The 72,089-nt window shown below is 43.5% G+C and overlaps 5 protein-coding genes across 5 annotated transcripts; 3 read left to right on the top strand and 2 right to left on the bottom strand.

Annotated features, from left to right (window-relative positions):
* The first annotated feature begins 28,334 nt into the window (after positions 1-28,334).
* LOC126176406 (uncharacterized PE-PGRS family protein PE_PGRS54-like) lies at positions 28,335-46,440 on the top strand. Its single transcript, XM_049923564.1, has 3 exons — positions 28,335-28,383; positions 41,733-46,324; positions 46,417-46,440. The coding sequence occupies exons 1-3, from the start codon at positions 28,335-28,337 to the stop codon at positions 46,438-46,440; spliced, it is 4,665 nt and encodes a 1,554-aa protein (XP_049779521.1).
* Positions 46,439-49,714, bottom strand: LOC126176407 (platelet binding protein GspB-like; the record flags this gene model as incomplete). The annotated part of the gene is made up of 3 exons (XM_049923565.1): positions 46,439-48,503; positions 48,593-48,746; positions 48,859-49,714. Coding segments are annotated over 3 exons (3,075 nt in total), but the record flags the coding sequence as incomplete, so codon positions are not given.
* LOC126176408 (uncharacterized PE-PGRS family protein PE_PGRS54-like) lies at positions 49,713-52,311 on the top strand. Its single transcript, XM_049923566.1, has 3 exons — positions 49,713-49,945; positions 49,999-52,228; positions 52,306-52,311. The coding sequence occupies exons 1-3, from the start codon at positions 49,713-49,715 to the stop codon at positions 52,309-52,311; spliced, it is 2,469 nt and encodes an 822-aa protein (XP_049779523.1).
* On the bottom strand, positions 52,310-53,050 carry LOC126176409 (serine-rich adhesin for platelets-like; the record flags this gene model as incomplete). The annotated part of the gene is made up of 1 exon (XM_049923567.1): positions 52,310-53,050. A coding segment is annotated over one exon (741 nt), but the record flags the coding sequence as incomplete, so codon positions are not given.
* Positions 53,051-53,066: 16 nt separating this feature from the next.
* LOC126176411 (uncharacterized PE-PGRS family protein PE_PGRS54-like) lies at positions 53,067-58,002 on the top strand. The gene is made up of 3 exons (XM_049923568.1): positions 53,067-53,266; positions 53,308-56,681; positions 56,735-58,002. Exons 1-3 carry the CDS (start codon positions 53,067-53,069, stop codon positions 58,000-58,002), a joined length of 4,842 nt encoding a protein of 1,613 aa, XP_049779525.1.
* Positions 58,003-72,089: the final 14,087 nt, after the last annotated feature.

Here is a 72,089-nt window from a genome sequence, read left to right on the forward strand (position 1 = left end):
AAGGTAGCGGTCGCGCAGTTCCACACTGAAGCTCGTAGAACCGCTCGGTCACAGCGGCCGGCAGTGTGCAATCGATATTTTTATAGGCCGGTACGTTGATGTTTCTTACCGCCGATGTATCGATATATTTATATTCTCTTTCATAACAACGAGGGCCGATAATGAAGATCTTTCAAATAACGATGTATCGTGATCTCTATATTTTTAAAAATATCAACAGTCCTTGAGTTAACTCTTACCACAGAGAAACTTACTACAGATTAACACTGTGTGTTGTACAGAGACTCGAACCTGGGACCTCTGCCTTTCGGGTGCAAGTGCCTTATCGCTGCTCTACTGGTCCGGTACACAATTTTAATTTATCAGGAAGTTTCAAATTAGCACATACTCCGCTGCAGAGTAAAAATTGTTTCTGGAAACAATCTCCTGGGCTGAGGCTAGGCCATGACTCCACAGTATCCTTTCTTCCACAAGTACTGGCCCCGCAAGTTATGCAGGAGAACTGTAATGAAGTTTAGGTAGTAGGACATGAGGTAGGCCATCTGACGAAAATAAAGCTGTGAAGGCTGGCCGTGAGTCGTGCATGGACAGTTCAGTCTTTAGAGCACTTGGCCGCTAAAGGCGAAAGTCCCCGTTCCGTGTCCCGGCCCGGCACGCGGTCTGAACCTTCCAGGCAGTTTCAAATCAGCACACATTCCGCTCCAGATTCAAAATTCGTTCTGGAAACCTTCCACACTACATGCGCATTCGACTCCAACACCTCTACCGTGCTTATACCGTCACACCCCACTAACTTTACAGTTACATACCATCCTATCCCCGTCTCATCGCACTATTCAATTGACTCCTCCACCCATAGAATGGGGGGGGGGGGGATTAGTGTTTAACGTCCCGTCGACAACGAGGTCATTAGAGACGGAGCACAAGCTCGGGTGAGGGAAGGATGGGGAAGGAAATCGGCCGTGCCCTTTCAGAGGAACCATCCCGGCATTTGCCTGAAGCGATTTAGGGAAATCACGGAAAACCTAAATCAGGATGGCCGGAGACGGGATTGAACCGTCGTCCTCCCGAATGCGAGTCCAGTGTGCTAACCACTGCGCCACCTCGCTCGGTGCCACCCATAGAATGATATCTGCTCCAACATTTACTCAACTTGTCAACTCTGACTCTTTCCTCTTTATCGCACTGCGTGTCGAGACTCCCCACTTCTCTCTCCATTATCATCTGCTACTTTCTGCTTCATTCCATAGCCTGACTCTCACCTAAATCCCTCATTACATTTTTGTACTTAGTACCAATACGTATAAGAATGAGATGGTTGCATCTGTTTAATGTTTCCGATACTATAAACAGCATTTCTTCGTTGAAAAATAGTTGCAGTTCAAAGGTCACCATATACGGGACTTTATCTTCACAAAGACGAAATTAAGTATGGTATCTGCTCAGTCTGTTCTACATCCGCCAATCACAGCACAATTAAACAGCGGCTGTTGATAAATGCATAAGTAACCGATAATGAAGACTTATTTTAATTATGTTTGTCACACAGGTAAGAATAAAGATTATCTTATGAAAGGCAAGTCACGTCGTAGCTGTCTAAATGTTCTTTATTATCACTATCGGTTTGGGAAATTAAGCATCACCACAATATCAGTGTAAGAAAGACATAGTGTACATTTCTGTTTAATGTGCCAGTAGCTAGAAATAGTCCGCAGCTCGTGGTCGTGCGGTAGCGTTCTCGCTTCCCACGCCCGGGTTCCCCGGTTCGATTCCCGGCGGGGTCAGGGATTTTCACTGCCTCGTGATGACTGGGTGTTGTGTGATGCCCTTAGGTTAGTTAGGTTTAAGTAGTTCTAAGTTCTAGGAGACTGATGACCATAGATGTTAAGTCACATAGTGCTTAGAGCCATTTTGAGCTAGAAATACATCGAATATCAATAGAGTGACCATTTCTATGCAGGTTAGACAGAGAGAAAACTGAAAACCAGGTTCAAGAAGTACTCTTACTAAAGTGATATATCAGCTTTAGGTACCATCTAAAAATTCACAAGCACACAGTAAAACGAATGAACGAATTGTGATGCTACGTAAAGCTAATAAGGGAGTAAGCACGTATTTTCTTAAAGAAACAGAAGTTTTATTCAATATGCGAAAACACCCAGAAGAAAAATCTTGAATGAACAAACAGATTTAAAACACAAGACCTACCTAAACAACTTTATAGAAGTATTCAAGGATGGACCTCGCTAAGGACGTCGAGAGTGAAGCTGCGCATCATGCAGCCTATTGCGCACAGTTTGAGTCGTAACACTACGTCCTGTGGTTGCACAGAGAGCATTATTAAACATTGTGGCGTTGCTGTCAGGGTTCCTCCGAGCCATAATCCGTAGGTAGCGGTCATCCACTGCAGTAGTAGCCCTTGGGTGGCCTGAGCGAGGCATGCCATCGACAATTCCTGTCTGTCTGTATCTCCTCCATGTCCGAACAACATCGCTTTGGTTCACTCCGAGACGCGTGGACATTTCCCTTGTTGAGAGCCCTTCCTGGCACAAAGTAACGATTCGGACGCGATCGAACAGCGGTATTGTCTAGGTATGATTTAACTACAGACAACACGAGCCGTGTACCTCCTTCCTGTTGGAATGACTGGAAGTGATCGGCTGTCCGGCTGTCGGACAGGCTCCGTCTAATAGGCGCTGCTCATGCGTGGTTGTTTACATGGTTGGGTGGGTTTAGTGACATCTCTGAACAGTCAAAGGGACTGTGTCTGTGATGTGGGCAGTCAGCGTCTATCTTCAAGAGTTCTGGGAACAGAGGTGATATAAAACTTTTTTTGATGTGAGTAATACGTGACCGTGTTTCACGAAACGAAAAAAGAAAAATGCTTTGTGCTTCCTCCTGCAACGACGTCACTGTGACAACAGCACTCCTAAATTACATTCGCTAACTGTAACAGGAGAGAGAAAATAAATCAGATACTTTCGGAACACACGTATAAGCGCACTCGTAAAAGCTTCATCTGTTAAGCCAGAATTTGCAAAAACCTTCCATAAAATATCTAGAAGTATGCGTAGGGAGCGATTTAAATTGGTACGACCACATAAAACTAATCGCAGGAACCGCTCATCCAGTCTGTGATTCATTTGAAGTCTCCTCAGGAAATGTTGTCCTTCAACAAAGGAGGTATCTTACAAAAACCCCGTTCGACCAGTACTTGAATATTGTTCTTCGGTGGAATTCGTAGCATATAGGCTTGATAGATGAAAGAGAAGACCCAAAGAGAAACTGCATGATTCTTTACATGTTCGGTTGGTGAGCACAACAGCATGACGGAGATGATCGAACACCTCCAGTGGTAGACGCTGCAAGAGAGGCGTTCTGCATCAGGGAGTGTTTTACTGTGAAAGTTCTGAGAGCGATCGTTCATAGAAGAGTCAACAAGTATATTGCTTCCCCCTTAATATATCTCGCCAAAAGACCACGAAGATAACATTGGAGACATCCGAGCCCAGGTGGCGGCTTACCGACAGTTGTTCTTCCCATGAACCATTGGGAAGTGGAAAAGAAAGAGGTTGAAGTGACAGTGGCGTACACAGTACCCTCCGCCACACATCTCAAGGTGGCTTTCGGACTATAAGTGTAGATATAAACACTGCATAGACTTGTGAAAGTGTATCAGTGAAATACTGTATAAGTTAAGCTACCATTTGCAACAACCCACATAGTTCCATAGAAATAAATTTTTCTTAATTAGTGATGGACTTTATACTTACCACGTATATTCTTGAGAGAAACCTGAGATAAAATAGATAAATAGATAAAACTCCTAAATTAAATCGTTAATAAGTGCGTCTCAAAGTATATAAGCACTGTCGGGCGAGGAGTTGATACATAGTGTCGTCACACGATCAACAAATCGGACCGGTGTTGCGGCAGGACCACAGCACACTTGTGCAATGAGAGGTAGGTGTCCACGTCTCTTAGAGTTGGTTAACTCGGAAGTGAGGTTACTGTGGATCCATTCAGGTGCCCCATGTGAATGACAGACACAGTACGATTCAGTGTCAGAAAAAAACTGTTACCTATAGGGAAAGTATTGGTACTCGAATAGTATGCAAGGCTAAAGAATATTTCCAATAAAATTTAACGATATGCTGAAATAATTCTGAACATTTTGACATAAAGCCGACGACTTTTAATTTGATCCTTATGTGTTAAATGTGAAGGAAAGATTCTAACAGATCACGAAGAAGAGTTGACTGACCTATTTTCTCCTGACATACACACTACTATTACGGAACGTATCCCTAGAAATTACTCGAATACTATAATAATTGAAAAATTAAGTAAGTACTGGTGTGCACCCTCACTTTCTTGAAGTAGAAGTTGAAACTTCAAACTGTCAGCCGTTATGCATGCGACAGACCGAACAGTACCGCGAAGTGGAATGTTCAACATACACAGTCACCAGAAGAGCAGCGACTGCACTAGCGATTACGTCAAAGACAATGGCGACATGATTCTCCTGAACTAAAGTCTGCACATCAGACCAGAAGAAAAATAGCTAGGCGTCTTCCGGGTGTTTGAGTTTGCAATTAAAGATACCCTCAGCAGTCAGCTTACATAATACCTGTAAAATCCCCCTAATATAATTATTTTAATTGTTCCTGTTTTTATCACTTGTCTATTTAATATGGTTTTTTTTAACAATTGTAACAGCTTTCATTAGGCGTTCCCAAGGAGACAATAACGCCCCAGGGATAAGAAAGTTACTGGAGGGCTGTGTGCACAACGCTCCCCTTCTGGTCCGCGTTGTTTCTCGGTGTGTTCTTATAACACTTACTGATACCTTCTTTTATACTGCGCGGTCAAAAAAACATCAATATGGCGAGATTTCTGGAATAATGGCCACGCCGATAGAAAATTCGTGTTGTCATGGAAGATTGCAAACAAAATTATCGTGCACCAACACATTTCCTATATGAGCCGCGGGAAATAGTTTGCTGTATCGCATATTTCCTTTTTTAACGGTACGTTAAAAAGTATGTCGTGATATTCATGACCTGAATGAGCTGCCACGAAGCCTGATGGGGTGGTGCTCTGTAGTGTCCCTTTTGCAATATTCACCCTTATCGAGGTGAAACATAAAAATGACTGTATGTGACTCAAAATGAATTGCAAACATTGATTTATCATTGATTTAACTGTTAAAATATAGAATATATATCAATAAATGCAGAAAAGACATTATTTTTAGTGTATGAGATTATAATGTGTAAGTAATTAAAAGAAGTATTATCATCTCTGTAAGAGTATAAAACACAATGCAATGTTCATTCTTCTGTCTAGTCTGTTTTGTTCTGTTCGTTCTGGTGTTAGCTGGAATAAGGTACGCAAGCTATTGTGCGGCGCTAGCATTTGTTTCTGTCGTAACGTAATTGCAAATATTTAATGGTGTAAACTGTGTCCTAGTAAGAATATATTAGTATAAAGTGATCTCCGTGTGTTATTTCAAGAACCTACGCCACATTTATCTTATGAAAAGAATATTTTATGAAAATTATTTAGCATGTTTCCAGCTGCTGCGGAGCGAATAACAGTGATCTCTGGTTGTTAACCATCAGCCAACATTACGCGGTACATTTAAAAATATTTTTTCACAGCACAATGTCTGATAGCCGGAGCGGAAGAAATTATGTAAAAATATTCAGTGAGATTAATTGAAGTAATCCAGTGAAATAATTTTATCAAAACTTGTCTATTTTCTGTGATAGTAATAATTTCAGAGCTGAGTAATACTACGCTATTGCATTTACAGTAATTTGTACGGAGCCTGGCGCTCGGTAAAACCAGATACAATTCGTAATTGGCAACGTACGACATTCATTATTTCGCTTATTATATCTCTTTTGTATTATTTTGAAAGCTAAACGTAAAAACTAACTTCACTAAAAATCAGTAACAGATCACGATAAATCAAAGGACAAACAAATTTACTAGGAAAGTGTTTCCTCAAAATAAAATAGTTACATTATATTTTTTTTAAGAGATATAATAAACAGCGCCCTGTTACGTGGGGCCCGAAGAGATGAAAAAAATTTTAGGGTTTGTATGTATGTAATTTTTAACATGTATTGTATGTATTCTAATGTCTATCAAATTCCATTTCATGCATAAACTTGAACGAGGAAAGCGGAGAAGAACTGTATAAGCCCTGAGAGGACGAGATAGAAAAAAGAAATCAAGGTAAGGACCACTACGCATAAAAGCTTGCTACATAGGCCCGTATCATCAAAGTATAGTATCATAGATGGTACATGGTGTACAGTGGTGTAGATATTAATATTTTGCGATTTTGGAAACAATAAGCAGTTTGACTTGTGAACTTAGTCCGCATTTGTAGTTTGAAACAATTTTTGTAGTTAGCCCAGTGAAAGTTATCGTAATTATGGGAAAAGTTGGACGTGTGTTAGATTTGCAACCAGATAATGTGTCCAATGTTACAAATAATGTGCAAGTATTGAGCGATATGGATAGTGACACTGACTTACTAAACATTAATACCGATGGGGAGGGGGGGGGGAGAAAATATAAACAATGTAGTTTCCGGTGATATGCCAGGAAGTAGCCAGCAAACGAAAACAGTAAAACCGGCAGGTGCTACTAGCAGGGCTTGTGATAGTTTTCCAATGATTAGAACAACTACCACACCGGTATGCTCACCAATACCGGATCCATTTGCTGAATTTTTACGGAAATTAGAGAAAAAGAACGAACAGCTGGTCAATCAGATAAGGGAACAAAATGAAGAAAGAGAAAAGGTCTTAATAGAAAGTGTAGGTGTAATGTTCGAAAAGATACATTCAGAAATGACAGAAATAAAGAAAGCCCAAGCCGAACTGCCGAACATTGTAAACAACATAGCACAAGATGTGCAAACGCTTCAGACGGCACACACAGTCATCCGGGACGAAGTAGAACAGCTTGCGAACCGAATGGACAATTTAGAAATGACACAAAAGGAAACCATAGAAACGCATTTAAATGATCAAGCCCAGAAAGTAGAAAAAGAGTTCCATGACTGGCTCACTGAAAAAGAAAGCCAGATCACAGAACGTGTAGAAAGCAAAATACAGTCTGCTCTGCAAAAAGTAACTAACGGAGCAGCAGTATGTAAACAACCCACAGTAGACACGCTACCACTCGCAGGTGGAAAAAGCGAAGCGAGATACAAATTGCCAGTACCGCTGTGGCAGCAGAAAATGATACGTAGAATAGCGGAATTCGAGCGTGCACATTTGCAAATGCTTAACAACAACTGTGGTACACTTGTTAGGAACGTGTACGGTAATGAGAACATTACGTACAGTTCATACCAATAAAAAACCGATTCGGAAAGAGAAAACACACAATTTACAGGAAGCATTCCTATTCAAAACCCTGTGGGGGCAGCTTCTACTTCCACAAGCAATAACATTGATGAAAGCTTAATAAAACACAGACAATTCCAAGTATTTAACGCGGAAAAGAAGACAGTGCATCCGGTAATCTTCATAAAAGGATTCCGAAATGTATTACCGAGTGCCTGGAATGAACGCCAAAAAATTCAGTTCATAATCGCACATATACAAGGCGACGCTGCCTTATGGGCAAATGAAGTCATAGAAAATTGCCATAGCCTGGCACAATTTGAAAAATCTTTCCTAGACAGAAACTGGTCTAAGGCTATTCAAGAACGCCTGAGGACTGAAGTATACAGCCCACAAATGTACAATCACAAACAGGGTACACTCCGTAAATATTTTAAAAAATATATCAACAAAACTAGATATTGGGATGACCCCATATCAGCCCGTGATGTGATCAGAATCTTAAAATTACGATTGCCCGGTTATATACGAGACAAATTAATAAATGTACCCGAAAATGACCTAGAACGGTACTTATCTGTGCTGGACGAAATCGATCTCTCCCAGGAAGAAAATAGGATAAATAAGGACCGGGAGAACAGTAATGGTTCACCACGCAAGTTTAAAAATGGCAACAACAATTCCAATTTTGGAAGCCACGGAAATGGAAAGGAAGATCAATCCGCAGAACAAAACAGGAAGAACGGAAACGGTCAACCATCTTACAATCAAAAACGTAGGTGGGAAGATAGAGGACATCCCGGCTACAGTAACAGTAATAATAGTTACAATAACAAATGTCGAAATGAAGGTCAATGGCCACAACAAAGCAGTAGGGCCAACAACCGCACTTACCCGGTGCAGTGGATGCAAACTTCTGTGCCACCACCATCGCCTCCTAACGGTAACCAGTACCAGTGTGACAATAGGAATTCTATGCAGAATACAAATGCAATACCACAAACATGGACAGACTCGAATAGCAGCGTAAGGATAGTAGAAATGCCCACTGACGGAAACCACCATAGTTCAAGGCCGTCAAACGAACAACGGCCACAATAAGCTCCCAGTTGATGGTCGGCGAAAAAACAGGGGGCACACCTATAAACAATACGCAAGATAATGTATTATTACTGAGGTACCAAGATGGAAACAATACACAACATGATTTACTTATGGAATCAAACCAATGTAACAAAAAAGAAATAACTGAAGTACAAACCATCATAAAAGCTAGAATTAATGAATTGCCAGTAGAAATATATATAGATACAGGTGCCACTACTAATGTTATGAGCTATGATCTATTCAAAACCTTGAGCCAAAACCGCAACTTACCGACATTTCCTGTACAAAACTGCTGTGGTGTCATTGGAGCCATGAGAGCACAAGCACAAAACGTTCAGTATCAGTTGCTGGTACATTTATGCCTAGGGGAAAATAACGTAAAATGTATCTTTCTCGTAGTCAAAGGATTGAGAGTAACCTGCATCCTGGGGGGAGGTTTCCTGAGCGAGAAGAAAGCAAAAATTGATTTCTCCAGCGGGAAGATCTCCCTACTGAATGAAAATAAGCAGATTGTACTGGATTTAACACGAACAGTAAGTACACCCGGTAAAGATTACCCGAGCGTACGAGTAAAAAGCGAAGAGATGCCCATATTTCATTTAAGTAGCAATTTAAGGGGCCAGGGAGAATATTATTCGGACGTAGCTCACAACGAAACGCTTCAATGGACCGAAACCCTTAACGACAAAGCACAAGAATCATGTTATCTAACTGAATCCCAACGAAAAAGTCGATATGACAAGTCAATAAAACGGACCGTCCCATATCAGATAAACGACTTAGTTTTGATAAGAAACCATCCTAAGTCGTCACTCATAACAAAGAAGAACAAGAAATGGCAAATGCTGTATAATGGACCTTTTAAAATTATACAAATACCGCACGGTTGTAGCTACCTTATAGCTGATGTAATGAGCGGTAAGATCAAAGGATTGTATCGCTATAAGGACTTAAAGAAATTTGTGGTACCTGACAATAGGACATGAATGGTTTACTGTATTTTTGTGTAATATGTAGGTTTTGCACAGACTTCAATATATATTTTTGTGTAGTTGTAAGAATTTGATGTTTTGTTTACGCTTAGTATGTAAGATGTTTTGTCTTTATTTCAAGGAATGATTTACACATCAGCCTTCAAAAATGAGTAAAAAGAAGTTAAAGGGCCATCAGTCCAATGATAGTATTTGTTTAGAATCATAATCAGTAAGTGTAAGATGTTTTTCAGTGGTTATTAGAGTTAGTAACTATAAATTTTATTATGTTGTGTGATAAATGTTTATTTAAAGAATGCACCAAATATTCTAATCTGTCACATGAAAAATGAATAGAAATGGTGTATGCAAAAGACTGTGCACATACCATGTGCCGCCGTTGGATAAGCAGCTGCAGCAGCAAGTCGTATACTCCTAGCTCACTCATTTGTTACATAGTTAATTCTTAATTTCTTTGCGTGTTTTTGGTACTTGCATTGTTTAATTCATAAATTTCGGGCGTATTATAGTATTTGAGAGTTGTAGCATCGCGTTTTAGTACCTAAATAGTGTAAATTCGCGTAGTCGTCTGTCATCTGTTTTTGTTTTGAACGGCCAGTGTCGGTTGGTCAGTCAGTGTGCTCCCTGCCGCCGTTGGATAAGCAGCTGCAGCAGCAAGTCGTATACTCCTAGCTCACTCATTTGTTACATAGTTTAATTCTTAATTTCTTTGCGTGTTTTTGGTACTTGCATTGTTTAATTCATAAATTTCAGGCGTATTATAGTATTTGAGAGTTGCAGCATCGCGTTTTAGTACTCGAATAGTGTTAAATCGCGTAGTCTCCTTCCGCCGCCGAGCAGTGTGTCAGCAGTGCACAAGTGGCAGCATTACTGCATTTACTAGGCAATCTCGTATTTTAATAACCGTTTCAATTTTGTGTCGTTTTGTTTGCGCTCTCTGTAGATTAGTTCAGACGTTCTTTGCACAACAGTTTTTAGCATGGATAGGGACTGCAACTGCTGTGTTCGGATGCAGGCTGAGTTGGCATCCCTTCGCTTCAGGCAGTGTTGGCTTCGGTCACACAGCTTGAGGCTGTTGCCAATGGGCATCACTGTGGGGGTCCGGATGGGGGTTTGTCGGGGACGGCCAGCTCGTACCACGCATCCCCCGATCGGACTACGACTGTGGTTTCCCGGGATACTGCCCGCATTGAGGCTGATCCCTCACCTGTGGTAGAGTGGGAGGTCGTCTCAAGGTGTGGCAGGGGGCGAAAGACATTCCGGAGGGCTGAACGGAAGGCCTCTCCAGTTTGTCTGACGAACCGGTTTCAGGCTCTGTCTCAGGCCGATACTGATCTTCGGCCTGACATGGCTGCTTGTCCTGTTCCAGAGGTTGCCCCTCAGTCTGCAAGATCCGGGCAGTCGCAGAGGGTGGGCTTACTGGTAGTTGGGAGCTCCAACGTCAGGCGCGTAATGGGGCCCCTTAGGGATATGGCAGCAAGGGAGGGGAAGAAAACCAAAGTGCACTCCGTGTGCATACCGGGGGGAGTCATTCCAGATGTGGAAAGGGTCCTTCCGGATGCCATGAAGGGTACAGGGTGCACCCATCTGCAGGTGGTCGCTCATGTCGGCACCAATGATGTGTGTCGCTATGGATCGGAGGAAATCCTCTCTGGCTTCCGGCGGCTATCTGATTTGGTGAAGACTGCCAGTCTCGCTAGCGGGATGAAAGCAGAGCTCACCATCTGCAGCATCGTCGACAGGACTGACTGCGGACCTTTGGTACAGAGCCGAGTGGAGGGTCTGAATCAGAGGCTGAGACGGTTCTGCGACCGTGTGGGCTGCAGATTCCTCGACTTGCGCCATAGGGTGGTGGGGTTTCGGGTTCCGCTGGATAGGTCAGGAGTCCACTACACGCAACAAGCGGCTACACGGGTAGCAGGGGTTGTGTGGCGTGGGCTGGGCGGTTTTTTAGGTTAGATGGCCTCGGGCAAGTGCAGAAAGGGCAACAGCCTCAACAGGTGCGGGGCAAAGTCAAGACATGCGGGGACCAAGCAGCAATCGGTATTGTAATTGTTAACTGTCGAAGCTGCGTTGGTAAAGTACCGGAACTTCAAGCGCTGATAGAAAGCACCGAAGCTGAAATCGTTATAGGTACAGAAAGCTGGCTGAAGCCAGAGATAAATTCTGCCGAAATTTTTACAAAGGCACAGACGGTATTTAGAAAGGATAGATTGCATGCAACCGGTGGTGGAGTGTTCGTCGCTGTTAGTAGTAGTTTATCCTGTAGTGAAGTAGAAGTGGATAGTTCCTGTGAATTATTATGGGTGGAGGTTACACTCAACAACCGAGCTAGGTTAATAATTGACTCCTTTTACCGACCCTCCGACTCAGCAGCATTAGTGGCAGAACAACTGAGAGAAAATTTGGAATACATTTCACATAAATTTTCTCAGCATGTTATGGTCTTAGGTGGAGATTTCAATTTACCAGATATAGACTGGGACACTCAGATGTTTAGGACGGGTGGTAGGGACAGAGCATCGAGTGACATTATACTGAGTGCACTATCCGAAAATTACCTCGAGCAATTAAACAGAGAACCGACTCGTGGAGATAACATCTTAGACCTACTGATAACAAACAGACCCGAACTTTTCGACTCTGTAAGTGCAGAACAGGGAATCAGTGATCATAAGGCCGTTGCAGCAACCCTGAATATGGAAGTTAATAGAAATATAAAAAAAGGGAGGAAGGTTTATCTGTTTAGCAAGAGTAATAGAAGGCAGATTTCAGACTACCTAACAGATCAAAACGAAAATTTCTGTTCCGACACTGACAATGTTGAGTGTTTATGGAAAAAGTTCAAGGCAATCGTAAAATGCGTTTTAGACAGGTACGTGCCGAGTAAAACTGTGAGGGACGGGAAAAACCCACCGTGGTACAACAACAAAGTTAGGAAACTACTGCGAAAGCAAAGAGAGCTTCACTCCAAGTTTAAACGCAACCAAAACCTCTCAGACAAACAGAAGCTAAACGATGTCAAAGTTAGCGTAAGGAGGGCTATGCGTGAAGCGTTCAGTGAATTCGAAAGTAAAATACTAGGTACCGACTTGACAGAAAATCCTAGGAAGTTCTGGTCTTACGTTAAATCAGTAAGTGGGTCGAAACATCATGTCCAGACACTCCGGGATGATGATGGCATTGAAACAGAGGATGACAAGCGTAAAGCTGAAATACTAAACACCTTTTTCCAAAGCTGTTTCACAGAGGAAGACCGCACTGCAGTTCCTTCTCTAAATCCTCGCACCAACGAAAAAATGGCTGACATCGAAATAAGTGTCCAAGGAATAGAAAAGCAACTGGAATCACTCAACAGAGGAAAGTCCACTGGACCTGACGGGATACCAATTCGATTCTACACAGAGTACGCGAAAGAACTTGCCCCCCTTCTAACAGCCGTGTACCGCAAGTCTCTAGAGGAACGGATGGTTCCAAATGATTGAAAAGAGCACAGGTAGTCCCAGTCTTCAAGAAGGGTCGTCGAGCAGATGCGCAAAACTATAGACCTATATCTCTGACGTCGATCTGTTGTAGAATTTTAGAACATGTGTTTTGCTCGAGTATCATGTCGTTTTTGGAAACTCAGAATCTACTATGTAGGAATCAACATGGATTCCGGAAACAGCGATCGTGTGAAACCCAACTCGCTTTATTTGTTCATGAGACCCAGAAAATATTAGATACAGGCTCCCAGGAAGATGCTATTTTTCTTGACTTCCGGAAGGCGTTCGATACAGTTCCGCACTGTCGCCTGATAAACAAAGTAAGAGCCTACGGAATATCAGACCAGCTGTGTGGCTGGATTGAAGAGTTTTTAGCAAACAGAACACAGCATGTTGTTATCAACGGAGAGACGTGTACAGACATTAAAGTAACCTCTGGCGTGCCACAGGGGAGTGTTATGGGACCATTGCTTTTCACAATATATATAAATGACCTAGTAGATAGTGTCGGAAGTTCCATGCGGCTTTTCGCGGATGATGCTGTAGTATACAGAGAAGTTGCAGCATTAGAAAATTGTAGCGAAATGCAGGAAGATCTGCAGCGGATAGGCACTTGGTGCAGGGAGTGGCAACTGACCCTTAACATAGACAAATGTAATGTATTGCGAATACATAGAAAGAAGGATCCTTTATTGTATGATTATATGATAGCGGAACAAACACTGGTAGCAGTTACTTCTGTAAAATATCTGGGAGTATGCGTGCGGAACGATTTGAAGTGGAATGATCATATAAAATTAATTGTTGGTAAGGCGGGTACCAGGTTGAGATTCATTGGGAGAGTCCTTAGAAAATGTAGTCCATCAACAAAGGAGGTGGCTTACAAAACACTCGTTCGACCTATACTTGAGTATTGCTCATCAGTGTGGGATCCGTACCAGATCGGGTTGACGGAGGAGATAGAGAAGATCCAAAGGAGAGCGGCGCGTTTCGTCACAGGGTTATTTGGTAACCGTGATAGCGTTACGGAGATGTTTAACAAACTCAAGTGGCAGACTCTGCAAGAGAGGCGCTCTGCATCGCGGTGTAGCTTGCTCGCCAGGTTTCGAGAGGGTGCGTTTCTGGATGAGGTATCGAATATATTGCTTCCCCCTACTTATACCTCCCGAGGAGATCACGAATGTAAAATTAGAGAGATTAGAGCGCGCACAGAGGCTTTCAGACAGTCGTTCTTCCCGCGAACCATACGCGACTGGAACAGGAAAGGGAGATAATGACAGTGACACGTAAAGTGCCCTCCGCCACACACCGTTGGGTGGCTTGCGGAGTATAAATGTAGATGTAGATGTAGACATCTGTGATGCTGTGCTTTGACCTTAAAAGAGAAGGTATAAGCATCTAGCCACAATATTTGAGATTAAATGAGAGCTCCACTTAGAGCATGTTTTTGACAGTTGCAAACCTTTTATAGGATACGCGATTACGCTAACAGCTTATGGAGCAAGCACATGCGCAGCGGTCCAATTCCCCAAATGAATATATCCTATGACATATTTATTAATGCTCAAATATAAAAGTATTGCAAGTCAGGCCAGAATCCGTTGCATGTATGATGTAACACTTAATTGTGTGCAATAACAGAACAAAAGTACTTTTGATCTGTGAAATTTCATTGTAACATATTGTGTAAACGAACAGACATCTGTGTCACTATGTGATATAAAAAAAAACAGTAATCATGTAATACAATTGTATCAAAGTCATGCTGTAAGCAATACTAACAGGAATTATAATAGTGTGTTGATATTCGCGGAGGAAGTGTGAACTTTGAGAACTGTATTAGTGATCAACTTGGACAGTGAACACTTATGTGCTGTACAACTGAAAAAACGCGAGGTACAAACATTAACTAAACATATCTGTGTGCAGTGACCGAAAACACAAAACTGTGATCAGTGTGTGTTCGAAACTGCACACACAACATTTTTAGCTTGGACGCTACCTCCTGTACGCCAACAATTAATATGACGTCACGGACCACGTAGTAGGACGTTACTGCAATGGCAACTACGGTGGAACGCCGTCAAACAAAAATTGTGAAACATAAATATTCCATACGAAGTGATAACAACAGGGATGTGCAGTGCTTACTTCAGCATCATATCTCCTGCATCATTCAGCACCAGTACGTGCAAACGCACACGAAAATACCAAGTAACTGAGCCTGTGCCTCGATGATGCAATAATGTGGACTCATCAGTTCTTACCCACAGCCATAACATCTTACAAAATCCGTTCGATAATATATGTGCATTTGTTTCATGATTTGCACGAGTCAACATCCACTCCCGTGCTGAAAACTTTAACGAGCGGTGCGCAACAATGCAGACGCACCACGCAGACAAAATAACGTCGTTCCGTACTCCACATCCTGACCGCCGCCTACGGACAAGAAAGAAGACAACAGTTTCTAGCAGACGCTCCATGGCAACGGACACGAGGCATCGCGGTAGCGACATACAACGTCATCCACACCACACGATGAGAAATTCGCCGACAAAAATAAAAAAAACTCAAAATATTACCAACACAATATAAAAAATTTGCACTTTCATACAAAACTATATGTTTGTTTCTTTTTCAGAAAATTTTATATTTGATATAAATACTTGTAATACCAAAACATGTAGAACCAACTTATGTAAGTAACACAAAGGGTTAAATCTATCAGCTCTGCCGAGGTTTTTCTGGGGTTTCCCTGCGGCCCTCGTCCAAATGGAAGAGCTTCTTATATTGCAACTGTCCCCAGCCATGTTATGTAAAAAGACTCACACTGAATGTGTACCCATGAACTAATACACGGTAAAGTGAACTGAAAGTGACCAACGAACGAAAGAAAAGTGACACTCGTGGTCTAAAGGACCAAACATTAAGTAGCGTGTTCCTTGTAGCCCGGGGGACCGTGCAGTGTCCCTTTTGCAATACTCACATTTATCGAGGTGAAACATAAATAAAAATGACTGTATGTGACTCAAAATGAATTGCAAACATTGATTTATCATTGATTTAACTGTTAAAATATAGAATATATATCGATAAATGCAGAAAAGACATTATTTTTAGTGTATGAGATTATAATGTGTAAGTAATTAAAAGAAGTATTATCATCTCTGTAAGAGTATAAAACGCAATACAATGTTCATTCTTCTGTCTAGTCTGTTTTGTTCTGTTCGTTCTGGTGTTACTTGGAATAAGGTACGCAAGCTATTGTGCGGCGCTAGCATTTGTTTCTGTCGTAACGTAATTGCAAATATTTAATGGTGTAAACTGTGTCCTAGTAAGAATATATTAGTATAAAGTGATCTCCGTGTGTTATTTCAAGAACCTACGCCACATTTATCTTATGAAAAGAATATTTTATGAAAATTATTTAGCATGTTTCCAGCTGCTGCGGAGCGAGTAAACAGTGATCTCTGGTTGTTAACCATCAGCCGCCATTACGCGGTACATTTAAAAATATTTTTTCACAGCACAATGTCTGATAGCCGGAGCGGAAGAAATTATGTAAAAATATTCAGTGAGATTAATTGAAGTAATCCAGTGAAATAATTTTATCAAAACTTGTCTATTTTCTGTGATAGTAATAATTTCAGAGCTGAGTAATACTACGCTATTGCATTTACAGTAATTTGTACGGAGCCTGGCGCTCGGTAAGACCAGATACAATACGTAATTGGCAACCTACGAAATTCATTATTTCGCTTATTATATCTCTTTTGTATTATTTTGAAAGCTAAACGTAAAAACTAACTTCACTAAAAATCAGTAACAGATCCCGATAAATCAAAGGACAAACAAATTTACTAGGAGAGTGTTTCCTCAAAATAAAATAGTTACATTATTTTTTTAAAGAGATATAATAGCTCCAGTACGTGGAAGATTCTTTTAGTGCCATTCTGCGGCTGCTGGACAGTTTATCTTCCACATAGAGCTTTGCTTTGTTATACAAGTTCGTTTGTGGTGAGCACCCTAGGTCTGTATCTTTGTAGTCTTGAAGCATTTAATCCAGCAGTGTGATACACTGTCCAACATGTGTTCCAGAAGGAATACAAAAATGTTTGCAGGCACCCTAAAAGTCTCCATTACTCTCCTCGGAAAATGTGTAGATTTTGAGATCTAGCTATTTTGTAAAATAAGAGAATAAGCTATCAGTAACGCACATTTTCCTATACTTTCACGGATGTGATACGTAATGTTTCTCTTACTACAAATACCAAGAAACTATCAGATGGTGTGCATTTAGAGTAAACATTACATTACTCAGAATATTTTGAGGTTCAAGCGAAATTCCCGATCGCAGTTCTTCGCCCTCGATAACATGTAATCAATTTTCGCATCTTTTTTTAAATAAATTTGCATTATACTTGTCGAGTAATTAAATTAAAAATAATTCTGATTCTTAGGCTCTGACCAGTGTTCTCGGGACGTTCCCCTTGGTTGCAAGCAAATGCAGAAACTGGAAGCCATATTGTCTCTTGAACAGTCCGCTCTATAGATATTGATGGAGAATCATTAGTTGGCCGTGCAAACTTTGCAACGAAATTCCGCGATATGAAATATTATTGAACCACCGCTGTATTATTCGCTTACTCTGTTCAGTTTTTGTTGACGTGCAGGTCTGTAAAGTGTTGCACAAAATAAAAGAAAACCTTTGCTATTAATGCATCTTTTGCTGAGCCGATTTTGCTCAGTATCTGCAACACTCTGTTGCCTTTATTTGCTCCTTGTATTTTCAAGTGGCATAAGCAGTTAATCTATAATCATGTCGGACGTTGCAATGAGGAGAAGTGGCTGCTGCTTGCTTAATTGATGCATTTGTAGCAACAGCTGCTAATCAACTACCATATGAAGAGGTCCGGTATCTAGTGAGAGGAGAGTGAACTTATTTCAAGTGGAGTGACGCTAAGATTACTGACAGAGGCGTAAGAGCATTAAAGAGGATTGTTATTTGCAATAAGAAGACAACTGCCATGAAAGTGACAGTGTCAGTTACGACATTACGACTGGACCAGCATGAACCAAACATCAGGTGCAGGGATGCTTATGCCACACAACTGACGTCAAAGTTAATCAAGACATTTCAGTGGAGTATTTAGCGCAAAACTAGGACTACAGTCTGCTGTTATTATGAAAGGCATTCTAACATGTCTACTTCTACGCAGTACCTCATGGCAGGACGTGTTTGCGAATAGAGCATACCCGTGGAAATGTCACGTCTTTCCTTTCAACTATAATTGATAGTGGTGCTTCAATTAGGGTTTGCGCGGCCAATTTCATGGTTTTCGAAGGGCTCAGTAGAAACAGTGAAAGCAAATGTAAATGATGAGGCATACTTTTTAGTAGTCATGTATCCTTTACAGAGCATCGTTGTTCCTGGCACGCGAAAACAGCTTCCAAGAAGATAATGTTCCAATTCGCACGTATAGATATGTGAAACACGCTGATAGGAATCTTAGCGAAATAACTCCCCTTTTGTTTTTCTATCGCAAGAATTTGGGCGCTGGATCTGGACCTCATCGAGTCACATCTCTAAGGAATAAAAATGGCACTGGCCTCTCCGTGATTCCTAAAGGAACTGTAAGAGTTTATATGCGAGGCATAAAATCACATTATCACTCAGGATTAGCTGTCATAAATTTAGACTGTTTTAGACGTAAAATCCAGTCATACAATACTTTAAACGAATGTTCACATACTTTGTTAGACCCGTACGCTTACGCCTCACTGAACAATCCCAACGACGGTTATTAGTGTTTCTAAATATCTGGTTTATATCATCTGGAGACATAAATACCACTTGGTAAACTTTACTTCTGTACTCAAACCTGTAACAGTTAAGTAACTCGTAATAATAAGGGAACGGTAGTTTGTGGAGCACTTCTACTAAGAGGCACATAAACCCTTTCTATCAATGATGAACGTGCCTGTTGACACTCTTTCTCGCGCACGTCAAAACATTTGACAGGCGATGCGGTGCACGCATTAACCGTAAGTTTACAGTGCACGCAGTCTTTTTCCGCCGCTGACGTCTACTGGCACGGTGGCAGGAGCGACGCCGAGCAAGGCGCCGCCTCGCCACACCCACCACAGCCTTGTCTTGTTCTGCGTACCTCACTGTGGACGTTCCGACAAGGAAAGCGCAACCACTGCTTGTTTTACCACGAAGAACCAGAACGCAGCGCAGCGAAAAGAAATATAGTATTCAACAGTGCATACTGAGCACACGTTATTTTATGAATGATTAAGTTAACGACGAATCAAATAAACATTAGTGACCCAAATTCTTGCAATTTTTACCTGATCAGAAATTTATTTATTACTAATTTATTTTAAAAACATTTATTTCAACAAACTTTCTCTAATTGCCACAATAACTACTAAGTTTCGATCAATTACTGATCATTTTATGATCTATAAATGAAAATTAAACACTAATGAGTATTTAACTGAGATGACTAAAAATATTTCATTTTTTAAAGAGTCACTGATTAGTAACGAATTGTAAAAAGGGAACAAAAATGTGAAAGAACTGAGTTCTTTTACAAAAAAAACCTTTATTTGTAACATTGTGTACCTAAGGCGGTTAAAGTAAATATTTTCAAAATATATACAGCTGCAGCACCTCATGTTAATCCATCTGTTACATTAATTTATTTATTTACCCAGATTGCAGTAGGGACTGGAGATAATCTTTGCATTGGATCAGGTTTCACAAATAAAAAAGCATTTTTTTATCATGGTTTACGTAAACGTAAATACGATAATGCTTGTAATATTATAAATAGTAATGATAATCGTAATAACAGAAGTGACCTTGGATCAATTGAAACAGGATTTGCATTTATGTAAGGCTATTCAGAATGACAGTCCTACCTAGAAAGAATCATACCAGTACTACTATTATCCAGCAATAATAATAATAATAATAATAAACCCTGTGGAGGCCCGGGAAAAGAATAGGCCTCCGGTATGTTCTGCCAGTCGTAAAAGGAGACGAAAAGAACAAACCACTAATAGGGCTAACCCCCCTATTAGTGTGATTACTTGGCTCAGGACAGAACTAAAGAAGCCTCGGACAAGTGCCGTCATGGTCGGGGACGACGCTTGAACCCTATGCCCGCCCACAATGGTAACGACACTGCTAGCCAACTGGAAAATGATTTAAATCCAAATAGAGGTGTTTTGCAGGATATGCTTCCTGCAACCACCCTAGAAGGAAAACAAAGACAGAGGATGAGATGGTCAGATGAAGTTAATCGACACCTCATGTTCTGTTATTACCAAGCAACAAACCTAGGAACCAACACAACTGGATACAGATCACAAGTATACACAACATTTATTACCAGATACCCGGAAGTAAAATTTTTAACAGAACAACGACTAGCTGATCAGATCCGTGTAATAATAAAAAACAACAGGATACCCCAGTCAGAATTGGAAAACATCAAACAACAAATACAACAAATACTGGAACAAAATAATGTTAGATATAGAAGAGAAATTTCAGCTGACATATATAGAATACAAAGACACACATACAGACATTATACCATTCTTGCATAGACCGCCAAATAACCCGCAAGTCGAAACAACAATAAAAACTATCAACACAATTATACACAACAAAATAAATGAAAACACAACTATGGAAGAGTTACAACTACTGGTTTATATAGGAGCACTCACTACACTAAATATACACACTAGGCAGAGATCAGAACCAACCAACACACAGAAGAAACCCACAAAACCAGCATGGCTACACAGGCTACAGATCAGAATAGAAAAACGGAGAAAAGACATCGGACAGCTAACACAATTTATAAGAAATGAAATATCAGACAAAAAACGAAAAAGGTTAGGTAAAATCTCACAACAAGAAGCAATAGAGCAATTAGATGAAAAGAAGCAGAAATTACAAGCATTGGCCAAACGACTTAGAAGATACAAAAAAAGTGAAAATAGAAGGAAACAAAACCAAACATTCAACACAAACCAAAAGAGATTTTACCAAACAATAAATAACAAACACATTAAAATAGACAATCCACCAAACATAACAGACATGGAACACTTCTGGAGGAATATATGGTCAAACCCAGTACAGCATAGCAGGCATGCACGGTGGATACAAGCAGAAACAGACTCATACAAGATGATACCACAAATGCCTGAAGAGATAATTTTGCAACATGAAGTCACCCGAGCAATTAATTCTACGCACAATTGGAAAGCCCCTGGAAATGATAAAATAGCAAATTTCTGGCTAAAGAAGTTCACCTCAACACATTCACATCTAACTAAATTATTTAACAGTTACATTGCAGACCCATACACATTCCCTGATACACTTACACATGGAATAACTTATCTGAAACTAAAGATCAAGCAGACACAGCAAACCCAGCTAAATATCGCCCCATAACATGCCTACCAATTATCTACAAAATATTAACTTCAGTCATTACACAGACATTAATGACACATACAACACAGAACACAATTATAAATGAAGAACAAAAAGGCTGCTGCAAAGGAGCACGAGAATGTAAAGAGCAACTGATAATAGATACAGAGGTGACATATCAAACTAAAACTAAACAAAGGTCGCTACAGTACGCATACATTGATTACCAAAAAGCTTTTGATAGTGTACCCCACTCATGGTTACTACAGATATTGGAAATATACAAAGTAGATCCTAAATTGATACAGTTCCTAAACATATTAATGAAAAACTGGAAAACCACACTTAATATCCAAACAAATTCAGATAATATCACATCACAGCCAATACAGATTAAGTGTGGAATATACCAAGGATACTCATTAAGTCCTTTCTGGTTCTGTCTTGCTCTGAACCCACTATCCAACATGCTAAATAATACAAATTATGGATACAATATTACTGGAACATACCCACACAAAATCACACATTTGCTATACATGGATGATCTAAAACTACTGGTAGCAACCAATCAACAACTCAACCAATTACTAAAGATAACAGAAGTATTCAGCAATGACATAAATATGGCTTTTGGAACAGACAAATGTAAGAAAAATAGCATAGTCAAGGGAAAACACACTAAACAAGAAGATTACATATTGAATAACCATAGTGACTCCATAGAAGCGATGGAAAAAACAGATGCCTATAAATATCTAGGATACAGACAAAAGTAGGAATAGATAATACAAATATTAAAGAAGAACTAAAACAAAATATAGACAAAGACTAACAAAAATACTGAAAACAGAATTGACAGCAAGAAACAAGACAAAAGCTATAAATACTTATGCTATACCAATATTGACCTACTGATTTGGAGTTGTGAAATGGAGTAACACAGACCTAGAAGCACTCAATACACTTACACGATCACAATGCCACAAATATAGAATACATCACATACATTCAGCAACAGAAAGATTCACATTAAGCAGAAAGGAAGGAGGAAGGGGATTCATCGACATAAAAAACCTACATTATGGACAGGTAGGCAATTTAAGAAAATTCTTTATAAAACGAGCAGAAACTAGCAAATTACACAAAGCAATCACTCATATAAATACATCGGCTACACCACTACAATTTCATAACCACTTCTACAACCCTTTAGATCATATAACATCAACAGATACGAAGAAAGTAAATTGGAAAAAGAAAACACTACATGGCAAGCACCTGTATCATCTAACACAGCCACACATCGATCAAGACGCATCCAACACATGGCTAAGAAAAGGCAATATATACAGTGAGACGGAAGGATTCATGATTGCAATACAGGATCAAACAATGAACACCAGATATTACAGCAAGCATAATATTAAAGATCCCAATGCCACAACAGATAAATGCAGACTTTGTAAACAACAAATAGAAACAGTAGATAACATCACAAGTGGATGTACAATACTAGCAAATACAGAATACCCCAGAAGACATGACAATGTAGCAAAAATAATACATCAACAACTTGCCATAAAACATAAACTAATAAAACAACACGTTCCCACATACAAGTATGCACCACAAAATGTACTGGAGAATGATGAATACAAATTATATTGGAACAGAACCATTATAACAGATAAAACAACACCACATAACAAACCTGACATCATACTCACCAATAAAAAGAAGAAATTAACACAACTAATCGAAATATCCATACCCAATACAACAAATATACAGAAGAAAACAGGAGAAAAAATTGAAAAATACATCCAACTGGCGGAGGAAGTCAAGGACATGTGGCATCAGGATAAAGTTGACATTATACCGATTATACTATCAACTACAGGAGTCATACCACACAATATCCACCAGTACATCAATGCAATGCAGCTGCATCCAAACGTATATATACAACTACAGAAATCCGTAATTATTGATACATGTTCAATAACCCGAAAGTTCCTAAATACAATGTAACATATACCATACAGTTAAAAGGAAGTCACGCTTGATCAAGGCCCACGTCACGTTCCATTTTTAACCAGACCTAAGGCCTGAGAAAGGAAAGAAGATAATAATAATAACGACAATAGTAATAATAGTGACACTAAAAGATACAAGTTTATTTATGTGTATACAAATATGTAACGGTGCAACAGAGCGAGTTCTAAAAGATAAATTTACACCGACTTCTCCGGTTGAGGACTTGGCGAAATTATTCCTGATGAGAATGCAGGGTTCTCAGTTGTACAGGATGCTTTGAAAAGCAAGAGGAGCCATTGTTGTTGTCTTAGGAGCTTCTTCATCATCTGTCATTGGAAACTGGGCATGTCTTATCATACTCTGATATGATGAGAGAGATGGTTCCAATGTTAGCTTACTGCTACGGAAAAGGATATAGAGGTTAAGTTTGCGTGATGGAAAGTGACAAAAGAATTTTGCTCTGATGGAAACTAGTGTTTCTGATGTGCTTCTCAGGTAAGACACTTAATGGTGAAGAGAGGTATAACGCACGGCAGGCGTATACGTTGACCAAAAGGTAAAACAGATAAACAGTGTGGAAATCTCTGCGCATATCTACACGTAGAGAGCAAAGCAGCACATAAGACGTTGTATATCATCTTGACCAAATATCGTCAATTTCCCTGAGGACGATCTTGTAGCAAGGTATTATATCTCTTAAAAAAAGTAATGTAGCTATTTATTTAGAGGAAACACTCTCCTACTAAATTTGTTTGTCCTTTGATTTATCGTGATCTGTTACTGATTTTTAGTGGAGTTAGTTTTTACGTTTAGCTTTCAAAAAAATACAAAAGAGATATAATAAGCAAAATAATGAATTTCGTAGGTTGCCAATTACGTATTATATCTGGTTTTATCGAGCGCCAGGCTCCCTACAAATTACTGTAAATGCAATAGCGTAGTATAACTCAGCTCCAGTTCACTATCATAGAAAATGGATAAGTTTTAATAAAATTATTTCATTGGATTACTTCAATTAATCTCACTGAATATTTTTACATAATTTCTTCCGCTCTGGCTATCAGACATTGTGCTGTGAAAAAATATTTTTAAATGTACCGCGTAATGGCGGCTAGTTGTTAACAATCAGAGGTCACTGTTACTCGCTCCGCAGCAGCTGGAAACATGCTAAATAATTTTCATTAAATATTCTTTTCATAAGATAAATGTGGCGTAGGTTCTTGAAATAACACACGGAGACCACTTTATACTAATATATTCTTACTAGGACACAGTTTACACCATTAAATATTTGCAACTGCGTTACGACAGAAACAAATGCTAGCGCAGCACAATAGCTTGCGTACCTTATTCCAGCTAACACCAGAACGAACAGAAAAAAACAGACTAGACAGAAGAATGAACATTGCATTGTGTTTTATACTCTTACAGAGATGATAATACTTCTTTTAATTGCTTACACATTATAATCTCATACACTAAAAATAATGTCTTTTCTGCATCTATCGATCTATATTGTATATTTTTACAGTTAGTGTTATTACCTTTCGCAGATAAATCGATGTTTGCAGTTCATTTTCGGTCACATACAGTCATTTTTATGTATGTTTCACCTCGATAAGGGTGAATATTGCAAAAGGGACACTACAAAGGCTGCAGCTAGAATCTGAACCTGTGATGTGGACTATACCTAGGCAAATATTTTGTCAATTAAAATGAAATTTAGAGTAATTTTCGAATTAAAAACGTATAATTCAGCATTTAACGTTCATTACCGAATTGCATAAAGTTTTCCCATCAAATTTTTTAATTGAATGAATTGATGAGCTTAAAGAATTGAAAATAATTTTCATTTTCGACTTCCGCTTTTGAATTGATCTTCCTTTTTAGGGCGTATTTTATGGAAGTACATAATAATGGGAAAATATAATAAGAGTGTTTTGTAGTGATAACTTGTAAATTAAAGTTATTCGGTGGCAATAACGACCACAGACTCTGGTAGGTGGTTTCAGCGGTCTACGCCAGCTCTTACAAACTGAAATCGTGACTCATCTGACCAGGCTACGGTTTTTTATTCGTCTGGGGTCCAACCGATATGGTCATGAGCCCAGGAGAGGCGCTGCAGAATATGTCGTGCTCTTAGCAAAGGCACGCGCGTTAGCCCATTAACGACAAATTCCGTCGCACTGCCCTAACGGATACGTTCGTCAAGCCGCACATCGATTTCAGCTGTTATTTCGTGCAGTGTTGCTTGTCTGTTAGCACTGACATCTCTACGCGAACGCCACTGCTCTCGCTCGTTAAGTAAATCGCGTTGCCAGCGATGAGATGTTGTACCTGAAATTTAGTGTTCTTGGCACACTCTCGGCGCTGTGTGTCCCGGAATATTGAATTCCCTAACGTTTTCCGAAATGGAATGTCCCACGCGTCTTGCTCCAACTAACATCCCGCCATTCAAAGTCTGTTTATTCCTGCTGTGCGACCATAACCACGTCAGATACTTTTTCATGTGAGTCACCTAACAAGGGTTTCCCAAGGTGGCTTCCATCAACTCCCCCTCCCGGATGATGCCCTCTCTCCCTCCATTTATCCCTCCTATCAACTCTGATCCTCACTCCCCCTCCTTTCCTCTGTCCTTTTCCCAGGCACCCTCTCCTCCCTTCCTTCCTTTTTTTCCCCACCTCCACTCTCTCTGCCCCCTTCTCTCCCCCGAGTCCTTTTGCATTTCCCTCCTCTGCCTCTTCTCATTCCCTCTCGCGTCTTCCCTGCCCCTCTCCCTCTTTATGAGTCCTCTCCCTCCTTGGTCCCCCCCTTTTTCGTTTTTTCCTTCCTCCTTCCTTGTTCTTCCCCCTCCTCCAGGTCCCCCCCCCCCCATCTGCCTTTGGCTCTGGAGTGTCATCTTTGTGCCGCCATTTTCGTGCAGTGTTTTACAGTGAGTGTTCTGTGTTGTGTTTTTTTGGGAAGTGTTGCGAACGGCCATCATGCTGTCGCTGGGTGTGCTTTTTATCTCTTGCGAACAGTAACCAGGCTGTCGCCATGTTTTTCAATTGTGTGTGTACTACGTTACTTGTCTGATTCCTGTGTCTTTTATTAACATTGCCAACCCCTTTTGCTTTCTGTTTTCACTTTCCGCTTTATCCGCCATTTTACACTTTAAGTCACCGTTTTATCGCCTGTTTTTCTTGTTTCTTTTCTTCTTCCGTTTAAAAAAAAAGTCTGTAGGCTGTAGAGCAGCGTACTAAGCCGCTGCCAGCCCGCCCCCTTCGAGGCGAATTGAAAATCAATAAAGGAAAAAAAAAAAACTAACAAGGGAACCTCCCCATAGCACTCCCCTCAGATTTAGTTATAAGTTGGCACAGTGGATAGGCCTTGAAAAACTGAATAGAGGTCAACCGAAAAAACAGGAAGAAATTGTGTGGAACTATGAAGAAAATAAGCAAAATATACAAACTGAGTAGTCCATGCGAAAGATAGGCAACATTAAGGAGTGTCTGAGCTCACTCGCACCGTGGTACCATGGTTAGCAAGAGCAGCTGCGAAACCAGAGGCCCTTGGTTCAAGTCTTCCCTCGAGTGAAAAGTTTAATCTCTTTATTTTCGCAAAGTTATGATCTGTCCGTTCGTTCATTGACGTCTCTGTTCACTGTAACAAGTTTGATGTCTGTGTTTTGCGACCGCACCGCAAAACCGTGGAATTAGTAAACGAAAGCACGGTTCTCTCCAATGGGAACCGAAAACATTTGATCGTAAGGTCATAGGTCAACCGATTCCTCCACAGGAAAACACGTGTGATATATTCTATACGACACTGGTGACGGCATGTGCGTCACATGACAGGAATATGTTGTCGACCTAACTAACTTGTACACTTGGCGAATGGGTAAAAAGATTGTTCTACCTTGCACGATTTAGGTTTTCTTGTGGATGTGATAATCAATCCCAAAAAAGTGATGAAAACATAAGAGTTTGTCACATAAACTGCAACAAATGAATGCAACAGTTTCACAGTCGCACAGTTTTCCCTGTGCTCTGTCAAAACATGTTTTTAACGTTTTCAAATTTTTCCGTTTGTAGACCGCCAAATCCTGCATATGTCCAAGCAAATCTGAACATGTCTTGGAATTTTGGAGACCGAAGTTGATTACGTGTGAGTGCCTGAACTTTGATAATTGTCTGAAAATAAAAAATTAAACTTTTCACTCGAGGGAAGACTTGAACCAAGGACCTCTCATTCCGCAGCTGCTCACGCTAACCACGGGACCACGGCGCTCCTGAGCTCTTACTATCCTTGATGTTCCCTATTTTGCGCATGGACTACTCAGTTTGTATGTTTTGCTTATTTTTTTTATAGTTCCACACAACTTCATCCTGTTTTCTCGATTGATCTGTGTTCAGTTTTTCAAGGCCTATCCACTGTGCCAACTTATAACTAAATCTGGTGGGGGTGCGATGGGGAGGTTCCCTTGCAAGAACAAACGACAGGTCCGCCAATGCAACACACTTTTACTCCTGGTGTGCGCGATACTGCCGCTTCTGTATGTGTGCATATCGTTATCCCATGACTCTTTGTCACCTCAGTGAAAATTCAGTCGAAAAATGGCGTACAGAATAATTACGTTTATGTCTCGTAGAATTATACGAAGGTCCGCATTACACAATCAACTCACAGAGATTTTTCTTTGAATAGACTGCAGGCTTGCAATGCAGGATACCTTTTCTGCAACTAGAAGTACGCCAAGAGGAAATGCGCGCTGTGTTTCATAGTAAGTGAAGGACAGTAAACAAGCGTCGTTTTTGTTTTTTCTGCAGATACGGCGGTGTGGACGGCGCTGCTGCTACAGCTGGCAGTCGTAGCGGCGGCACCCTGCAACATGGGCTGCCCCTTCTCCAGGTACCTCAACTGTTGTCGATCGCACGCAGGTAAGCCAACAGAAAGACTACTCCATCTCGTTTCTTTGTCTGTGTGTTCATATTTCTGAACTGAGACTCGCTGTCACACTGTTCACTAAATTGATCGATAATAACATTTCCTCCACCTGAATACCAATTTAGACTATCCGCCATACCGTTGCTCCATTCCCTGTGATCCAAACCACTTCTCTCCAGCTCATTAATTCGCAGACCTCCATTTACTGGTGCAGCTCCTTCGCGTAAAATCTCTGATAGCAATAGCAAACATTCTATTCACCACTCTCAGTAACATGTACCGTATTTCAGTGCACTAGTAAATTATCGTTTTTATCGCCTCATTAGCAGGTAATTGTAGACTAACCATCATATTTATTTTAAAAATACCAAAGCACGTTTCATACAGGGTGTCTGAAACCGCTTGTGTCAAATCGAAACAGGTGATAGAGCACCCACAACTGGTTATATTGAGGTAGGGAACCAATGGCCGGAAATACATACTTACTGTCTTATTGACATACACGGCACACCACATAACAACAACGTAGCTCATACTAATTGTTCAAAGCGGCGATCGCCATCCTCAGTGCACGTATTACAGTGGTGAATGAAGTTCTGCAGCAATCGCACGAAGATGCTGGGTATCCGGTCAGGGCCGCTGCAGTCGTGGACTGTGCGGCTGATCCCGGCGGAGGTTCGAGTCCTCCCTCGGGCATGGGTGTGTATGTTTGTCCTTCGGATAATTTAGGTTAAGTAGTGTGTAAGCTTAGGGACTGATGACCTTAGCAGTTAAGTCCCATAAGATTTCACACACATTTGAACATTTTTTTGCTGGGTATCTGTTGTACAATGGAGTAGGCAGCAGGCGATAAACAACGTTCACCCCTGACCACCAGACAGACATACGTCACACAACTTCGCTGACAGCACATGGCTCATGTAAGGCCGCACGCATCGCACTGAAACGTCCCCTTAAAAAATTACTGTGCTGATAAACCCCTTACGTTATTTGATTTTCAAACAGCTGAGAAGAACTGAACGTACTCAGACATTTCTCTCTTTACTTATTCTGATCAACACTAAACTGACACACAATATTTTTAGCGCAACGCAATCTGACTTTCAATAATCTCTACAAAAGAATGGCCCTGACTAACCATAACCTACACCTTTCATGAATCACTTACCTCACAAAAATCTTCGTTACTCTAACTACTGCAATACAGCGAGCGCCAATACGCCCAGCTAAATAAAAGATTCTAACTACCGAGGTCACTAACTACTGATAGGCATAGTTAGCATATGAAAGATTTTGATAACGAACAAACAATGTATTTACCTTAATAGTGTTCAAAAGTCTTAATATATATATCAGTTCATCACTTCCAGTCTTACAAATTTACTGTCTCTGATGGACACACGTCCAGATCATCCGCCCTCAAAACTCCGCCATTTCTCTCCCCACATCCACCACCGCTGGCGGCTCACCTCCAACTGCGCAACGGTACGCGCTGTTCACATCCAACTGCCCAACACTACAATAGCGACTATTCCAACAATCCCACCCAGCCACAGACTGCACACAGCACAGCCAGTGATTTTCATACAGAACGCTACGTGGCGTTACCAATATAAAAACCTAAACAGCCTACTTACAGCACCAGCGAATTAACCTGTGCCGCGCGCACAGCACCACTCCTGGTGTTAGTTATCCATTGCATCAGACTGCTTGTGATGTATCCATGGACACGTCTGTTACTGTGTACAGTCCGCCACGCGTAGTCAGAGATAGAACGTTACTCATCACGAGAGTTGGCAGCCATGCATATCAGGGCCGGCCTTAGCCATCCAGGTGCCCCGGGCGAGTCGTCCAGTTGGCGCCCTTTATTGTATAAATAGCGAACCTGGCAGTGCTTTGCAACACGGTATTTGACTGTTTTCTAGAAATCGTCTTAAGTGGTTAATGGCGTCATCTTATGATCATAACATGGTTTTTTCCATCGTAAATTTGGATATTTTATTTTTTTAAATGGAAATGAAATCCAAATAATCTGAAAGCCTGCTAAGACGCTCCATGTGAGTCTTGTGCAGCCTGTGACGTCAGTCCAGCATGCTGCTGTCGCTGCCGTAACAGTCAGTATAGCAGTGATATATTGTTTGGGCATTCACGTTTTGGGAAATTGTCTAAAAATATTGCGTAGTACTGCACTGTACATCTACAAAAACTCCAGAAAATTGTTTTTGCGTGTTCCAAACAAAGAAAAGATGCGTAAAATGTGATTGAAACAGGCTCGTATATCCCAAATATTTCTTTTCTTTTCTGAAGCACCCCTGTACTAAAGCGAACAAAACAAAACAAAAATTATTCAAATTGGTCAAACCATTTCTTTGTTTTGGTGAGACTAACACACAACAATTGATTTTTATATATAGGAGGTAATATGTATAACGAAAAAACACTAATTTTGAATTGGGTACCATATTTTTATTGAATTTAATATAACTGTAAGCCATAAACCTATATTTTCTGTCAGTCATCTGAACACAAAACATATTATGCCTAATGAAAAACAATTATAAACAACTAAAATTTTACTTTTCTCGCTTTTCTGTCGGCAAAGTCTCTGATCAGATTAGCAAAGTCCAGGTTTTCTGCAACTTCATTTTCAATGGACAGTGAGGCCAAACTGGTTAGTCTTGTTTGAGACATTGTAGACCGCAAGTACGCTTTTATCAACTTCAGTTTGGAAAAACTGCGTTCGCCGCTTGCGACAGTCACTGGTATTGTTAGCAAAATACGTAACGTTATCCAGATGTTGGGATATAACTCTTGAAGATTATGCTTTTTTATGAAGTTAAAGGCTTCAATAGGCGTTGCCTGGCTGTCCTCGAGATAGTGTTGCAGGCCTAAAATTTCGTCGCACAGCAAATTTCCATCAATATCTGACTTCATGTTGACAGTTAACTTTTCTTGTAATTTAAAACAGCATTGTATTAGTTCTTCTTTATTTTGATTTTTTTTTAATGTCAAACAAGAAACTCCACGTCGCAGAAAATTCTTGCATCTGTTCAAATCTTTCTTTCATGGATATGTGCACGGTGTCCAACAGTGCATTGAAAAACTCTACTTTAAACTTCTTTTTTGGGTCAGTTATTTGATCATCAACAGCCTCTTCACCCGGCCTGCGTTTAATACGTCTTAATCGCATTTGTGGTTTAAATGATGGCTGCGTATCAAGATCCGAAGCCAGTTCAGTTGCTGTTACAATAGCTTGTTCGAAACCTGTTTGTCTATATGTTTCCAAATAAGAGCAACATTTGTCAAGGATTCCCATAAACTCGACAAAGTTGATTGTGGGTGACTGACTTGCTTTACTCACAACGTTAATTTGAAACAGAACATCATAACATGTCACGAGAGAAACAGTGAAGCTGAAGTTTTTTAATTGTCCTCCTAGTGTTGTCGCTTCGTGTGACACCGCAGCATCGCTTTGTTCAGTAGCATCGGCCAAGGAAACCAAAGCGTCATGCATTTCGCATAATTGATAACGGACCGCTTTGACGCTATCAATTCGAGCTTCCCAGCGTGTGTCACTTACATTTTTCAGGGTGTATATCTTCAAATGGTCGGTCAAAAATTTTCCATCTATTTACCGATCCAGCAAATAGATTAAACATTTTTTGTAACATTCCGAACAGTGTCACGGATTTTACTGATGATTTTGCCGCATCACACAATACCAAATTATAACTATGGCATCCACATGGCACAAAAAAGCTAGTGGATTTAACTTCTTAATTCTGTTCTGGACGCCTTTATTTTTCCCCTTCATGTTCGCGCCGTTATCGTAGCCCTGTCCTCTGCAGTCATTAATGTTAAGGTCAAGATCACTCAATGTTTTTAAAATGCTTTCTGTGAGACCTTCACCGGTTGTATCATCTATGTGCAGAAATGAGATGAAATGTTCTTTTACACTTGCGCCATCCTCTGTTATGTCGGCGCATCTTAAAGTTATCGAAAGTTGTTCTTTGTGGCTTATATCTGGAGTACAGTCAGCTATGATTGCATAATACTTTGAACCCTTTATGCGGGATACGATTGTAGACATAACGTGTGATGCCATGAGTTCTATTAATTCATTTTGTATATTTTTGCCGCAATAATGGTCAGCCAAATCACCACTCAATGCCAGTCTGACGTGCTCTTCCATGATTGGATCAAACTTTGCCAATAACTGTACAAGGCCTAAGAATTTTCCATTATTTGGGGTAAATAATTTATCTGATAACCCTCTGAATGCCGTATTATTGTCAGCCAAATACAAAGTAATGTGCATCAATCTTTGAAGCACATTGCTCCATCGTAAACTTTCTTTAGAAATTAGCTTTTGTTCTTCCTTGTCAATAGTTAATCCAGCTTTAAACCTGATTTCAGCTTCAGTCCATTGAGTAAATGCTTTTTTGTGGTTAGGACTATTTTCATGCAGTTTCAGAGCTTCACTTAAATGTTTCCAATTTCTGAAACCCACAGTGGTAGTCAAATTAGTAGTTGATTTTAAATCAAACAGTCGACAACAAAAGCAAAAGACACTGTCGTTTGATACAGAATAAACTAGCCACCGTCGTCTGATAGTTTCTTCGTTTGATAGTTTTCTTGTGTAATGAGTTGAAGAGAAATGACGCCCATTTTTATCTTTTGGAAAGTTATTTAGACATACTTGTGAGGGTCCACATATTATAATGCGATCTATATCTCTAGCATTAAGTACTTTTGGCCACGTGCCTACATCAGAAAAATTGTATTCTTTTATTGCAAGAACGTTGATACTTTCATCGACCACAGATGTCATGTGTTGATATTGACTTGGAGAAATATCAGAGGATTCATGCAAAGATGTACTGCGCTGGTCAATTTGATCACCTTCAATAGGTGATTGTATATTTTTGTGTATAATTGTTCACAGTCTGAAGAAATATTTGCTGATACATGGACTTTTGATTCAATATCTGAAGTATTTACCTTAGAATTTCCTTTAAGGTACTTATAAATATTCATGTGCTTTTTAGTTTCTTCAGGAACTTTTTCTTTTTCAGCTTTTCTTTTCCGATTTTCTGAACCAGAAAGCTTTTTTTTAATCATTTCCTTCTCTTCTGGCATGATTTAATAAATTGACAAATTATTGCTTGGACACCGCTCTATTTCGCGACCACAATATTCGATCTATAACAAATAAAGAAATTCACCTATCAGTAGACGTAACTAGAAAAAAACCTGAACTGAAAGATAAAAATGTTTTTCGCACTTACCAGAAAATTAAAATGTTGACACAGTCACGACACTCGTTTCACTCACAATTATTCAGCCACGGAAACATGACCGCTGCCTCCGACTCTTACTGACAATTACTGAGATGCGGGTGCAAATCGTAGCGCTGCCAACATATGCAGTCTAACAAACATTGTGTGGCGCTGTATTATTTCAGTACGTTAGGGGAGAATTCTCTATGAATGAAGTGCACGCATTGCATGATCTATTAATTAATGTACATGAGTCATTAAGTCACAAATATTCGATATAAATACATTCTTATTAATTAAATCCTAATGTAATGTATATTTCACAGTCTGTATTTTCTTTTATTTGGAGCGACCGGTAGTTTATGTTGTGAACGAGAGATGGTGCGGCTGCATGGGCTCTTCCTTGTTGCAGTTCTTGAAACAAATAAGAGAGGCGCTTTGGTAGAGCCCGTGCTAGCCCGCGTCAAACATGGATGGTTGCAGACAATACGAAGATTGCATTCAGCATGATTTCTCTTCTGCTACCCCGAATTCATCGCGCATTCGTGAGATTAGTGACGTATGTTGAATGAGACTGAATAATATTTTAGTTTCGCGAAATGGATGATTGTAAACTGTAATTTTTTTTTTACATGCGTTTAGTACGTGGCGCCCCTAGGGCCCCGGCGCCCTGGGCGACCGCCCGGGTCGCCCCACCCTAAAGCCGGCGCTGCATGCATTTAACACACGGAGCTGCCGGATGTAGTACGCTTAAAGCAGCACGAATGTGCAGAGAGCGCTTTCCCGATAGGTGTTTTCCTAATTGGAAGGAGTCGGTGACGCCACAGAGAGCCGGCCAAGGTTCCCGCAACGACATGTGCGAAGACAAAACTTTGAGGAGATGGTGTTGGATCGTGTGGCCGACCACGCAGCAATAAGCAAGCATCAAGTTGCCCGTGAAACGCGCACATTGTAGGTTACATGTGGACGTACTGGTGGAACAGGTATTACACCCCTATCATAAAGAACGTGTGGAATCACTGGGAGTAATGGATTTTGAGTCCCGCGATAACTTCTGTCAATGGATTATCCACTGCAGTGATGTATTGCCGAATTTCGTACAGTTTATATTGTTCACGGATGACGTCTCATTCAACCGTGATGTTGTTTTCAACAGCCGCAATTGCCATGTCTGGAGTGAGGACAATATCTACACCACCCATATCGGTGGACACCAGCAAGAAGTTTGTAAATGTGTGGCCAGGCATTGTCCCAGATCGTCTTATAAATCCTATTTGCTGCCTCCCCGTTTGACTGTTACGGGTTACCTGGTGTTCCTGCAAGATGTGCTGCAGCAGTTATTGGAGGCTGAACCCCTTGTTGTCCGCGAAATGATATGGTTTCTACACGACGGTACAGCCGCCCACTTCGATGTTAATGTCGGCAAACACCTGAACGACACATACTCTTATCGGTGGATTGGAAGGGCTGGTCCTTTCTTATGGATACGGAGATCGCCGGATCTCACATCCCTGGATTATTTCCCCTGGAGTCATATCTAGACGTTTGTGTATGAAACTCCCGTTCAAACGGATGAAGACTTGTTTGCTGGGCAGGACGTCATCCGCCGTTGCCATGCATGCACTGAGAGCGGCTGTCGTAACTTTGAAAAATCACTGCGATCTACGCTGTTGTTATGCGACGTGTGTTGTGTACGTCCATAACACAGTATATATGCATTTCAGACCATTGGTTCCCTATCTCAATATAATCGACTGTGCACTCACTACCGTTTGTTTCAGTTTGACCCGGAAGATTTGAGACACCCTGTACTTACTGTTTTAGTTTTATAAGTAAGGGAGACTGTTGCACCGCGCAACACTTTTCAGCCTTCCGCCTCTACCCAGCTGTGTAATAGAAGCTTAATATATTTCCTGTCATTTGCTTTATATTTGTTTATTTCATATTTTCTTATTCTATTTTGACACGATGACTTTCACTTCTTGTGCGGTGCAATCTCTTTATTAAATCACAAAAATTACTTCAGAAAAGTGAAGTTTCTCCAAACGTGAAAAAATATTCCAAGTTAAACATGGCCATGTACCCAGCAAAAAATATTCTATTCAAATTTAAGAGTGCTGCAGTCGAAAAGATGTTCTCAGTACTGTAATTAATAGTCAGTTGTTAACATTATTGCTTTACCACAGACTAATAATAAGTGAAATCAAATCAACAAAGAGATTTATCAAAAACCAGTTACAAGTTATAAACATTTTGAAGCATAAGCTATATGAAACACTAATTTCCATTTTCACGCCCGAAAAATTAAGATATTGGAGAAACCGAGTTCATTTGCAGACGTCACGTATCGTGTGGCTAGAACATGCTGCACGGCTGACACCACTGACGAAGTATGGCTGAAACGGCCACATGTTACGTAACTTGTTTCAGAAATGTACAGAATTGTACTCACTATAAAACAGCATCCTCCACATGATTTTAATGTACCATACAGAACCTAAATATTATGCTGAACTCGTCATATTTACAAGCGCTGCACGAAACGCAACCTCATGTCTCACAACAGCAAAAACAGTGGAAAATGCCGGAAACAGGTTGTGGGGATCTCTAGTGCGTGTTCCCTCATGTGGTATTAAAATCTGTCACTAGATTTAAACACCTAACAGGAAGCATCACGTGGTTCCTATGTACATCTCCTCTACCTCCGATCCGTTTGAAAGGCCTGCTTTGCTGAGACAGACATGGAAGACCAGAAGACAGTTTTATGACTTGAAACAGAAGCCAATGTTTGTTCCTGGGTCTACTTCACTCTTTAGCATATGCTAGGGGTGACTCTTTTTCTTACGTTTTTTACTTTCATTAGTAGGCCTAATATATGCCCACAAATATTCGTAATAGAATCACTCTGTCTCTCTTTCTCATACACATGCACATGCTCCCCCCCCCCTCTCTCTCTCTCACACACACACACACACATACACACACAAACACACACAAACACACACAAACACAGATTGAGTCCTCCAGTTCCCATCAAGGTTTCCGGGAGGTTTCGCTTTTACTACCCTTTTATTTCAAATTGGCAGCTGTTAACTGGCTGAAAAAAACGATACCTCTGTAACGGGCCAGATCTCAAACAGACCTTTTCACTCCTTTGGGAAGAGATTGAAAGAAAAAGGTACACTGCCTCTCTGCCACTGCTTTACACGTCAAGAAAGTCGTCAACTTCACCACATACACTGATAAATTTAAATATCTACATTGAGCGCTGAAATGTCAGTTTGAGAACATATTGTCCCAGAAAATAACCGGAAATGACTGCAATGTCACGGTTCCGACCGAGGTTCAAGGAAAGTTTTCTTTTGTTGTAAGTGGAAACATCGCTTCAAATATTCCTAATAGGAAACCTCTCTGCCTCTTTATCAGGTCCCTGAAATTTCGCTTAAAAGAACTGAGTTACAAACTGAGCAGTATCTTAAACTGCCAATCTTACTGTACTGCAGGGAATGAAATGGATAAAAATGAAGTTCAGTTCAAACATGTTTGATGCGGAAGCAGCAGGGTTCTACCATATTTAATAAATTAATTCGGATGAAAAGCACTTCCATTCTTCACACCAAATATAGAAAATGACACAATGCATTTTAGTGGCCCTACTTACAAACTTCATAGATGTGATAGACATGGCATTTGTAATATGGAGCTCCATATTACATGTTTGCTCGTATGATTACTACTTCTCATAGTTAGACTCTTGTTGATAATGAGACACGTCGCGAAGGTCATCTACTTCGATGTTATCACACATTCGCTCACATTTTTTTGTAATTTGTACGTTTTTGCCCCGGTAATGAATGAAATCAGATCGAATTCCCCGTTTCGGTGAAGGTTTTCGGGATGTTTGCTTAGTAGTATGCAAGTATATAATAGAAAATCCTCTCCAGATTATTCCCTATCGTAAACTTCCTTGCCTTGTTGTACCACTAAGCTGGAATCTGAAAAATCGAAAAATTCTACACCAGTTCTTCCTAATTAGTTGTGCACGAAAGGAAAGAAAAAATCCGAATTCATTATGCAGCAGATACGAACAGTATACACTTAAAACACGTGCAGCTAGTCAACGACCTAACTGAAGAAAGGTGTTCCAGTTGTAGTGGGCTTATGCACAACTGTTTGAGATATAAGCGTTCATTCTGAAACCGACCACTAGCAATATTGACTCCACAGTCTCTGTCAAACGAAAGTTCACTTTCAAGTTGTTTAGTGGCGAAAACAATACTTAGAACAGTGTCACATTGTAGGCATATTGGTATGCTGGTATGCTATTTGCTTGCTGTTTTTACTGTAAATTAATTGTGTATTTGCGAAGAATGTTGCAGATAGTTTCATAACAGCTAAGTGTCTGAATAAAGTGTGTTTCCCACTGCTTTAACAAAATTCGTGTTTCCAGTTCAGTTTCCAGTAAAAACGGTTCATCACCTTGTGCAGTGGAGTGAAACGTGAATGAGAAAGAAGCCATTCTTCAGTCAGTGGAACATAGTCTTACGACAGACAGTCGAATAATGATGCTATGTAACAATGTTCCACATGCAAACATAAGGTGAACATTACGTTTACATGGTTGTATGGATCGATGACGAAACTGAGCCAGACTCTTCACGAGTTCGATGACTCAACGACTGGGTTAGTCAGTTGACTGCACAATTAGTAATCGTCAATAAATTCCACATACACTATTCACTGTTAAACCTACTTACATTTGAGACAGTATCAATACCCCGCTAACTCACATCGGTGATCTGAAGAAAAACTACCAGCCATTGTGGAGACAGAGTCTCAACATCGTTCCTCCGTAGAAAAAGTGTGGTGCGAGGAGTCAGAGAACAAATTTTTTCTGAGTCGTTTTACAGGACTCACGTAAGGTGACTTGTTCGATAATGAGTTGCCACTGTTATTGGAACTACTTCCTTTATCGTCTCTAAGCATGACGAAGAGAGTCCACAATCTGCCCCCCCAGCTGACACGTCATCTAAATCTCAGAATTTCTTACAGATGGAACAGACGTACCACCAAGATCTCCATCAGTTTTTCCGCTAAGTCTTTGGTTATGGGAATGAGGGAAAAACTATGCAGCGAAGAAGAACAACGGACGTCATAGGCTACCTGGTTATGGACCGCATTATGCTCCCAAAAGGAGATCTCAGGATATCTGCATGTAGTACTGTGGAGAGAGCTGGAAAATGCATTAAGTTCGGCGGGAGGAGTCTTGTCAATTGAACATATAATGGTTTCACACAATTTTTTACTTCACAGTGTCGATACTGCAGCTGTACGAAAATTTTGTCGTTCTTCCATAAATTCTCTGCAACTACCGTGACATGATACGCTTAGCGCTCTCAAATACATTATAAATTATGTTTACTGATATTGTTTTTATAATTACAAGTTTACAATACATTTAGTATAAGAATCATCACGATCAGTCAGGTTGGAATAGTAATCATTACAACAGAATGATCAGAAAGTGCAGTTATAAGTTGTCCTAACCGAATACAGATGACATTCACCACATGCTGGTGATTTATATTCGCAAACATGTAAACAAACCAGTGGAATTTAAAAGAAAAATTCCACAAAAACACACTCTTCTTTGCGTGTTTCTGACGCAGACTCTTGGTCTTCTAGCAGCGTGGATAACTCGAATCACTGATAGATATCTATAATCTATACTGCAGTGCATACTGTGAATGAATAGTCAGAACACTACAGTGATAACAATGAAATCCGTTTAACATACATATTACGTGTAGGGGCCAATTTAAAACACTTGTTGCAAATATAGAGTCCACTCTAAAAAAAAAAAAAGGACCGACGCATCACGCAGGAATTATCCGAATGGGACGGAAATCGGTAGATGTGATGTAGATGTACAGACAAACAAATAATTACAATTTCAGAAAAATTGAAATTGGATGATATTCAAGAGAAAGAGCTTCACAAAATGAACTAGTCAATAACAAGTTGGTCTACCTCTGGCCCATGTGCAAGCAGTTATTTGGCTAGGCTTTCACTGACAAAGTTGTAGGATGTCCTTCTGAGGTTATTGTGCCAAATTCTGTCGAGTTGGAGGATTAGATCGTCAAAATTTCGAGATGCTTTTGTGGGGCCCAGCCCATAAGGTTGCAAACATTCTCAGCTAGGGAGAGATCCGGATGCCTTGCTGGCCAAGGTAGGATTTGGCAAGTACGAAGGCAAGCTGTAGAAACTCTCGCCGTGTGCGGGCGGGCATTATCTTGCTGACATACAAGCCCAGGTTGCCTTGCCATGAAGGGCAAGGAAACGGGGCGTAGAATATCTTCGACGTACCGCTGTGCTACAAGGGGCAGCGAATGACAACAAAAGGGTTGCTGCTATGAAAAAAATGGCACCCCGGAACATGACACCTCGCTGTCAGGCCCTATGGCGAGCCACAATCAGGTTGGCATCCCACTGCTGTCTAGGGCGTCTCGAGAAACGTCTTAGGCGTAGAATCGCATTTAATGGAGTAGAATTATCCCATAGTGGTGGGATAACAACCTGAATGTCGCCCGTCATACTGCCCGACAACCTGAAGTATTGGTCGCTGACCCCTGTGGCCGAGCGGTTCTAGGCGCTTCAGTTCGGAATCAGGCAGCTGCTACGGTCGCAGGTTCGAACCCTACCTCGGATGGATGTGCGTGATGTCCTTAGGTTTGTTAGGTTTAAGTAGTTCTAAGTCCAGGGGACTGATGATCTCAGATGTTAAGTCCCATAGTGTTTAGAGCCATTGTTTTGGTCTGCGGTACCCTGACATCACAGCGGTACGTCGATCTTATTTTACGCCCCGTTTTCTTGCTCCTCTTGCCAAGCCATCCTGGGCTTGTATTTAAACAAAATAATGCCCACCCTCACACGGCTAGTGTTTCTACTGCTTATCTTCGTACTTGTCGAAACCTAACTTGACCAGAAAGGTTGCCGGATCTCTTCGTAATTAACAACGTTTGGATCCTCATGGAATGGGCCCTCAAACCAAGCTGGGGTTTTTGACGATCTAACGAGCCAGTTAGTTGGTCAGAATATGGCACGATATCCCCCAAGAGGACATCCAACAATTCTATCAATGTCAGGCTGAACAACTGCTTGCTTAGGGGCCAGTGGTTAACCAACGCGTTATCTACTTGATCAAATTGTCAAGCTCTTTCTCCTGAATAAGTCACTCAGTTTTTATGTAGCTGAAAACATTGATTTGTGCATGTACGCCACATCTACCGATTTCCATCCCATTCCAATAATTCCTTCGTATTGCCTCGGTTTTTTTTTCGTCTTTGAGTGTTTCTGCAGGATATTTACACACACTCACGAAACCACTTAAACACACACACACACACACACACACACACATACACGGGCGGACGCGCGCCGGCATACACACACAGTCACAGTAATACAATGTTCTAAAGAGGTAAATTAGACACCTTCTTTCTACAAAAAAGTAATCTGTTTAAAACATGAGCTTACATTGACTATATTCTGCTGGATGTGTGATCTTACTAGCTCTGGCAACTAAGTCCCCTATTAACCTCATTTGTTAAAGCTGTCCTCACTTGCTGGTTAATTTATTTTGAGTTTGCATACATCATGATTGAAAAAATGGTAAGTATAGCTTACTGACTTGTTCTTGAACTGCTACAGTAATTTGATGATATAGTTCTTTGAAGCAAGAGAAAAGGGTGCTGAATTTTATGCTTTGATGAAAACGTGAATATTACGATTTATTGGCCTTAATATTTTGCGTTATTTAACTTAAAATTGTACTTGATGGGAGGTTTCACAGTGCACTGGAATCCCTATAGAACAGTCGGACATAATTTCCTGGGAAACTAAGTACACAGATAGGTGAAAGCAAAGACTGTAAAACTGCAATAAATTCATTTCTGTTAAAGTACTGAGGTGGACAAGTCATCCTTGATATTCTATAATCATTTACTGTACACATAGTTAATAGAACCATCTGAATAACTTCCTTACTCACTTCATTGCTACAGGAACAAGTGTGGATAAAGACTCCCTTGGGACACTTCACACACAGAATTCGACACTTACCCCAGCAAAGGATAAGACCGACAACAGAGGCAGCAGTAGTGATGCAGCCAATGGAGGAGATGGTGGCGATGGAGGCAATGGTGGTGATGCTGGTGATGGAGGAGATGGTGTTGATGGTGGCGATGGAGACAATGGTGGTGATCCTGAAGATGGCGGAGATGGTGGTGATGGTGGCAACAGTTGTAATGCTGCTGATGGAAGTGATGGTGGAAATGGAGCTGATGGAGGTGATGGAGGCAATGGCGGTGATGCTGGCGATGGAGGTGATGGTGGAAATGGAGGTGATGGTGGAGATGGAGGTGACGGAGCCAGTGGTAGTGATGTTGCCAAAGGAGGAGATGGTGGCATTGGAGGAAATGGTGGTGGTGCTGGTGATGGAGGAGATGGTGGTGATGGTGGCAAAGGAGGCAAACGTGGTGATGTTGGAGATGGAGGTGATGGTGGAAATGGAAGCAATGGTGATGATGGAGGTGATGATGCTGGAGATGGAGGAGATGGTGGTGATGGAGGCAATGGCGGTCATGCTCGCGATGGTGGTGATGGTGGGAATGGACGTGATGGCGGAGATAGAGGCGAAGGAGGCAGTGGTGCTGATACTGGAGATGGTGGTGAGGGAGGCAATCGTGGTGATGCTGGTGATGGAGGTAATGGTGGAAATGGTGGCAATGGTGGAGATGGAGGTGATGGAGGCAGTGGTAGTGATGCTGTCAATGGAGGAGATGGTGCTGATGGTGGTGATGGAGGCATTGGTGATGATGCTGGTGATGGAGGAGATGGTGGCGATGGTGGCAATGGAGGCAATGGTGGTGCTGTGGGCGAAAGTGGATATGGAGACAATGGTGGTGATGGAGGTGATGGAGGCAGTGGTGGTGATACTGGAGATGGAGGAGATGGTGGTGATGGTGGCAAAGGAGGCAAACGCGGTGATGTTGGATATGGAGGTGATGGTGGATATGGAGGCAATGGTGGTGATGAAGGTGATGGAAGCAGAAGTGGTGATGCTGGAGATGGAGCAGATGGTGGTGATGGTGGCAATGGAGGCAAACGTGGTGATGTTGGAGATGGAGGTGATGGTGGAAATGGAGGCAATGGTGGCGATGGTGGCAACGGAGGCAAACGTGCTGATGCTGGCGATGATGGAAATGTAGCCAATGGTGGTGATGGAGGTGATGGAAGTGATGGTGGAAATGGAGGTGACGGTGAAGATGGAGGTGATGGAGGCAGGGGTGGTGATGCTGGTGATGGAGGAGTTGGTGGTGATGGTGGCAATGGCCGCAACGGTGGTGATGCTGGTGATGAGGGAAATGGAGGCAATGGTGGTGGTGGAGGTGATGAAGGTAATGGTGGAAATGCTGGTGATGGAGGTAATGGTGGAAATGGAGGCGGTGGTGGAGATGGAGGTGACGGAGCCAGTGGTAGTGATGCTGGCAATGGAGGAAATTGTGGTGATGGAGGAAATGGTGGTGTTGCTGGAGATGGTGGCAATAGTGGTGATACTGGTGATGGAGGTGATGGTGGAAATGGTGGAACTGGTGGAGATGGAGGTGATGGAGGCAGTAGTAGTGATGCTGGCTATGGAGGAGATGGGGGTGATGGAGGCAATGGTGGTAATGCTGGTGATGGAGGAGTTGGTGGTGATGGTGGCAATGGAGGCAACAGTGGTGATGTTGGCGATGGAGGTGATGGTGGAAATGGAGGCGATGGTGGAGATGGAGGTGACGGAGCCAGTGGTAGTGATGCTGGCAATAGAGGAGTTGGTAGTGATGGAGGAAATGGTGGTGATGCTGGCGATGGAGGTGATGGTGGAAATGGAGGTGATGGTGGAGATGGAGGTGATGGAGGCAGCGGTGGAGATGCTGGCAATGGAGGAGATGGTGGTGATGTTGGTGATGGAGGCATCGGTGGTGATACTGGTGATGGAGCACATGGTGGTAATGGTGGCAATGGAAGCAACAGTGGTGATGCTGGCAAAAGTGGAAATGGAGGCAATGGTGGTGATGGAGATGATGGAGGCAGTGGTAGAGATGCTGGCAATGGAGAAGATGGTGGTGACGGTGGTGATGGAGGCAATGATGGTGATGCTGGTGACGGAGGAGATGGTGGTGTTGGTGGTGATGGTGGCAACGGTGGTGATGCTGGTGATGGAAGTGATGGTGGAAGTAGAGGTGATGGTGGAAATGGAGGTGATGGAGGCAGCGGTAGTGATGCTGGCAATGGAGGAGATGGTGGTGATGGTGGTGATGGAGGCAATGGTGATGATGGAGGTGATGATGCTGGAGATGGAGGAGACGGTGGTGATGGAGGCAATGGCGGGCATGCTCAGGATGGTGGTGATGGTGGGAATGGAGGCGATAGTGGACGTGAAGGAGGCAGTGGAGCTGATACTGGAGATGGTGGTGATGGAGGCAATGGCGGTGATAGTGACAATGGAGGTAATGGTGGAAATAGTGGCAATGGTGGAGATGGAGGTGATAGAGGCAGTAGTAGTGATGCTGGCTATGGAGGAGATGGGGGTGATCGTGGTGATAGAGGCATTGCTGTTGATGCTGGTGATGGAGGAGATGGTGGCGATGATGGTAATGGAGGCAACGGTGGAGATGGAGGTGATGGAGGCAGTGGTGGTGATGCTGTAGATGGAGGAGATGGTGGTGATGGTGGAATTGGAGGCAAACGTGGTGATGTTGGAGATGGAGGTGATGGTGGCAACAGAGGCAAACGTGGTGATGCTGGCGATGGTGAAAATGGAGGCAATGGTGGTGATGGAGGTGATGGAAGCAGAAGTGGTGATGCTGGAGATGGAGCAGATGGTGGTGATGGTGGCAATGGAGGCAAATGTGGTGATGTTGGAGATGGAGGTGATGGTAGAAATGGAGGCAATGGTGGCGATGGTGGAAACAGAGGCAAACGTGCTGATGCTGGCGATGATGGAAATGTAGGCAATGGTGGTGATGGAGGTGATGGAAATGATGGTGGAAATGGAGGTGACGGTGAAGATGGAGGTGATGGAGGCAGTGGTGGTGATGCTGGTGATGGAGAAGTTGGTGGTGATGGTGGCAATGGACGCAACGGTGGTGATGCTGGTGATGAGGGAAATGGAGGCAAAGGTGGTGGTGGAGGTAATGGTGGAAATGCTGGTGATGGAGGTAATGGTGGAAATGGAAGGGGTGGTGGAGATGGAGGTGACGGAGCCAGTGGTAGTGATGCTGGCAAAGGAGGAAATTGTGGTGATGGAGGAAATGGTGGTGTTGCTGGAGATGGTGGCAATAGTGGTGATACTGGTGATGGAGGAGTTGGTGGAAATGGTGGAACTGGTGGAGATGCAGGTGATGGAGGCAGCAGTAGTAATGCCGGCAATGGAGAAGATGGTGGTGATGGAGGCAATGGTGGTAATGCTGGTGAAGGAGGAGATGCTGGAGATGGTGGTGACGGAGGCAATGGTGGTGACACTGGTGATGGAGGTAATGGGGGAAATGGAGGTGATGGTGGAGATAGAGGTGAAGGAGGCAGTGGTGGTGATGCTGGAGATAGAGCAGATGGTGGTGATGGTGGCAACGGAGGCAAACGTGGTGATGTAGGAGATGGAGGTGTTGGTGGAAATGGAGGCAATGGTGGTGATGGAGGTGATGGAAGCAGTAGAGGTGATGCTGGAGATGGAGGAGTTGGTGGTGATGGAGGCAATGACAGTGATTCTGGCGATGGTGGTGATGGTAGAAATGGAGGCAATGGTGGAGATAGAGGTGAAGGAGGCAGTGGTGGTGATGCTGGTGATGGTGGTGATGGAGGCAATGGCAGTGAGGCCGGCGATGGAGGTGATCATCTAAATGGTGGCAATGGTGGAGATGGAGGCGATGGAGGCAGTGGTAGTGATGCTGGCAATGGAGGAGATGGTAGTCATGGAGGCAACGGTGGTGATGCCGGTGATGGAGGGGATGGTGGTGATGGTGGTGGTGGTGGCAATGGTGGTGATGCTGGTGATGGAAGTGACGGTGGAAATGGAGGTGATGGTGCAGATGGAGGTGATGGAGGCAGTAGTAGTGATGCTGGCTATGGAGGAGATGAGGGTGATCGTGGTAATAGAGGCATTGCTGGTGATGCTGGTGTTGGAGGAGATGGTGGCGATGGTGGCAATGCAGGCAAAAGTGGTGATGGAGGTGATGGAGGCAGTGGTGGTGATGCTGTAGATGGAGGAGATGGTGGTGATGGTGGAAACGGAGGCAAACGTGGTGATGTTGGAGATGGAGGTGATGGTGGTGATGCTGGCAACAGAGGCAAACGTGGTGATGCTGGCGATGGTGAAAATGGAGGCAATGGTGGTGATGGAAGTGATGGAAGTGGTGGAGGAAATGGAGGTGATGGTGGAGATGGAGGTGACGGAGCCAGTGGTAGTGATGCTGGCAATGGAGGAGTTGGTAGTGATGGAGGAAATGGTGGTGATGCTGGCGATGGAGGTGATGGTGGAAATGGAGGCGATGGTGGAGATGGAGGTGATGGAGGCAGCGGTGGAGATGCTGGCAATGGAGGAGATGGTGGTGATGTTGGTGATGGAGGCATCGGTGGTGATACTGGTGATGGAGGACATGGTGGTGATGGTGGCAATGGAAGCAATGGTGGTGATGCTGGCAAAAGTGGAAATGGAAGCAATGGTGGTGATGGAGATGATGGAGGCAGTGGTAGTGATGCTGGCAATGGAGAAGATGGTGGTGACGGTGGTGATGGAGGCAATGTTGGTGATGCTGGTGACGGAGGAGATGGTGGTGTTGGTGGTGATGGTGGCAACGGTTGTGATGCTGGTGATGGAAGTGCTGGTGGAAGTGGAGGTGATGGTGGAAATGGAGGTGATGGAGGCAATGGTGGTGATGCTGGCAATGGAGGAGATGGTGGTGATGGAGGCAATGGCGGGCATGATCAGGATGGTGGTGATGGTGGGAATGGAGGCGATGGTGGAGGTGAAGGAGGCAGTGGAGCTGATACTGGAGATGGTGGTGATGGAGGCAATGGTGGTGATACTGACGATGGAGGTAATGGTGGAAATAGTGGCAATGGTGGAGATGGAGGTGATGGAGGCAGTAGTAGTGATGCTGGCTATGGAAGAGATGGGGGTGATCGTGGTGATAAACGCATTGCTGGTGATGCTGGTGATGGAGGAGATGGTGGCGATGGTGGCAATGGAGGCAACAGTGGTGATGGAGGTGATGGAGGCAGTGGTGGTGATGCTGGAGATGGAGCAGATCGCGGTGATGGTGGCAATGGAGGCAAACGTGGTGATGTTGGAAATGGAGGCGATGGTGGAAATGGAGGCAATGGTGGCGATGGTGGCAACGGAGGCAAACGTGCTGATGCTGGCGATGATGGCAATGGAGGCAACGGTGGAGATGGAGGTGATGGAGGCAGCAGTGGTGATGCTGGAGATGGAGCAGATGGTGGTGATGGTGGCAACGGAGGCAAACGTGGTGATGTTGGAGATGGAGGTGATGGTGGAAATGGAGGAAATGGTTGTGATGGAGGTGATGGAAGCAGTAGTGGTGATGCTGGAGATGGAGGAGTTGGTGGTGCTGGTGGCAATGGAGGCAAACGTGGTGATGCTGGCGATGGTGAAAATGGAGGCAATGGTGGTGATGGAGGTGATGGAAGTGATGGAGGAAATGGAGGTGATGGTGGAGACGGAGGTGATGGAGGCAGTGGTGGTGATGCTGGCAATAGAGGAAATGGTGGCAATGGAGGAAATGGTATTGGTGCTGGTGATGGAGAAGATGGTGGTGATGGAGGCAATGGTGATGACGGAGGTGATGATGCTGGAGAAGGAGGAGATGGTGGTGATGGAGGCAATAGCGGGCATGCTCACAATGGTGGTGATGGTGGGAATGGAGGCGATGGTGGAGGTGAAGGAGGCAGTGGAGCTGATACTGGAGATGGTGGTGATGGAGGCAATGGCGGTGATACTGACGATGGAGGTATTGGTGGAAATAGTGGCAATGGTGGGGATGGAGGTGATGGAGGCAGTAGTAGTTATGCTGGCTGTGGAGGAGATGGGGGTGATCGTGGTGATAGAGGCATTGCTGGCGATGCTGGTGATGGAGGACATGGTGGCGATGGTGGCAATGGAGGCAACGGTGGTGATGGAGGTGATGGAGGCAGTGGTGGTGATGCTGTAGATGGAGGAGATGGTGGTGATGGTGGAAACGGAGGCAAACGTGGTGATGTTGGAGATGGAGGTGATGGTGGTGATGGTGGCAACAGAGGCAAACGTGGTGATGCTGGCGATGGTGAAAATGGAGGCAATGGTGGTGGTGGAGGTGATGGAAGTGATGGAGGAAATGGAGGTGATGGTGGAGACGGAGGTGATGGAGGCAGTGGTGGTGATGCTGGTGATGGAGGAGTTGGTGGTGATGGTGGCAATGGAGGGAACGGTGGTGATGTTGGCGATGGAGGTGATGGTGGAAATGGAGGCGATGGTGGAGTTGGAGGTGACGGAGCCAGTGGTAGTGATGTTGGCAATGGAGGAGTTGGTAGTGATGGAGGAAATGGTGGTGATGCTGGCGATGGAGGTGATGGTGGAAATGGAGGCGATGGTGGAGATGGAGGTGATGGAGGCAGCGGTGGAGATGCTGGCAATGGAGGAGATGGTGGTAATGTTGGTGATGGAGGCATCGGTGGTGATACTGGTGATGGAGGACATGTTGGTGATGGTGGCAATGGAAGCAACGGTGGTGATGCTGGCAAAAGTGGAAATATAGGCAATGGTGGTGATGGAGATGATGGAGGCAGTGGTAGTGATGCTGGCAATTTAGAAGATTGTGGTGACGGTGGTGATGGAGGCAATGGTGGTGATGCTGGTGACGGAGGAGATGGTGGTGTTGGTGGTGACGGTGGCAACGGTGGTGATGCTTGTGATGGGTGTGATGGTGGAAGTGGAGGTGATGGTGGAAATGGAGGTGATGGAGGCAGTGGTTGTGATGCTGGCAATGGAGGAGATGGTGGTGATGGTGGTGATGGAGGCAATGGTTATGATGGAGGTGATGATGCTGGAGATGGAGGAGATGGTGGTGATGGAGGCAATGGCAGGCATGCTCATGATGGTGGTGATGGTGGGAATGGAGGCGATGGTGGAGGTGAAGGAGGCAGTGGAGCTGATACTGGAGATGGTGGTGATGGAGGCAATGGTGGTGATACTGACGATGGAGGTAATGGTGGAAATAGTGGCAATGGTGGAGATCGAGGCAGTAGTAGTGATGCTGGCTATGGAGGAGATGGGGGTGATCGTGGTGATAGAGGCATTGCGGGTGATGCTGGTGATGGAGGAGATGGTGGCGATGGTGGCAATGGAGGCAACGGTGGTGATGGAGGTGATGGAGGCAGTGGTGGTGATGCTGTAGACGGAGGAGATGGTGGTGATGGTGGAAACGGAGGCAAACGTGGTGACGTTGGAGATGGAGGTGATGGTGGCAACAGAGGCAAACGTGGTGATGCTGACGATGGTGAGAATGGTGGCAATGGTGGTGATGGAGGTGATGGAAGCAGAAGTGGTGATGCTGGAGATGGAGCAGATGCTGGTAATGGAGGCAAACGTGGTGATGTTGGAGATGGAGGTGATGGTGGAAATGGAGGCAATGGTGGCGATGGTGGCAACGGAGGCAAACGTGCTGATGCTGGTGATGATGGAAATGTAGGCAATGGTGGTGATGGAGGTGATGGAAATGATGGTGGAAATGGAGGTGACGGTGAATATGGAGGTGATGGAGGCAGTGGTGGTGATGCTGGTGATGGAGAAGTTGGTGGTGATGGTGGCAATGGACGCAACGGTGGTGATGCTGGTGATGAGGGAAATGGAGGCAACGGTGGTGGTGGAGGTGATGAAGGTAATGGTGGAAATGCTGGTGATGGAGGTAATGGTGGAAATGGAGGCGGTGGTGGAGATGGAGGTGATGGAGGCACTGGAGGTGACACTGGTGATGGAGGTAATGGTGGAAATGGAGGTGATGGTGGAGATGGAGGTGATGGAGGCAGCAGTGGTGATGCTGGAGATGGAGCAGATGGTGGTGATGGTGGCAATGGAGGCAAATGTGGTGATGTTGGAGATGGAGGTGAGGGTGGAAATGGAGGCAATGATGGTGATGGAGGTGATGGAAGCAGTAGTGGTGATGCTGGAGATGGAAAAGTTGGTGGTGAAGGAGGCAATGGCAGTGATGCTGGCGATTGTGGTGATGGTAGTAATGGAGGCGATGGTATAGATAGAGGTGAAGGAGGCAGTGGTGGTGATGATGGTGATGGTGGTGATGGAGGCAATGGCAGTGATGCTGGCGATGGAGGTGATCATCTAAATGGCGGCAATGGTGGAGATGGAGGCGATGGAGGCAGTGGTAGTGATGCTGGCAATGGAGGAGATGGTGGTCATGGAGGCAATGGTGGTGATGCCGGTGATGGAGGGGATAGTGGTGATGGTGGTGATGGTGGCTATGGTGGTGATGCTGGTGATGGATGTGACGGTGGAAATGGAGGTGATGGTGCAGATGGAGGTGATGGAGGCAGGGGTGGTGATGCTGGTGATAGAGGAGCTGGTGGTGATGGTGGCAATGGAGGCAACGGTGGTGATGCTGGCGATGGTGGAAATAGAGGCAATGGTGATGATGGAGGTGATGGATGTGATGGAGGAAATGGAGGTCATGGTGGAGATGGAGGTGATGGAGGCAGTGCTGGTGATGCTGGCAATAGAGGAGATGGTGGCAATGGAAGAAAAGGTGGTGGTGCTGGTGATGGAGAAGATGGTGGTGATGGTGGTGATGGAGGCAATGGTGATGATGGAGGTGATGATGCTGGAGATGGAGGAGATGGTGGTGATGGAGGCAATGGCGGGCATGCTCACGATGGTGGTGATGGTGGGAATGGAGGCGATGGTGGAGGTGAAGGAGGCAGTGGAGCTGATACTGGAGATGGTGGTGATGGAGGCAATGGGAGTGATACTGGCGATGGAGGTAATGGTGGAAATAGTGGCAATGGTGGAGATGGAGGTGATGGAGGCAGTGGTAGTGATGCTGTCTATGGAGGAGATGGGGGTGATCGTGGTGATGGAGGCATTGCTGGTGATGCTGGTGATGGAGGAGATGGTGGCGATGGTGGCAATGGAGGCAACGGTGGTGATGGAGGTGATGGAGACTGTGGTGGTGATGCTGTAGATGGAGGAGATGGTGGTGATGGTGGCAACGGAGGCAAATGTGGTGACGTTGGAGATGGAGGTGATGGTGGTGATGGTGGCAACAGAGGCAAACGTGGTGATGCTGGCGATGGTGAAAATGGAGGCAATGGTGGTGATGGAGGTGATGGAAGTGATGGAGGAAATGGAGGTGATGGTGGAGATGGAGGTGATGGAGGCGGTGGTGGTGATGCTGGTGATGGAGGAGTTGGTGGTGATGGTGGCAATGGAGGCAACGGTGGAGATGCTGGCGATGGAGGTGATGGTGGAAATGGAGGCGATGGTGGAAATGGAGGTGACGGAGCCAGTGGTAGTAATGCTGGCAATGGAGGAAATGTTAGTGAAGGAGGAAATGGTATGGATGCTGGCGATGGTGGAAATGGTTGTGATTGTGGAGATGGAGGGGACGGAGCCAGTGGTAGTGATGCTGGCAATGGAGGAGATGGTAGTGATGGAGGAAATGGTGGTGATGCTGGCGATGGAGGTGATGGTGGAAATGGAGGCGATGGTGGAAATGGAGGTGACGGAGCCAGTGGTAGAGATGCTGGCAATGGAGGAGATGGTAGTGATGGAGGATATTGTGGTGATGATTGTGATGGTGGCAATGGTAAAAATGGAGGTGATGGTGGAGATGGAGGTGATGGAGGCAGCGGTCGTGATGCTGGCAATGGAGGAGATGGTAGTGATGGAGGAAACAGTGGTGATGCTGGCGATGGTGGATATGGTTGCGATGGTGGAGATGGAGGTGACGGAGCCAGTGGTAGTGATGCTGGCAATGGAGGAGATGGTAGTGATGGAGGAAATGGTGGTGATGCTGGCGATGGTAAAAATGGAGGTGATAGTGGAGATGGAGGTGATGGAGGCAGCAGTGGTGATGCTGGCAATGGAGGAGATGGTGGTGATGGTGGTGATAGAGGCATCGGTGGTGATACTGGTGATGGAGTACATGGTGGTGATGGTGGCAATGGGAGCAACGGTGGTGATGCTGGCAAAAGTGGAAATGGAGGCAATGGTGGTGATGGAGATGATGGAGGCAGTGGTGGTGATGCTGGAGATGGAGTAGATGGTGGTGATGGTGGCAATGGCGGTGATGCTGGCGATGGAGGTGATGGTGGAAATGGAGGTGGTGGTGGAGATGGAGGTGACGGAGCCAGTGGTAGTGATGCTGGCAATGGAGGAGATGGCAGTGATGGAGGAAATGGTGGTGATGCTGCTGATGGTGGCAACAGTAAAAATGGAGGTGATGGTGGAGCTAGAGGTGATGGAGGCAATGGTGGTGATGATGGTGAAGGAGGAGATAGTGATGTTGGTGGTGATGGTGGCAACAGTGGTGATGCTGGCAATGGTGGAAATGCAAGCAATAGTGGTGATCGAGGTGATGGAGGAGGTGGTGCTGATGGTGGCAACGGAAGCAACAGTGGTGATGTTGGAGATGGAAGTGGTGGTGGAAATGGAGGCAATGGTGGTGATGGAGGTGTTGGGAGCAGTGGTGGTGATGCTGGAGATGGAGGAGATTGTGGTGATGGAGGCAATGGTGGTGATGCTGGCGATGGTGGTGATGGTGGAATAGGAGGTGATGGTGTAGATGGAGGTGAAGGAGGCAGTCGTGGTGATGCTGGAGATGGTGGTGATGGAGGCAATGGCGGTGATGCTGGTGATGGAGGCGATTGTGGAAATGGAGGCGATGGTAGAGACGGAGATGATGGAACCAGTGTTAGTGATACTGGCAATGGTGGAGATGGTAGTGATAGAGGAAATGGTGGTAATGCTTGTGATTGTGGCAATGGTGGTGTTGCTGGTGATGGGGGTGATGGTGGAAGTGGTGGTGATGGTGGAGATGGAGGTGATGGAGGCAGCTGCAGTGACGCCGGCAATGGAGGAGATGGTGGTGATGGAGGCAATGGTGGTGATGCTGGTGATGAAGGAGATGGTGGTGATGCTGGTGATAGAAGAGATGGTAGATATGGTGGCAATGGATGTAGTGGTGGTGATGCTGGCGGTTGTGGAAAGGGAGGTAATGGTGGTGATGCTGCTGATGGAGGAGTAGCTGGTGATGGTGGTGACGGAGGCAATGGTGGTGATGCTGGCGATGGAGGTAATGGTGGAAATGGCAGCAATGGTGGAGATGGAGGTATTGGAAGTAGTGGTAGTGATGCTGGCTATGGAGGAGATGGGGGTGATCGTGGTGATGGAGGCATTGCTGGTGATGCTGGTGATGGAGGAGTTGGTGGCGATGGTGGCAATGGAGGCAATGGTGGTGATGCTGGCGATGGGGGAAATGGAGGCAATGCTGGTGGTGGATGTGATGGAGGGAATGGTGGAAATGCTAGTGATGGAGGTAATGGTGGAAATGGAGGTGGTGGTGGAGATGGAGGTGACAAAGCCAGTGGTAGTGATGCTGGCAATGGAGGAAATGGTGGTGATGGAGGAAATGGTGGTGATGCTGGAGATGGTGGCAATGGTGGGGTTGATGGTGATGGAGGTGATGGTGGAGATGGAGGTGATGCAGGCAGCAGTAGTAATGTCAGCAAGGGAGGAGATGGTGGTGATGGAGGCAATGGTGGTGATGCTGGTGAAGGAGGAGATACTGGGGATGGTGGTGATGGAGGCAATGGTGGTGATGCTGTTGATGGAGGTAATGGTGGAAATGGAGGTGATGGTGGAGATGGAGGTGATGGAGGCAGCAGTGGTGATGCTGGAGATGGAGAAGATGGTGGTGATGGTGGCAACGGAGGCAAACGTGGTGATGCTGGCGATGGTGAAAATGGAGGCAATGGTGGTGATGGAGGTGATGGAAGTGATGGAGGAAATGGAGGTGATGGTGGAGATGGAGGTGACGGAGCCAGTGGTAGTGATGCTGGCAATGGAGGAGATGGCAGTGATGGAGGCAATGGTGGTGATGCTGTTGATGGAGGTAATGGTGGAAATGGAGGTGATGGTGGAGATGGAGGTGATGGAGACAGCGGTGGTGATGCTGGCAATGGAGGATATGGTGGTGATGGTGGTGATGGAGGCATCGGTGGTGATACTGGTGATGGAGGACATGGTGGTGATGGTGGCAATGGAGGCAACGGTGGTGATGCTGGTGATGGAGGTGATGGTGGAAATGGAGGCGATGGTGGAGATGGAGGTAACGGAGCCAGTGGTAGTGATGCTGGCAATGGTGGAGATGGTACTGATGGAGGAAATGGTGGTGATGCTGGCGATGGAGGTGATGGTGGAAATGGAGGAGGTGGTGGAGATGGAGATGACAGAGCCAGTGGTAGTGATGCTGACAATAGAGGAGATGGTGGTGATGGAGGCAATGTTGGTGATGCTGGAGAAGGAGGAGATGCTGGGAATGGTGGTGATGGAGGCAATGTTGGTTATGCTGGTGATGGCGGTAATGGTGGAAATGGAGGTGATGGTAGAGATGTAGGTGATGGAGGCAACGGTTGTGATGCTAGAGATGGAAGAGATGGTAGTGGGGGTGGCAACGGAGGCAACAGTGGTGATGTTGGAGATGGACGTGCTGGTGGAAATGGAGGCAATGGTGGTGAAGGAGATGATGGAAGCTGTGGTGGTGATGCTGCTGGAGATGGAGGAAATGGTGGTGATGGAGGCAATGGCGGTGATGCTGGCAATGGAGGTGATCGTGTAAATGGAGGCAATGGTGGAGATGTAGGCAATGGAGGCAGTGGTAGTGATGCTGGCAATGGAGAAGATGGTGGTGATGGTGGTGAAGGAGGCAATGGTGGTGATGCTGGTGACGGAGGAGATGGTGGTGATGGTGGCAATGGTGGTGATGCTGGTTATGGATGTGATGGTGGAAATGGAGGTGATGGTGGAAATAGAGGTGATGGAGGCAGTGGTAGTGATACTGGCAATGAAGGAGATGGTGGTGATGGTGGTGATGGAGCTAATGGTGGTGATGCTGGTGATGGAGGAGATGGTGGTGGTGGTGGCATTGGAGGCAATGGTGTTAATGCTAGCAATGGTGGAAATGGAGGCAATGGTGGTGATGGAAGTGATGGAGGAGGTGGTGGTGATGCTGGAGATGGAGGAGGTGTTGCTGATGGTGGCAATGGAAGCAACAGTGGTGATATTGTAGATGGATGTGATGGTGGAAATGGAGGCAATGGTGGTGATGGAGGTGTTGGAAGCAGTGGTGGTGATGCTGGAGATGGAGGAGATGGTGGTGATGGAGGCAATGGCGGTGATGCTGGCGATGGCGGTGATGGTGGAAATGGAGGTGATGGTGAAGATGCAGGTGAAGGAGGCAGTCGTGGCGATGCGCTAGATGATGGTGATGGAGGCAATGGCGGTGATGCTGGTGATGGAGGTGATGGTGGAAATGGAGGTGATGGAGTAGATGGAGGTGATGGAGCTAGTGTTAGTGATGCTGGCAATGGAGGAGATGGTAGTGATAGAGGAAATGGTGGTAATGCTTGTGATGGTGGCAATGGTGGTGATGCTGGTGATGGAGGTGATTGTGGAAGTGGTGGTTATGGTGGAGATGGAGGTGATGGAGTCAGCTGTAGTGATGCTGGCAATGGAGGAGATGGTGGTGATGGAGGCAATGGTGGTGATGCTGGTTATGAAGAAGTTGGTGGTGATGCTAATGATAGAAGAGATGGTAGATATGGTGGCAATGGAGGTAACTGTGGTGATGCTGGTGATGGTGGAAATGGTGGTAATGGTGGTGATGGGGGTGATGTAGGTAATGGTAAAAATGGAGGTGATGGTGGAGATGGAGGTGATGGAGGCAGTGTTGGTCATGCTGGTGATGGAGGAGATGGTGCTGATGGTGGCGACAGAGGCAACGGTGGTGATGCTGGAAATGGACGTGATGGTGGAACTGGAAGCAATGGTGGTGATGGAGGTGATGGAAGCAGTGGTGGTGATGCTGGAGAGGGAGGAGATGGTGCTGATGGTGGAGATGGAGGTGATGGAGGCAGCAGTAGTGATGCCAGTAATGGAGGAGATGGTGGTGATGGAGGCAACAGTGGTGATGCTGGTGATGGTGGAAATGGAGGCAATTGTGATGATGGAGGTGATGGAGGCAGTGGTGGCGATGCTGGAGATGGAGGAGATGGTGGTGATGGAGGCAATCGCGGTTATGCTGGTGATGGAGGTGATGGTGAAAATGGAGGCGATTGTAGAGATGCAGGTGACGGAGCCAGTGGTAGTGATGCTAGCAATGGAGGGGGTGGTGGCAATGGTGGAAATGGTGGTGATGTTGGTGATGGAGGAGATGGTGGTGATGGTGGTGATGGAGGCAATGGTCGTGGTAGAGGTGCTGATGCTGGTGATGGAGGAGATCGTGGTGATGGAGGCAATGGCGGTGATGCTGGCGATGGTGGTGATGGTGGTGATGGAGGCAATGGTGGTGATGCTGGTAATGGAGGTGATGGTGGAAATGGTGGAGATGGAGCTGATGGAGGCAGTGGTGGAGATTCTGGCAATGGAGGTGATGGTGGAAGTGGTGGTGATGGAGGAGACAGTGGCACTGGTGGTGATGCTAGCAATGGAGGAGGTGGTGGCAATGGAGGAAATGGTGGTGATGTTGGTGCTGGAGGAGATGGTGGTGATGGTGGTGATGGCGGCAATGGTGGTAGTAGAGGAGCTGATGCTGGTGATGGAGGAGATCGTGGTGATGGAGGCAATGGCGGTGATGCTGGCGATGGTGGTGATGGTGGAAATCGAGGCGATGGTGGAGATGGAGGTGAAGGAGGCAGTTGTAGTGATGCTAGCAATGGAGTAGATGGTGGTGTGGAGTTGATGGAGGCAGTGGTGGCGATGTTGGCGATAGAGGAGATGGTGGTGATGGTGGTGACGGAGGCAATATTGGTGATGCTGGAGATGGAGGAGATGGTGGAAATGGAGGTGATGGTGGTGATGCAGTTGATGGAGGCAGTGGGTGTGATGCTGGAAATGGTGGTGATGGAGGCAATGGCGGTGATGCTGGCAATGATGGTGATGGTGGAAATGGAGGTGATGGTGGAGATGGAGGTGATGGAGGCAGTGGTAGTGATGCTGGCAATGGAGGAGATGGTGGTGATGGAGGCAATGGTGGTGAAGTGGGTGATGGTGGAAATGGAGGTTATGGTGGAGATGGAGGTGAAGGAGGCTGTGGTGGTGATGCTGGAGGTGGGGGAGATTGTGGTGATGGAGGCAATGGCGGTGATGCTGGTGATGGAGGTGATGGTGGCAATGGACGAGATAGAGGTAATGGAGGCAGTGGCGGCAATGCTGGTGATGGAGGTGATGGTGGAGATGGTGGTGATGGAGGTTGTGGTGGAGGTGCTGGTGAAGGAACGGATGGTGGAAATGGTGGTGATGGTGGAGATGGAAGTGATGGAGGCAGTGGTGGTGATGCTGGTGATGGTGGTATTGGTGGTGATGGAGGCAATGGTGGTGATGCTGGTAATGGAGGTGATGGTGGAAATGGTGGAGATGGAGGTGATGGAGGCAGTGGTGGAGATTCTGGCAATGGAGGTGATGGTGGAAGTGGTGGTGATGGAGGAGACAGTGGCACTGGTGGTGATTCTGGCAATGGAGGAGATGGTGGTGATGCTGGTAATGGTGGAGGTGGAGGAAGTGGAGGTGATGGTGAAAATGGAGGAGATGGAGGAGGCAATGGTGGTAATGGTGGCAATGGAGGTAATGGTGGAGATGGAGGTAATGGTGGAGATGGTGGAGATGGCAGTAATGGAGGCGATGGTGGAGACGGTGGTGATGGTGGCAACGGAGGTAATGGAGGTAATGATGAAGATGGCCAGTCTAATAATGAAAGTGGCAGCAGTGATGGAGGCAGTGATTCTGATGGTGGCATTGGTGACTGCCCAGCCGTTGGCAGTTGTCCATTACACGAAGATGCTGGATCAGATGTTACACTGTTGCCCCATGCCACTGATTGTGGACAGTATTGTGTATGTGATCATGGCATTCCAGTAGCCACGCCTTGTCCTGGTGGACTCCACTTCAACCCAGAGCTGAGAGTCTGCGACTGGCCATATGCTGCTGGTTGTGAGGTACAGAGCTAACTCAGTAGTGTGTATTCTTTGTGACACAAATCCTTAGTAGACAACATTAATGTGTTATACTGTGTTTGTAATCATAATTTGATGTATGTAGTTTTTGGAAGAGGATGTGGCATCTGTAACTACTGTCTCATATTGTTTTATTGTGCATTTTATGTTTAACATGGAGTAACATTTATTTACTGACTGATCTATTTTATTTTGTTTTTATTAAAAAATCTTTGTCATTGCTTGATGTAGTACTTTAAAATTCCGCTTTTTGCTGTTTTATTAAATGGTTTATTTACATCAGTGTGAGACTGTTTAATATTATGCCAGCGCTCTTGTTTAGCATAACTCTTTCCTCTCTTCATTGTCCACCTACCAATATGTACATATAGTGTGGCAATATAAGAGAAATGAGAGTCAGTGATGGAGATAGGTGTAATAAAAATGGCAAAGCGAGCAGTTTATCTGAATAAAAATATGTTTGTAAAATTAGTGTATCTATTTTTAATGTCATGATACAACATTTCGTAAGCAGTGTTACAGCTGCACAAGTTGACATTCTGCTGAATAATGACATTGATCAATCACTAAAGCTTTTGTCTGCCACATGAATAAAATAAACATTTTCACGAAGGTAATGCTCCTCTGAATACAGATATGGTATCAGAATTTCTATATCGACCTTAGTTCTCATGTGGTAACAGGTTCTGTAATTTTTTACGCCACAAAATGTATTATTTGTAAGTGATAAAATGCATCAATCTCATATTAAGGATTCCAAAGAAAGTACACAACGAACATATTGGCGTCACTGCAGAACTGATTCAAAAAAATAGAAACATGGAAATGAAGAAAAAGAAGAGCCAAACAAACAAAATTTCTTTCAGTTCTTTGACTCAGGATTGTCTCTGTGTCTACGTCTAACAGTAGTTGGACAATAGTTACGCACTCTGTTTGACTTGACGGTGGGTTCCTAATTTACAAATGTGTGGTGAAACAGTTCGTCATTGATGTCCTCAAGGTTATCCAGAAACAAGACCAAACTGACTGGCAGTGAAAAGTAACTTAACTGTTATGTTTCACCCTATACGCCGATATTATCTCAGTAACTTATGTGTAATATCGCGATAATTATCCGCCTCACGCTTATGCAAAAACCTACAACAGACTCTTTTCAAAGACAGACATGGTACTTTTTCAGCATGAGTCAATATATACCAGCAGAAAAATGCTCCTGCAGTAGCACAAAAAACTCAAATATGTTCCTCTTTAGAAGACTCTGAAAGAAAAGTGGAGAGCCATCAGCCTCAGTTCTCACTCTCCGTCGCCACCAAAAATTCTGCCAAGCTAACATATTCGCGCTATTTTTTACACGGAGCATACATGTGTGTTAAGGTTACTGATTCCCCCAGCCAATGTATAGTGTCCACTCATATGTATGTTTCACTTACACTGTAACGTTGCAACACCCTGTGTGTAAGAGAAATGTGACATCTCTGCGGCCGGCTGGTGTAGCCGAGCGGTTCTAGGCGCTTCAGTCTGGTACCGCCGACCGCTACTTTCGCAGGTTCGAATCATGCGTCGGGCATGGATGTGTGTGATGTCCTTAGGTTAATTAGGTTTAAGTAGTTCTACGTTCTAGGGGACTGATGACCTCAGATGTTAAGTCCCATAGTGCTCAGAGCCATTTTGAACATCTCTCTGAATCTGAAATTAATCAAGAATCAGGCACAACCTTGAGGCCTGCTAAATTTAGTGTGAACATAGGATTTACTAACGCTTTAATTGATTGAGCCTAGCAAAGAATTTAAAGGTGGGGAATGACAAGCTTTAAATAACACTATGGTTTATTATCAAAAAACATACGAATATTAATACAGTAAAACACATTTATGAATACAAGACGTTGCAAAGATGTTCCCCTTTTTTTGAGTCATCAGTCTTCCAATTAGTCTGAAGCGGTCTCCCACGAATTCCTCTCCTGTGGCACTCTCTTCATCTTAGAGTAGCACTTGCAACGTGCGTCCTCAGTTACTGTTGGCTGTTTTCAAATCAATATTTCTCTTTACAGTTTTTACCCTCTACAGCTCCCTCTAGTACCATGGAAGTTATTCCGTGATATGTTTAATATTCTTCTGTAGTACCACATGAGCAATGCATAGATTCTCTTCTTTTCTGGTTTTGACACAGCCCATGGTTCACTACCATACAACTCCGTGCTCCAAACGTACATCCTAAAACATTTGTTCCTCAAATTAAGACCTATGTTTGACGTTACTAGACTTATCTTGGCCAGGAATGCCCTAGTTGTCAATGCTAGTTTGCTTTTTATGTTCTCATTGCTCCATCTGTCATGCTGCCTAGGCAGCAGAATTCCTTAACTTGCTCTTCTTCGTGATCACCCATCTTGATATTTAGTTTCTATCTGTTCTCATTTCTGCTATTTCTTATTACCTTCGTCTTTCTTCGATTTACTCTCAATTCATATTCTGTGCTCATTAGACTGTTCATTCCATTCAGCAGATCCTGTAATTCTCCTTCACTTTCACTGACAATAGCAATGTCATCAGCGAATCATATCATTAACAGCCTTTCGCCCTGAATTTTAACTGCACTCTTGAACAGGTCTTTTATTTCCGCCATTGCTTCTTCGATGTTTATATGGGACAGTAGGGCTGAAAGGCTACATCCATGTCTTACACCTTTTTTAATTCGAGCACATCATTCTTGATCTTCCACTCTCGTTCTTCCCTCCTGGCTCTTGTACATATTATATATTAACCGTCTTTCCCTATAGCTCACCCCTTTTTTCTCAGAATTTTGAACATCTTGCACCGTTTGACATTGTTGAAAGCTCTTTCCAGGTCGAGAAATCCTATGAAGGTGTCTTGATTTTTCCGTTAGTCTTGCTTCCACTATCAAAAACAACGTCAGAACTACATCTATAGTGCCTTTACCTTTCCTAAACTCAAACTGATCTTCATATATTCTCGCACTTGTCCGTTCTTGCAATCTTCGGAATTGTGTGAATTATGTTTTTCCGAAGGTTAGACGGTATATCGCCGGACTCATACTGTTTTGTTGCCAGTTCCCCCAACGATTTCGGAAATTCTGATGGAATGTTACCTATCCTTTTGCCTTATTCGATCGTAGGTCTTCCAGAGCTCTTTTAAATTCCTATTCCAATAGTGAAACCCCTATCTCTTCTATATCGACTGCTGTTTCTTCTTTTATCACATAAGACAAATCTTCCCCATCATAGAGGCCTTCGATGATCTCTTTCCACCTATCCGCTCTCTCTACTGTATTTAACAGTGGATTTCCCATTGCACTCTTAATGCTACCACCCCTGCTTTCAATTTCACCGAAGGTTGTTTAGAATTTTCAATATAGTGAGAGAGCCGTTTCGAGAATCATATACTTTTCGATTTCTTCTATTTTCGTGCAGCCATTTCGCCTTAACTTCCTTACACTTCAAATTTATTTCATTCCTAAGTAACTTGTATTTCTGTGTTCGTGAATTAATCTGAACATATTTGTACATCCTCCTTTGGTCGATCTTCTGTTACCCATGGTTTCTGAGCTATTATCCTCCATGTATCTGTCCAACATCAGTGATGGTCCTTTTTATAGATGTCTAGTCCTTTTCAACTGAACTGCCAACTGTGGTATTCCTTATTGCAGTATCCACATCCTTAGCAAATTTTGAACGCATCTCATTACCCCTCATTACTTAGTATCTCGCTTCCTTCTGTACTGATTCTTCCTGATGTTTCTCTTAAACTTCAGTTTTTGAATTGCAATCTGAGTCTATCTTCTCCTGGGTAACCTTTGTAATCCAACATCTGATTTCGGAATCTCTGACTGCCCATGATGCAATCTAATTGGATATTTCCGTATGTTCTGGCGTTTTCCATGTATACCTCCTCCTCTTGTAATTCTTGAACAGACTATTGGCTATTACTATCTGAAATTTAGTGCACAATTCAGTTAGTCCTTCTCCTGTCTCTCATTTATACCACGAGGCCCATATTCTCCTGTAACTCTTCATTCTTTTCCTTCCCCTACAACCGCATTCTAATCCCCCACGACAATCAAATTTTCGTCTCCCTTTCTGTACTGAATTACCCCTTCAATATCCTTTTATACTTTCTCTTCCTCTTTGTCTTCTGCTCGTGACGTCGACATGTATATTTGAAATGTTATTGTCAGTGTTGGTTTGCTGTCGATTCTGATGAGAATAACCCTATCACTGAACTGTTCATAGTATCCCACATACTGCCATATCTTCCCATTCATAACGAATCCTATTCGCATTATACTATTTTCTGCTGCTGTTAATTTTACCCTATACCTGTCCGACCAGAAATCTTTTTCTTCTTTATACTTCACTACACTGACTCCCACTACATCTAAATTGGGTAGTAACATTTTCGTTTTTAGATATCTAGGTTCCCTACATCCTTCAAACTTCTGACGTTCCACACCCCGACTCGTAGAATGTTATCCGTTTGTTGGTTATTCAACCTTTTTCTCATGGTCACCTCCCTCTTCGCAGGCCTTGTCAGGGGTCCGAAAAGGGGACTAGTCCAGAACCTTTTGCCAATGGAGAGATCACCATAACACATATTCAATTACATGCTACATTATGTGTCTTTAATGCAGTTGTTTCCATTGCTTTCTGTATCCTCAAGCCGCTGATCATTGTTGATTCTTCTGCCTTTAGGGGCCGTTTCCATCCCAACGGGTGCCCTGAACTTCTGTCCGCTCCTCTGCCCTCTTCGACAAGACCATCGGCTGAATTAGGGTGACTTCTATTAGCAGAAGTCTTCGGTGCACATTGATGATGATTTTTATTCAAAATTTAAGTGGTGGCCGGTTCATTTCTAGAAGTATTGTTAACTAACGCTCAGTGTTGGCAGTGTTACTGAAACAGGCGGAGTTCAATCATATCTAATTCTGCGAGATAGGCACAGTAGCCTGACTGCTATAATCCCAGCGATATTTTGTCAGAAACCAACACCAAAAAATCCTATTGTACTGAGAAAGTGCTGATGAATGAGCCAGTGCCAATACTATCGGTTTCACTAAAATACTGAAGCTGTAAGCAATGGTCGCCACAATCTTCACTTAATAATGAGCGGAGTGGAGACACAGCGACTCCACGACTTAAAAACACAGCCACAATAGGCATTCCATGTGTCCCTAGCACCTCCATGTCGTCTGACCGACCTCGTCTTCCTGTCAACTGCCTCTTTCCTGTCTCTAAAAACGAAGCTAGCTGCCGTCTTCGCGCTAACACTATACGTTCACCAATCCCCTAAAACGTTGCCATTCTGTCCAATGGTGTAATTGTTTCATAACCAAAATTTCTTGGTCAAAAAAGGCCGAAATGCCAACAGACCAATGAATCACACATATTCCTTTCTCAAATGCTTGTAGGCATATGTCATGTCCACATGACGTTACAACTAAGCAGCCAGTTGGTACTTGTGCTACCATCAGTTAGACTCACATTACAGGTCCTGTGAAAATGTAAAAAGCTTGCTACGAGGCTAGTAGCTGACTCTGTTACAGTGTCCATCTGTAAAGTAGATGAGAGGTGTTTTAGAATTTTTTAAGAATGCTAGGAGATATTTAGCTCCCCGTGTATGTCACTTCAAAAGCTTCCAGTTCCTTTCAGCTACTGGCACAGTTCTGTCTTTTGGAACAAAGGCTTTTTTTTACCTCTGCTGCCTGCTGACCACCATAAATGGACAATGGCTTGCCCACAAGCACTTCGTTTGTCAAAGTAACCCTTTAAGGTGGCAGAATAGATGAAGATCAGATTTGCTCCTTACACGAGAGCTTTATACATCGCAACGGGAAGGTGAATACACCGCCTCACTTAATTCGGCGGTCATGAGCAAATTTGCCTAGCAGTATGTAATGCAAAACGGGATGACACTCAATCGACAGTAATTAATACACCATACCTATAACGCATGTTTGAGCGGAAGGTGAAACAAGCAGCGAGAGGCGTTTTAATTTGGAATTCAGAGGGACAAGGGCAGAGGCAAGGCCGCGCTGCAGGGGTTACCATGGAAACCACTTAAAGTGATGTCTCAGGCGGAAAGTCAACGACCGACCAGGTGACTCAAATGGAAAGAGCGAGTATAGCGGGCCATCTGAGGGAGGACAGGAAAGAAAGCTTTTAGAAAACTGCATTTCGGAATTCCAAATGGATACGAAACAAGACTAGTGACGCATTTTCGATCATGTGTCCAGCGAGTGGTACACACATGAGAGAGTCAATGTACGCATTTAGGCGTCTGGAATGGGCACAAAACGTCTTATTGGCCGCAACGCGCTAGGAAGGAGAAAAGAGCCGAAGTTTCGACGCAATTTAATGGTACGGACCTAGCGATTGGTAGAGAGAGTTTCGACAAAATAAGAGGAACGCTCCTATTGGTCGTAAAAAGCTGTGAGGTTAAGAATGAAAGAACTTAGGTGGGGAGACAGTTGAGCTATGAGTAAAACTAGACGGAAATTTTCGAAGACTCTATAACATTAAACTACTTACATAGCGTGTGCTATCTATTACCAAATTTGGTTTACTACGTGATATGTCCCAACAGAACAAACCGTCATGTCATGGGAAAAGCCACATATAACACTCGTACTGCTCTTTATTTACGTTCTGAAACTATATTGGGGACCGATTACGGCCTTTAGAAGCAGTGCAATGTTACCCTCTGAAAGGTATTTTGTTGTTTTGACTATGATATGCCTGAAGGAGGTGGCCTATCGGACGTGAAAGTCAGAAGTACGTAATTATACAACTAGTAACAGTAAACTTTCGCCAGCCTAATTAGGCATAGAAATGTGTAACATCTCTTTTCAAAGAATGAGATACATGGAACTCCAATGGACCGCCACAGCCTATACTTTTCAGGTACGAAAATGCAATGAAACCAGTCACATGCGTATAGAAATGGTGAAATAGATACTGACAGTCATAACAGAACAAACCTATTTTCATAAACACAATAAATACTAACACACTTTAGTATTCAAGGCCTAGTCAAACTAAATAGCTTCAATCACATTACACTTGCAAGTCACTGTTGAACTAGAAATTGGGCATGGCCTAGTCTTCCTTCAACAGATATTTTCTGTACAGTACAAATTTAAATAATATTCACATGCGGTAAAATTCACTCTATTCTTTAAAGTCAAAGAAGTAACTGTTCTCATGGATAATGACATTCCTAGCCACTTTACCTTCAGTGAAGATAAAACAGTAAGTGGGTACTCATAAACTGATATTACACTTTTTTTAGAACACAATTAGCACAGAACTGAACATAAATATCAAGAGTAGTTAGAACTTTTCTTACTCAAGTAACTTAGTGTATTTCAGCAATTTTCAATGGGGTGAGGGGGAGGGGCGCCCTTAATCTTGACCACTGTAGTAAAGCAAACTAAACATACTTTCATAAACAATCGAAAGAATGCCAACTTAAGAAAACTGTTTCATAGTTCTTCACCTTTTGAAATCAGAAGTGATAAATTTTGAAAGATCACAACAACAACAAAAAATATGAAAAGGTTCCAATACCAGTAGGCTCTCACAAAAGCTACACTTACTTCCTCCCTCGACTTCACCAAAATCCACAATAATATTAGATAATTTACTTCACTCAATTTTGAACAAATGTAATTAGGTAATAGTCTTTCCTTTTGAATATTATTTTTCAAAATCAGGACACTCGGAAGGTATAGTTCTAATGGAGAGGATCCTGAAAGGTGTTATGATAAGGAAAAACTCAAGGTAGGTACATAATTTCAGGTATAAGTTACTTTATATTTGAACACACTAAAACATCTAATGAGCTGTCCTTCACATTACATATCTACAGTTCCTCCATTCTGTTGCAGTGATTGCACAGTGTGGTGATGAGTACATCTTGGCAGGTGGATATACAGTTGGCAATGTTGAGCTCTGTCATTTCTTGGTAGCGACGATCCTCAGATTAATAAGTATCATTTCCAGAATAGAGCCATCTATTTATCCATCCATCCGAGGCTTTGGCACAGTGGAAAACGGCACAAAAAGCCTCTCTCGGCACCAGTACAATACACGACTTTTACATAAGCTGTTGACGGTTTGGTAGCTCGTCCCTGACTAGCTCGTTGTCCACCTCTTCCTTCATGCCAACTACATTTTACACGATCTGCATGATTCCGTTCCCGAGGGAACCACAACATCTTTTATACATATAAATAACTAATAACCCTAAGTGAGGATCAGCAAACAGAGTAATAGGACATTTTAAACAAAACATATAATTTGTACATATTGACAGTTCAACATAAAATTATTTGAACAAATTTTCAGTTATATATAATAAGTTTTGTCTCCCTCCAAGTGAGGCATAGAATTTAACTAATAAAGACAAATCATTACACAGTGCTTTATCAGGACATCAATGTTTTTACAAAGAAAGAAGTAAACACTTTTATACAATATTGAATTAATCATACATAATTACATAAGCTCAACGATGGGATGTCGAACAAAACAGAAAGCAAAATAAATCAGCAGAGCAACTCTTCTCTGAACTGGCGTCAAGTGCAGAACGGAGCGCGTAACGCTCTGTATGACGCAGAGGAGTAATTGTGTGAACACTGCGTTCACAGCGGCTGATATCCAGCTAGAAATTACGTGTAGCATCGTTTAGCTCCAACTGTGGAGAAACAAACGAGCCAATTAGTTAATTGTTTTGCGAGAACTGAGAGGGCATTATAATATGCACGCTGCTCCAACCATGCGCGTGTATATCGCCACATTCTAAGACTAGGGATGAGTACATGTTCTCTCGCATAACGAGGAACACAGGGAAAGTTTCTGCTGGAAGATTCAGCAAAGGTGTAATTAGTTTTATAGGAATTTCAGCGGAAGGGAGCGGCCTAGCAGACGACAGCTCATCACAGCTAAAGGTAAATACCGCGTGCAAAGGCGCAGACTTGTTGGTTCACCAGCTTGCGTCCACTGTAAACTCCAGCGACCTTGGGAAATCTTTTGCCCAATTTATCACATAACTAACCAGTCAACGCAGACTTAATTGTCATCCTAAAAATAGTACCGAACTTTGAACCGGAGTCGGACGATTTTCGTAGTACCGACCAACATAAGTGTAGGAACAGTTTTGTAAAGAAACTTCTAGTTAAACTTTAATATTTCCGTGTTTAGGATAATTAAACCTTGTGAGAGTTAATATTTAATACTGTTGTGTTTAGCATTATTTCACTTTTTGATGTTGACGAGATGCATTATCCTTACAACTGTTTTTTGTTGTCACAATGTAAACTGTGTAAAAGCGTGTATTTTTGTGCTAATATTGCGACGTTAAACATGTCATTTCAAATTACACATTTGTCTTCAATCCTAGAATAAGTAAACCACAAATATTGCACCTTACACCTTCATCCCTGGGCAGGAGATGGGTACCCCACCTGCTATTCTTACCCGTTTTTGCGAAGGGCCAGTGTGGGCCTCCATGGCTGGTTCCGCCGCACGACGCGTGTTCACAGCGCTCCTCGATTCTAAAGTAACCTCAGAAAGCAAGCAATTCAACGTCCTTAAATTTGCATAATTTAACATTCCGAAAGAATGAAAAGAGGCTCGCTAATGGCTTGCTGCATTTCATCCTCTCTCTATTGCTCTAATTGCTTCTCTCTCCATACATAGCTCTTTCACTTTTACGATACTGTCACTGTTTCTCACTGACCACCTACCCTCTCTCTGACTCCCACTGCTATTGTCTCCTCCCTTCACTGCCACGTTCTCTCTCCCACCATCATCGTCTCTACCTTTCTCTCTAACTGGCATTGTCTCCCCTCTCTTCTTATGTCGCTGCCTCTCTGCTACTCTCTGTCTCCACAATACGTTCACATGAAAAAAATTTTCGTGAGGCAGACGGAAGGTGAAGTGAGGCAGTCGGTTCCCCACTTTTCTCTCAGTCTTTCTTTTGTGCTCCAGCCGAAGTAATTTTTCGGCAGTTTCCTTCTTTTCCCTGCTACAGCAGGGTGTGCGGCTTATGTAATTCAAATTAAATAGGGCAGTAAAGCTTTGAGACTTCATAAATATACTTAGATATATTTACATACTTTGACACAGGTAAACAAAAAATATCTATGCATGCTATACGGATAACACAAAATCGTTAGCTTTACATTTTTCGGGATATGTTGCTCATCGATCACAATTCGTCTCAACGACAGGCTTATGAACTGTATCTTATAAATGTAGAGATCTATTTAGAAATTTTTTACTAAATTTATTATTTTTTTCCACTTTTAAATGATTTTTGGCAGTCATTGCAAGTTCTTTTCAGTCATGTTACGACCCTCTTTAGCTCCTGTTTTGCACTACAGTATCACTTTGGGCGTATCTGTATAGGCGTTAAGTGCCCATTATTCAGAGACAGCGCCTAATAGAGTGTTACTGGTGAACAAATACTGACATAAAACATAGTTTGGTGTCATCAGAACACTTGCGATGACCCTGTAACCGATGGCACGTGTTCACTACTTCAATTGCAACTACATTTACGCCTCAGACAGGATTCTACGTGCATGCTTTACGTGCAAAAGTACGGCACCTTTGGACATGTGTATCTAGTAACGGATAATGATATCGAAAAAAGCTTCGATGTACTGAGGGAATATCGTCTTAAGAACATATGGGGAAAATTTCGACGATCTGCCATGAATAGAAAGTATAGAGTTAGCCAGCCCCGCAATTAGTACTTTCCGTATCCAAAAATCATAGTCTTTCGGGGCTTTCTCAGTAACCGCCAATGAACAAGTAGGCTTTCAGAAGCTGCCTAAGGTCCTTTCTAGACTACAACTAATGCGAAAGAACCAACCGATTTGCTCAATTTGTCTGGGCTGGAGGAAGTGTGTAGTGTTGAAATTCTGACCCTCTACTGCAGAATATCAACGGTATGCCCACCCTTCCGATGGGTGTACAACTGGTCGCTAGGGTAAGGACTATCCATGTGGTCATGTTGTGAACACAAAAACAGCATTCCACGTACTTACGTAGGAGTGAAACGCAAGCGCTTAACTACTTTGAATTTACATTATACTGAAATGTGGAAAAGAAAGCAAATATTATTTTTTTAATAGTCTGATGAAAAAATCCGTTTACTACTACCTCCCTAAGCCAGCCCATATACACTTAAGGTGACTTGACGTTAGACAAAAACTGTTTAACTCATCTACCAAACTTAATACGAGAAGTAACTCATTGTATTATGCTTTTCTGAGGGGCAGTTTTTTTTCCTTCCGTGTTAGTGCTGGAACAGTAATATCCTTATTTCGCTAATTTGATAATATTCTAGTTTTATCTTTTAACGTTTCTCCGATGTAATACACACATCAAAAAAAGGTCTGCATCACCTCGGCTCCGAGAGATCCAGAACCAGTACAGAAAATTGGAACAGAGATCAACATAAACATCATTTCCGCCCTTTTTATTGCTCATGAAAACCACACATTGCTTGTTGTACCACCATACAGCGAGACATTTACAGGTGAGGGTCCAAATTGCTGTACACACCGGTACCTCTAATGCCCAATAACAAGTCCTCTTGCATTGATGCATGCCTGTTTTCGTCGTGGCATACTATCCACAACTTCATCAAGGCACTCTTAGTCCAGAGATCTCCCAGAGTGGTCGGTGGGTCACGTCGTCCAAAAACAGCCCTTTTTAATCTATCCAAGGCAAGTTATATAAGGTTCATGTCTGGAGAACATGCTGGCCAATCGAGCGATTCGTTATTCTGAAAGAAGTCATTCACAAGATGTGCGCGATGGGGGCGCGAATTGTGGTCCATGAAGACGAATGTGTCGCCAATATGCTGCCGATATGGTTGCATTACCGGTCGGATGATGGCAGTCGTAGAGCCGTTGCGGTGCCTTCCATGACCACCAGCGGCGTACATCGGCCCCACATAATGCCACCCCAAAACAGCAGGCAACCTCCACCTTGTTGCTCTCGCTGGACGGTGTGCCTAAGGCGTTCAGCCCGACCGGGTTGCCTCCAAACACGTCTCCGACGATTGTCTGGTTGAAGACACATGCGAAATTCATCGGTGAAGAGAACGAGATGCCAATCCTGAGCGGTCCATTCTGCATGTTGTAGGGCTCATCTGTACCGCGCTGCATGGCGTCGAGGTTGCAAAGATGAACCTCCCCTGTACGTCGGGAGTGATATTGTGCATCATGCAGCCTATTTCACACAGTTTGAGTCGTAACACGACGTCCTGTCGCTGCACGAAAAGCATTATTCAAAATGGTGGCGTTACTGCCAGGGTTCCTCCGAACGATAATCCGTAGGTAGCGATAATCCATTGCATTAGTAGCCCTTGGGCGGCCTGAGCGAGGCATGTCATCGACAGTTCCTGTCTCTCTGTATCTCCTCTATGTCCGAACAACATCGCTTTGGTTCACTCCGAGACGCCTGGAGACTTCCTTTTCTGAGAGCCTTTCCTGGAACGAAGTAGCAATGCAGACGCGATCGAACTGCGGCATTGACTGTCTAGGCATGGTTGAACTACAGAAAATACGAGCCATGTCCTCCTTCCTGGTGGAATGACTGGAACTGATCGGCTGTCGGACCCCATCCGTCTAATAGGCGCTGCTCATGCATGGTTGTTTACAACTTTGAACAATCAAAGGGACTGTGTCTGTGATTCAGTATCCACAGTCAACATCTTTATTAAGGAGTTCTGGGAACCAGGGTGATGCAAAACTTTTCTTGATGTGTGTGTGAAGACTGTATATTACCCTAGACTATTTCTGCTTTTTAACTGACGACTTTCCTTATGACATCGGCACTGTGTCAGTTCTGGATTTAAAATTTAATTAGAAACAGATGCATTCCAATAGCGAATATTTACTTGTTTTAAGCCTCACTCCATAAGCGAAAAATAACGATATTTGACTCTTGGATAGTTATCCAAGAAAGCCAAGACAGCCCTAGCAAAATTTCCTTGTACATCACCGACCCACATTGAACATTGAATAAAATATAAATGAATGACAAAAATTCGGCAGATCAAAAATGCCTGTTGTTCACTCTAGCAGTTTGAAGGAGACAGGTATCAGTGTAAGAATTTTCAGGGAGAAGTCCTGGCAGCGCAATAGGAACTACAGAATGAGATAAATACTTTGCAATAATAAAAACACCTTAATTGAATCTTCCGAAATGTTTATAGATTTTTGATATGTAATTAAAAAGGTATAGAGACCTGGTGACAAACTCGTCCTAATTTTTTTCTGTTTACGATATTATTATAACCGTACCAGTCCGTCAACTTTCAAGCAGATAAGAAAATTAAAAACAGAATGTAGAGATGGTAACCTGTAGCCTCAGCAAGTCTTACGTTCCATCCTCGACAAATACCTTTCGCGGAACGATTACTGCTCAGGTCAATCAAGTGATTCTTTCTTTTCCAGGGGCCTAACAAGTTTTGATTTCTTCAACAGAGGCTACTGAACTTCACCAAATTTACTCAAAGTAAGATTCTCTTTGTTTTATGTTTTTATTGTAGTCAGAACACGTAGCTGCGATACTTAGATTGAGAGTTACTGGACAAAAATTACTGGTTAGCTTACGTATCGCCTTCCAGATAGCCTGTCGATGTGTGCAGACTAGAAATGCGCCATGTTGTCGCAGAAGTTATTAGAGATGAAGATACAAAATTGCTTTACACTGACATGACAAAAGTCATGAATTACCTCGTAATATTGTGTCGGACCTCCTTTTGGTCGGCGTAGAGCAGTAAATCGACTTGGCATGGACTTAAAAAGTAGTTGGAAGTCCCCTGCTTCTGTAGCCGTCCGTAATTGCGAAGGTGTTGGCGGTGCAGGATTTTGTGCACGTACTCACTTGTAGATTATTTTCCATATGTTTCAGATGGGATTCTTGTTGGGAGATCTGGGTTGCCAAATTATTTGCTCGAATGCCCAGAATGTTCTTCAAACTAATCATGAACAGTTGGGGCACTGAGGCATGGTGCATTGTCATCCATAAAAATTCCATCGTTGCT

The sequence above is a fragment of the Schistocerca cancellata genome, chromosome 3 (genome assembly GCF_023864275.1).
Source record: "Schistocerca cancellata isolate TAMUIC-IGC-003103 chromosome 3, iqSchCanc2.1, whole genome shotgun sequence".
NCBI lineage: Eukaryota > Metazoa > Arthropoda > Insecta > Orthoptera > Acrididae > Schistocerca > Schistocerca cancellata.

Excerpts from the sequence above, each read along its gene's own strand:
- LOC126176406 (XM_049923564.1), top strand. The coding sequence starts at position 28,335 with ATGGGCTGCCCCTTCTCCAGGTACCTCAACTGTTGTCGATCGCACGCA. Across the intron at positions 28,384-41,732 it reads CTGTTGTCGATCGCACGCAG|GAACAAGTGTGGATAAAGAC; the intron begins GTAAGCCAACAG and ends TCATTGCTACAG. Across the intron at positions 46,325-46,416 it reads ATGGAGGAGATGGTGGTGAT|TGGAAATGGAAGCAATGGTG; the intron begins GTTGGTGATGGA and ends TGCTGGCAAAAG.
- LOC126176408 (XM_049923566.1), top strand. The coding sequence starts at position 49,713 with ATGGAGGCACTGGAGGTGACACTGGTGATGGAGGTAATGGTGGAAATG. Across the intron at positions 49,946-49,998 it reads GTGATGCTGGAGATGGAAAA|TAATGGAGGCGATGGTATAG; the intron begins GTTGGTGGTGAA and ends TGGTGATGGTAG.
- LOC126176411 (XM_049923568.1), top strand. The coding sequence starts at position 53,067 with ATGGAGGTAATGGTGGAAATGGCAGCAATGGTGGAGATGGAGGTATTG. Across the intron at positions 53,267-53,307 it reads ATGGGGGAAATGGAGGCAAT|TGATGGAGGTAATGGTGGAA; the intron begins GCTGGTGGTGGA and ends TGGAAATGCTAG. Across the intron at positions 56,682-56,734 it reads AGGCGATGGTGGAGATGGAG|TTGATGGAGGCAGTGGTGGC; the intron begins GTGAAGGAGGCA and ends GGTGGTGTGGAG.